Source organism: Rosa chinensis, chromosome 5 (assembly GCF_002994745.2).
Source record: "Rosa chinensis cultivar Old Blush chromosome 5, RchiOBHm-V2, whole genome shotgun sequence".
Classification (NCBI taxonomy): domain Eukaryota; kingdom Viridiplantae; phylum Streptophyta; class Magnoliopsida; order Rosales; family Rosaceae; genus Rosa; species Rosa chinensis.
In genome coordinates this window covers 21,901,896-21,961,184 of record NC_037092.1, presented here as the reverse complement: position 1 = coordinate 21,961,184, position 59,289 = coordinate 21,901,896, and the positions used below count along the sequence as shown (strand labels likewise).

Below are 59,289 nucleotides of genomic sequence, written 5' to 3'. Positions count from 1 at the left end.
ATGACAAGGAAATGAGCTTAAAGACACATGAGAAGGATGTGAGACATTGGAGATGACAAAAGCAAGGCACAAGGATGTAGAAATGAGCTAAAATGAAGAAATGAAGTCTTCCTGGTCCAACCAGGAAATCCTGGTCCGACTAGGAAACCTATCCCTGCTAGAAAAATGAGTCCTAATGACACAAGGAGTCCCAGTTGAACTACGAAAGCAAAAGAAGATTCCGGAAAGTTCAAGAACATTTCATATGAAGAGTCCTTGTTTGACTAGGAGTCCTGAAGACATGAGGAGTCCTTATGGGGCTAGGAAACCTCAGAGCACTAGGAGACCATGTGGCTTCAAGATAGCTCAAGAATGTTACAGAAAACTTTGGATATTGTGGCAAATAAATAGACCTAAGTATACTAGGGTTTCTTGGATGCAAAAGGAAGGAATTCTAAGTGAAATAAGTGTTTTTGCTGTGAGATATTCAAGGAATTCTAGAAAGTAACATTTTTGAAGTTATCATGGAGAGTTTTAAGGGATTTACAATATTCTAGAAGGTTGAAAACAGGTCCAGATACATTCCTTGAGCTCCACACTCAATCCTTGGCCGAAATTGAGGAGATAAATCAGAAAATAATCATGTAATTAATGCAAAATTAATCTCCCTAGAATCAAGGTGCTAATTTGAAGGATTCTCATTGGTTGGATGACACAAGAAGGATGATGTGGAATTATCTGATTGGCTACTGCTATGTGGATTAATCAGATAAATCCTAGAAAATAAAAAGAAGAAGGGCTAGATATTGTTTAGTACCTTGTGGTATGAGACCAACATCGATTCAGTCCCTCGACTTTCAATTTCATCAAAAACACCCCCGCAATATCATCTTCTCATCCAATAGGTCCCTTCGTCGGGATTCCGTCAAGTTCAGACGTTAACTCACTGACGTGGAGTTCAAACTTAGCAAAAGTGAGGCCCACATGAAAGTCAAATTCCCAAAATGACCCTAGCCAACCAGATATGGAAAAATCTAAAATAAACTTCCGACTTTGAGGTTGGGGAGACTCGAACCCACACCAACACATATGAAAATAAAAGCTCCAACCACCAAACTACTTGCATGGTATTGTTATGTTGCAAACAAAAATAATATATATATATATATCTATATAATAGTTTAAAAACACTTCATCGTCCTTCTCGTGTTTTGTTCTCTGGCTTGTGTTTGCAGGTTCTCTAAAGACTCAATCTTTTTTCACTTTTTCTCTCTTTGTAATCTCTGCCATATCCAATGGCTTCCTCATCATCACCTTCTCTTCTTATTCTTCCTTCCACCAAACCCTATCAAAACCTCTCTTAATTATTGACCCATCATAATCTCTCCCTCTGTTTCTCTCTCTATCTCTTTGTAAATGCAAAATGGCGTCAACGCCGCCGTATCAATCATAGCGACCAAGCTGTACCAAACCTACCAATCAGTCCCTCAAATCTCAGCACTAGACCCGTCAGAGCAACCAATGGACCACCCACCACTTCTCTCTCTGCCCTCAGCCCAAGTCAGACCTCGTCACCGCCTTCTCGGGCCACCACTCAACCCGGTTCGTGTCCAAAATGTAGATTGCAAGACCGGATTGTTCCACAATGCAGATTGCAAAACCAGATCTTCAATGCTCTATAGTGGTCCAATTTCTCTAGTGGCCATGATTGTTACACACACGCTATCCTTTAACAAGAGAGAGTGAGAGTCGTGGGTCTGAGGCGGAGAAGTGGGGTCTAATTACCAATCTGAGTCGGAGTTGTTTGGGAAATTGGGAGGGCGAGGTTAGCATCGGCGTTCAAGGATTTGAGGATCGGAGGCAGAGCAGACGAGGATGATTTGGGTGGCTTTGCAGACGAGGTCGCACCAGACTGTTGGTGGGGAGCGGCGGAGGTGGGATGAGTGGCTGTTTCAGAGCCTGAGCAAAAACGAAGAAGAAGAGAAGAAAAGAAAGGGGAGAAGATCGCGAGGGAGTCAGAATAAGATATTAAAGAGTTAGGGTCATTTTGGAAATTTGAATTTTATGTGTGCCCCACTTTTGCTGAGTTGGAACGCCACATCACCGAGTTAACGTCTAAAATTGACGGAATCCCGACGGAATGACCTATTGGATGAGAAGATGATATTGCGGGGGTGTTTTTGATGAAATTGAAAGTCAAGGGACTGAATTGATGTTGGTCTCATACCACAGGGTACTAAACAATATTTAGCCTAAAGAAGAATTTTGAAGGCTTGGAGACCAAGTTGTCATCCTCCTATAAATAGGAGCATCATTGGACCACTTCACACACCACTTCTCCCATAATTCTAAACACAAGAAATTATCTCTATTCTCTAGTCTTCAGAAGCTCTACATCTCAACCAAGGAGGAGGAGAAGTCATGCAATACATCAAGATCCTAGCCGCCATCCACCCTTGTGTCGTCCCTAGAAGATTGCTTGTTTTCAAGGATCTTCAAGTTCTTCGTCTCAAGGTTTTGTCATTCATCTTTCACGGTGTATTTCATACTTTCTTTTGTTTTTCTTTGTTTGATTTGTAGAGATATGAATTCTCGTTAACATGACGTTAAGGGCAAAGTTTAAAACCCGTTTATATGTTTTGAAAATAGGTTGTGATTTCTATGTGTTGATTTCTATGTTGCTTATGTGAGATTGCTTAATTGATTTTGTATTATAGATAACTTTTATACGTATGTGTTCTTTAGTGGCTAACTTAGGATATATGCATGTAATTGGAGCTAGATTTAGGTAAACATTCACCTAACAGTTTTGTGACCCTAAATCATGACTCATAAGTAGTGAAGGCTTTGGACAAAAGTCGAAATCAATTAAGGAGGATTGCAAATAGATGAACTTTTTCATAATAGTTGTACACTTTAGTTGACATCCTTTCTTTGTACTCAAAAGAGACAGTTTGCTATCCAAACTGGTTTTGAAGACAAACAGTTTCAACTAGGCTTCATCAAAAAACCCGTGGATCAAGTGGGCCGATGGAGGCCTGCATGGCCAAAAGCCCGCAATAGGCCCAGCGCAATGGGTAGAGGGCCGGGCTTGGTTTAGGAGTTTGAAACCCAGCCGGCTCGTAAAAGCCCGTAAACTATTAACTATTATATATATATATATATATATATATATATCCAGAGCGAAGCTCCGTTTTGAAATTAACCTGTGAAATTCGAGTTTTTGGTCACTTTTTGGTCGCATATCCACATCTCGACCGTTCAATTTTTAGGTACTAGTGTATAGATCATCTATGCAAATTTTCAGCCAAATTGTTGATCGTTAAGGTATCTAACTCACTTAAACCAATGGACGGACTGAATCTGTCAACCTGAACCGTACTAGCTTTAAGACAATTATCAATGCCTTAACGATCATCATTTTGGCTGAAAATTTGCAGAGACGATCTATACACTAGTACCTAAAAACTGAACGGTCGAGATGTGGATATGCGACCAAAAAGTGACTCAAAACTCTAACTTCACACATTAATTTTCAAAGCGGAGCTCCGCTCTGGATAGGATATATATATATATGTGTGTGTGTGTGTGTGTGTGTGGAAGTTCTCATACTTCTATATAGAATATGTGCATATATATTCTACATATCTTGACTACGGTTGACTAATTCGATCGGATTTGAAAATATGATAAAATTGGCTAAATTTTTTACCACACTCATAATTTATTATAATAATCTCATCAAACGGTCTGTTTTTCCATTTTCTTTTAATTGAGAGTGGTTGCCCTTTAGAGTGTATGATATATAAATATAGGTTTATAAGAGTAACTAAGTTTGACTTAGTTGATCGAATTCGAAAAGAGAACCAAATTGGCTGGATTTTTTACAACCACCATAAAACATTACAATCTCTCCATTGAGCGGTTGGTTTTCCCAACTTCATTTTCCACTTCATGGTTGCCTTAGATTGAACCTCAACAATTTGAATGCAATGTGTAAGTCATACAATTTTAGGAGGCAAATTGGTATAGGCCAACGTCTTTGTAATTAAAATTGAAATTTTTATCTTCTGTCCATGCACATCCATTGATGAAATATTTATAGACGTGATGTGAAAAAATAAGCACGTTTCGCTGTCGTCATGCCATCGGTCAACCGAGAGGACATACAAGTAACGACAGTTGACCAATTTGATCGGATTCAAAAATATGGTGAAATTGGCTAAATTTTTTACCACACTCATAATTTATTGTAATAATCTCATCTAACGATCGGTTTTTCCATTTTCTTTTAATTGGTAGTAGTTGCCCTTTGGACTGTATGATTTATAAATATAGGTTTATAAGAGTAACTAAGTTTGACTTAGTTGTTCAAATTTGAAACAAGAACCAAATTGGCTGGATTTTTTACAACCACCATAAAATATTACAATCTCTCCATCGAGCGGTTGGTTTCTCTACATTCATTTTCTACTTCATGGTTGCTTTAGAATGAACCTCAACAATTTAAATGCAATATATAAGTCATACAACTTTAGGAGGCAAAGTGGTATAAGCCAAAGTCTTTATAATTAAAATTGAAATTTTTATCTTATGTCCACGCATATATATCGATTGAATATTTACAGACATGATGTAAACAAATAAGTACGTTTCGCGGTTGTCACGCCATTGGTCAACCAAGAAGACATACAAGTAACAACAGTTGATCAATTCAATCGCATTCAAAAATATGGTGAAATTGGCTAAATTTTTTACCACACTCATAATTTATTATAATAATCACATTCAACGGTTAATTTTCTCATTTTCTTTGAATTGATAGAGGTTGCTCTTTGGAGTGTATGATATATAAATATAGGTTTATAATAAAAAATAGTATCTTTAAATATTTATTTGTAAATAAAGCCCGCAAGGCCCGGCCTGAAAAAGCTCGCAAGGCCCTCTTTATATGGACAGACTTGGATCATTCGATTTACAATAAAGCCCAGCTCGGCCCTGCCCAACCCGTTATTATTTAAAAATATAGTAAGGCCCTACCCAAGCCCCCTGAAAATGGGCTGGGCCGGGCCTGGCTTGGCTCGTTGATGAGGCCTAGTTTCAACAGTGAGGTTTCATGCCTAGTCCAACGACCCGTCTTTATGACGTCGTCGTCAGACAGGCCAGACAAGACTGGATGTTCTTTGGTGAAGGTTGGAGCAGAGTCTACACGTTGAAAGCGACATCGCTTGGAAATGATGGGAAAGGAGGTATGCTGAGGGGGTGGGGTGATGGGGTATGGGTTGGGATGCGTGATCTACACCCAGATCGCAACATCTTCTATCCCCAGGCATGGACGATGAAGGAAGCGGCGATTGGAAGATTAGCGTGGCGGCGCAGACTACTAGTGCCTTAGAGAGGCCATTCTTGACATGGATGGTGAGATCCCGTTAATGGAAGGGTTTCAGCGGATGGTGGTGGTTGACATCTCTTTCTGGGTGGTTGAGGTTCGCAGGGGATGAGCTGCCATGGGTAGTGGAGGAGATTCTGGTAGAGGGCCGATGATGAGGTTGCTTCCGGTGAGGGTTGACGACGTGCAAATCTCTACTTGGGCCGCATGGTAATTGGGCCATAGTTTGTAGGGGATGAATAGGTGGGGAGTGGAAGAGGTGTTGGTGGAGGGGCTATGGCGAGGGCTGAAAACGTGCAAATCTCTACTTGGGTCGCATGGTTATTGGGCCAGAGTTTATCTAGGCCCGGGTATTTTATTTTTGCTGTTTTGTTTTTTTGTTTTTAGGTGATTTTGAGTCCTTAATAAATTCCTACTATAGGATAGTAGAGCGAGGTGGGCGTCGTCTCTGTTTTGGTGCACTTTGAGCATCGTGTCTAGCCTAGGACTCAACGAATTCCTTGCACCTTCAAATGGTCGCAGCCTCCTAGTGGCAGGATGAAACCAAGTATCATTAGACTTATTATCCGATGGCAACATAGTGGAAAAATTGATTTTATTAGCGTATTATGGCTTTGCGTGAGCATTATCTTTCTGGTATGTCGCCAAAATTGTAAAGCAAATGGAGTAGCCAGTCGTGCACTCTTTGCTAATTGAAGTGTTTTAGAATACATAGGATTAGTTGAGACTCTTGATATTAGTTAGGGATGTTCTCTTTTGGTTTATTGTAATTTGGGGTTAGGCATTATTTCTCCCCACCCCCACGGTGTATTTTATGGTTTCATTAATGATTGTGGCATATGGGCAACTGTTTGGCCCTCCCTAAAAAATAAATAAATAAATAAAATTTGCATCCTTTCTCCACCCTTTGTCATCATTATTTGAGGGCTTCAACTTGGTGTCCCTTAGACACATTTTTCTTGAAACAAATGATGTCGCCAATAGGCTTGCGTACCTTGTTAAGTCATTGAGTTTAGATGAGTTTTGTGTTGGCGATACTCCTGATTTATTCAGGATGTTCTTATTGAGGATGGATGTATTTTATCACGAGATCCATGTTCTATGTCTCCCTCATTATGCTATCCTAAAATAAATTACAATAGTATCGGTGGAGAATCACTACTCCTACCTAATGGGTAGATCTGTAAATGGACCAAATTTGGAGTAGATCGACCTAAATCCGAATCTGTTTAGTAATAAAAAATTTCAACCCGACCCGCTCTGTTAACCCTGTGGATCACTAATAACTCAATCCAAATCCGGATCTGCCAGATTAATAGATAACTGATCCGCTAACGTGATCAGTTTATAATTATGAATATTTTTTAATTTTAAATAGTAATATTAAATTTTTATCACGATACCTCATAAATTATTAATAAAATATTTAAAAACATGAAGAGTATAGCCAAAAGTTGAATTATATTATCAAAATATTCCCTAAAATGATAAACTAAGGTAACCAAAATACTTCAGACCAAAAAAAAAAGGTAACCAAAATACTAAATTTCCACTTAAAAAAAAATACTAAATTTCCAAAGTATTCTTAACATTTTATATTTTATATTTTTGAAAAATAATTTTATATTAATAAAAAAATTATATTCTATTATTATAAAAATGGACCGGATCAACCTATATCCGTGTTTGATCCGTTTTTAATCTGTTAAATAAACGGATTAACGGATCAAATTTTCAATCCAAACTTGTCCAATAATCATGGATCTAAAGTGAATCCGGATCAAAATTTGATCAATTTCCAAGTCTACTAACAGGTGCCTTTGCTCGCATTTAAAAAAAAAAAAATTTAAAAAGTCCACTAATACCATACGTAGGAATTTGGCATGTATCTACCAAACCCATTAATTTTGGTAGTCAAATTCAATTTCATCAGTAATTGCTTCAGTTTTTAATTAAGTATGAACCGCTTCAAACTCCATTTAGTCCTTCAAATTTTTCTTGCCTCTTGGTCATGATCAAGACACATTTTAATAATTTAATTGAAATTCAATCATTATAAGTTGTCAACATGGATCTTATCATAAACTTCATTCTCTATTAGACGAGTCCACATTCATGGGTGTTTGATGCCCTAATTTAATTGAACACACAAACTAATATCATTAAATTAATATCATGAGAAAGATTGAAGATGATGAATACTAAGAAAACATTAGGATTTAATGATGAATGAAGAGATTAAGAATGAGTTTAAGTACGTGTTCTGTAAGGTGTAATAAGTAGAACAAATTGTAATTAGGACATTTTAGTCTTCAAATAAATCAACAACTTGTAGGGTGAAGAAAGCAGTTAGTAGGGTGGCAATAGCCGCACTCTTATTTTTATGTCGATCTTATGTTTATGTTTAGAGTATGTTGTTTTACATTTCTCTACCTTTATGAAAATAAGACAACTTCAATTTTTATTCTCAAAATCCAAAAAAAAAAAAAAAAAAGACAACTTCAATTTTGATATACACAATGAACAAACCCGAGATTTATAAAGGATCTGTTGAGCTAGCTTATAAAAACAACCAATCGACTGATGTGACTTCTTCGTGAATATTGATTTTAACACTTTGAAGCACCTTTGACCCTTGATTTGGAATGAACACAAATCACTTGCGCTAAAATTTTAGTATATATGTTGTTGAAAAGATTTGATTTAGCTTGTAGCTACTAGTAGAGAAAGGCTGAAACGTCTTATTTTTTATCGTTGTGGAATTGCATACTATATAACCAGAAGAAAAACTCAATCATGAATCTCTCCCATGATCCATAAGCTCAAGGAGGCCACTATAAATATTACTGATTGAAAACTCACCGGAAAACTCATTTGTTGCCACGATCAACATTTCTCAAGCTGGATTGCATATATTTTCTTTATGGAGTATTTGACTGAAACAACGTTAAACCATCACTTAATTAAAAGGTTTTACATATACCAGCAATATCAAAGTCATAACAACGGTAAATTAATAAACATAATTATCATAAGAATTAAAATTGCAAAAAGAATGCGCTACACGCGCACGCCTCTATTACCCTAGCAAACTTTGTCGCCGTGTTTTCTTGTTCTCGTCCTGCTGCGCCGCTGCATTTTCTCAGGCCTTTGGCCTTGCCGGCGTGCATCGAGTGCAGCCGTACGGGATGATGTCACTGGCGGTTGGTCTGGAGATCGGAGTCTGGGGCGGAGGAATCTCAATCTGCCTGGTGTCTCGTTAATGGCGATGGATGCATGGGGAGTGGATGTGTGACAGAAGTTGGTGACCGGTTGTGTGGCCACTGTCAAAGGTTCAACTCTTGTAGCGGGGTCAAGCGGATTGAAGGAGGATGATGGTGGATGCCCCAATTCTGGTTTGGATCTTCATCCCGGAATTTGGAGCTCGGGTTTCGGGGTTATGGTGGTGAGGTTTGTTACCTGCTGTTTTCTGTCGGTGATGTCTGTTAGATGGCAGTTAGGGTTTGAAAGCAGTGGCGGCGCGACTGACTTGAAGGAGGGATAGTGGTGGCAGTGCTGTCTGTGCAGAAGCTGACTTGGGCCAGAGTCACAGATTGGGCCCTCCTTGCCCTAGCTTAGCTGTGGGCCTATCCTGGACCTTATGGCTCTTGGGATTGAGGCATCTCCCCAGGTCCAAGATGCTTTGTTTTTTGTTTTAAACTGCTTAGTTGTTTTTTTGTTTTCATATTAGTAGTTGGCTTAATAAGTTGCTACCATATTTTGGTAGAATGAAGTGGGCTTGGTCCCGGTCTATGCACCTTGTGTGCCTTGTCTGCTCTGGGTAGGCAGCAAGTTCCTTATTTTGGCAAATGGTCACAACCTTCCAGTGGTAGTAATGTGTCTGCTTAAGGTAGGCGGCGAGTTCTTAGCCTGGTCAAATGGTCACTCCCTCCTAGTGGCAATGTGAAACTAAGTGTCATTGTATTTATATTCTGGTGGCAACATAATGGGAAAGTTGCGCAATTGGTAATTATGCTACGTTGTATTCGGGTTACAGATTGAGTTATTTTTCCGTTATGTCATCGCTATGTCAAAACAAATGGAGAGCACTCTTTGCTAGTTAGTGCTTGGTAGAATACATGTACGCTTTATAGAGATTCCTGATATTATTTGGGGATAAACTCTAGCTACTTATTATAATCAGGGGTTTAGGCTTCATGTCTCTCCATTGTATCCGACAGTTTCATTAATCAAGGCTTGGAGGCAGCTGCACCAGCCCTTTATTCCAAAAAAAAAAAAAAAAAGAACATAATTATCATATGTATAGCAAGGATCAGAGGCGGACGTCCGTAAAGTAGGAAAAATGCGGATGAAATACGTGTCAGCTAGCCAATCAACTTAGTTTCCATGCGGGTCCCACCAACATCATCTTCTCTGTTTCTCACCCAGTCCAATTAGTCAACATTGACTCCAAATGAGGAGAGTACTTGCTCCTGTTCTTGATCTCCTCCATCTCTCCGATCTCCGATCTGCAAATCCAAAAACAAATTGATTAGAAAGTGTAAATCTTGAAATGGGCAGGGCCTCAGTATTCATATACACCATTGTTCTCACAATCCCATCCCCTTCGACCCTCTCGTCACAGATATCGAGCGCCACGGCAAGGACTGCAAATGAGAGAATGAGCACTTGGATCGAGATTTTGCCCCCCACCGCCGAGTTCTACCCCAAGTGGAAGGATTCCATGGACGCCAAGGAGTACTTGAATGACGAGGAGAAGTTCAAGGTCACCAACAGGCCGTTGGTCTTGTTGTTCCCCAAGGTTGATGTTAACCTCGTCGATGGCTTTATCAACGAGCACGAGTTGACTCAAAGGAGCTTGAAGCAGGCTTAGAGGGAAGTTTTGTGTAGGACTCAAAGGGATATGGAGCTTCATGTTAAGAATCGTGACGACTTTGTTTCCTTTCAAAATTACCAAGATGAGGATCAAGAGCAAGGTATTAAAAAGCGCGCCTCAGGCCTGATTTGAGGCGTGCAAGGCTGGATTTCTCCATCAAAACGCCTGTGTTTTCACGGTAAGGAGTAGAGGCATACAAAACGTACGCTTTTTCCATTAAGGAGAAAAAAAGTGCAGAAAACATGATCAAGGCGTACGCCCTGTCTGATGCTGCTGCAGTTTGGAGGTTCAGAACTTCTTTCTCTCTCCTTAGTGCAGATGGAGATAAAAAGGTCGAGTCCAATACGTCAATACTCCAATAGACGTCGTTAAGGATCTTAGAGCTACCAAAAGGGGAGGACCGGATATACTTTCTCTCTCTACGATGGAGAGAGATGCTCTTATGCCATCTCTATTTGGGTGATCAATCAGTTCATGGACTTTTGAATTCACCTTATCCTATTATCCTATTTGATTATATGTTTATCCATTTGATTATATGTTTATCGTTAGATGCTCCATCTCTACTTAAGTACTTATATATCCTTTGCGCATACTTATATATACATGTATACAATGTGTATTAATTCATGATCAACAAGGCTGATGCATATATATATATATATATATATATATATATATATATATATAATTTGCTAGCTAGGTATATTTTTTATCATTTACTTATATATCGTAAGGCTTACGCCTTAGTGAGGCTCTCCCGAAAATGCCTCGGGTTACGCCTTAGCCTTTTAAAACATTGATCAAGAGCAGGTTTCAGTCTTTAGAAAACTAGAATAAGAGTAAGAGATAGAGAAGGAGAAAAGCTACCATCTTTAGATCTCATTCAGACTACCCAGTTTTGATTTAAAGCTTTTAACTTTGAAGGAAATGGCGGACTGGGGACCCCAGTACTAATTGGTGGTGTTGTTTATTCTTCTCCAACCGGGACTACTCTTCTCGTTGCTGGGAAACGGCAAGCAAGACGAGTTTGGTAGCATGAAGACCAACGGCAAAGCCATAGCTGTGCACACTCATCTTTTTCTCGCTCTATGTCGTTCTCATCTTGGCCGTACATGTCCACATCTACACTAGTTGACGATCCGGTACTCTAACCCAGCTTTGGATCTGTGCGTCTTTGTATCTCTTTAGCCTTTTCTAAGATTTTGTTGTAGTAACTCTTAGTTTTGAAATGAAGTACATATAAAAGCACAGATCTTTTGTTTTTAGATTTGAAGGTTGATGCAGCTCTGGCATAATGTTAAATGGGGAGAGGATCCTCTCCTAAGCTAAATTCTCTCCTAACCTTCCTAAGCTTTTCATCATAAACCGCCACGTGTCCAAAATAGATCCAACGGCTCCATCTTGTATTGTCGTTTTTCTATCTTTTGCAGCTTAATCTGACAGCTGAAATTTCTCATCCTCTCTGGCTGCTCTCTCTCTCTCTCTCTCTCTCCCCCCCCCCCGCCTTAATCAACTGTAGTTGCCTTTGTGTTTCTTCAACCTCTTAGATTGAATCGAAGACGCAACAAGGTGGAGGATCCGAAACGGAGGTGACATGGGAGGACCAGTAGAACATCAATAAATTTAGGAGATTGAATAACTGGTTTCACAAGGTAGAGGACGAGATCAAAGTTGCAAAGGATCAATCAAATGATAACTTGGAGGATGCAGGGAATGAATTGATTCTCACAGATGAGGAAGTGGTGTTGTTCCAGATTGGCAAAGTCTTTGCCCATGTTCCGAAAGAAGAAGTGGAGAACAAGATAGAAGAAAAGAAAGAGGTAACTAGCAAAAGTTTAGAGAAACTCCATGAAGAGAAGAAATCTGTTCTTGCACAGATGACCGAATTGAAGCAAATTTTATATGGAAAGTTCAAGGACTCCATCAATCTGGAGGAGGATTGAAAGGGACTTATGATTGATTTGTTGTGCTTATGTTTCTTTGCCACTCTTTTGTTTACATGATTTTTGTTTCACTCAGATTGAAGCAAACAACCCACATATTCCATGATTCCATGAAATTCTTCCGCAACAAAAACCAATCGAAACATAGAATCGTCTATAATTGTTCCCTTTTTGTGGGCAGAGCTGATCATGAAATTTCTCTCACATAAGATATCGATCAAACAACATAGGTTTTGCTTTGGTCTGGGTTTTGCTTCGCTTCCGCCTCTTGTTTGAAGAAGAGAGTTTGAAGAGAGGAAGAGAGAGTCATTGTTTAGAAGAACATGAGAGAGAAAAAAACAAAATACAAAAAGACAAACTGAGTTTCATTGTAGACCATTAGATTTCAAAATTGTCACATGTCTTTATCTAGCTAAAAGCTTAGGAAGGTTAGGAGAGAATTTAGCTTAGGAGAGGATCCTCTCCCCCATGTTAAATGTTTGAGAACCCTTTTTTGTGATAAAAAAAATAATAAAAAAATAAAAATAAAAATAAAAAAAAGAGATAGAGGAGGTGAGTGTTGACTAATTCGACTGGGTGGGTGAGACTTGAGAGACAGAGACGATGATGTCTATGAGAGTGTGGGACCTGCATGAAAATTAAGTCTAATGGCTAGCTGACACGTATTTCGTCCTCATTGTTCTTACTTCACGGACATCCTGTTCAGAACCTTGCTGATCATGTATTCTTTTCTTTTTTTCCCTCAAACAAGAACTGTCGAGGAGAACTTGTGGAATATATTTTTTAAACCCAATATCGAAATCGATTTGTTTGACTTTCTTGAATGTCACTGGGCTTTAGCTTGTAGGAGTATCCATCACAAACTCTATATAAACACAACTATCTTGGCAATAATTGGCATTATCCCCTCAGCATTTCCCTCACCTATCCAACGGTTTTGGCAAAAAAAGAAAAAGAAAGAAGGGTTCCCGAACAAACAACAGCATGAACTTTCAAGTGGAGGTTCTGTCAACAGAAACAATCAAACCCTCATCTCCAACCCCTGACCACCTCCGCCACCACAAGCTCTCCTACCTCGACCAAATTCAGCCCCCAATCTTCATGCCCATGATCCTCTTCTACCCGAAAGAACCCGACCACAACGACCTGGACCTCCTTTCCATCCACGAACAGCGTTGCAGCAAAATCAAGAAGGCCTTATCCGACACCTTAGTCAAGTTCTACCCACTAGCCGGAAGAGTCCACGGAACCCAATACGTCGATTGCAACGACGAAGGAGCCTACTACGTCGAAGCCAAGACCAACTGCAAAATCTCTGACATCATCGACAACCCAAACCCTAACGACTTCAACAAGTTCCTCCCTTTCGAGCTAGACACAGCTCATGAGCTTCCCGTGTGCTTCCAGGTCACCTTCTTCGCCTGCGGCGGCATGAGCATCGCCATGGGGATGTCCCACAAGGTCGGGGATGCCCTCTCCTACTTCACGTTTCTCAATGGCCTGGCCGCTGAGGCTCGTGGGGAGGGCAACGATATTCACCCTCCCGATTTCATCTCAGACAAGTACTTCCCCCAAAAGGACTTATCCCGATTCTTCCAACACCGTAGCGGGATCATAAAGCAAAACATCTCAACAAAACGCTTCGTCTTCAACGCTCCAATGGTTCAGGCCATCCGAGCCAAATGCGTCGACATGTCCAGACGCCCTACTCGCGTTGAAGCTCTATCAGCCTTCATATGGAGCCGCTACATAGCATCATGCACCGGCATGCAACAACATGGTGTCACCACCAACGCGATGTACACTGTTTCTCATGCTGTGAACCTCCGCACGAGAATGGAGCCACCACTTCCGGAGAACACATTCGGAAACGTGACCCGAACCTCCATTGCTGTGCCGCCTTTACCCGTTGACCCGAAAGACGAGACGCTTCATGGAGTGGTTAATCACGTTAGGGAGGCCATCAAGCAAGTAGACAAAGAGTACATAAAGAAACTGCTAGAGGGTGACGGACACTTGAGCTTCTTGAGGAGCCTTACGGAGGAGGTGAAACGCGGAGAGGTGGTGTCGTTTAGCTTCACGAGTCTGTGTAGGTTTCCGATCTACGACGCTGATTTTGGATGGGGAAAGCCTGTTTATGTTGGTTCTGCCAGCTTTACATTCAAGAACTTGGTTAGTTTCTTTGACACTAACGTAGGGGACGGAGTTGAGGCGTGGATCAATCTGTTGGAGGAAGACATGAAAAAATTCGAGGCGGACGAGGAGCTTCTCAAATATGTTTTGCCTGCCCCGAGTTCGAAGAATGCCAACAAATGAAATCTTATTTGTTAGATGATTTAGTATATAATGTTATTGAATTACCAATCTATGTCATTAATATATGATATTAGAGGTGATAGTCTATCAGCATAGTAATACAAGATATTTGTGATAAATATTTACCGCCATCTTAAATTTTTTTGAACTAGTGTGAAATTGTGAAAATGTAATATGCAATGAGATTTTGCGTGTACGTTTAAAAGTGTTAAAATGTGTATTCTATATTATTTTTAAATCTAGTACTGTAATAAGCTTGTTCAAGATCATGTGTAATAATTAGTGAAATAACTATTTCTTGTTCTCTATCCCCCAACTTGTTATGATGAACATATATAAGAGAATGCATGGGTGGCCATCTAAATTTGGAACTATGCATGTTTGTAATATAAATTTCATTTCATACTGTATATCAGATATGTACTTGTTGACATTTTGCACAGTGGCCTTTTGAAAGCTTTAGGTTGACATTTGAACAATTAAAGGCAGAAAGCTGTAGCTACTTCACTAGGAGCTTTACGGAGGAGGTGAAACGCAGAGAGGTGGTGTCGTTTAGCTTCACAAGTCTCTGTAGCTTTCCGATCAACGACGCTGATTTTGGATGGGGAAAGCCTGTTTATGTTGGTTCTGCCAGCTTTACGTTCAAGAACTTGGTCAGTTTCTTTAACACTAACGTAGGGGACGGAGTTGAGGCGTGGATCAATCTGTTGGAGGAAGACATGAAAAAATTCGAGGCGGACGAGGAGCTTCTCAAATATGTTTTGCCCGCCCCGAGTTCGAAGAATGCCAACAAATGAAATCTTATTTGTGAGACGATTTAGTATGTTATGTTATTGAATTGTCAATCTACGTCATTAATATATGATATTAGAGGTGATAGTTTATCACCATAGTAATACAAGATATTTGTGATAAATATTTACCGCCATCTTAACTAGTGTGAAATTGTGAAAGTGTAACATGCAATGAGATTTTGCTTGTACGTTTAAAAGTGTAAAAATGTATATTCTATATTATTTTCAAATCTTGTACTGTGATAAGCTTGTTCAAGATCAATGTGTAATAATTAGTGAAAGAACTATTTCTTGTTCTTTATCCCTCAACTCGTTATGATTAACATATATAAGATAATGCATGGGTGGCCATCTAAATTTGGAACTAAGCATTGTAATATAAATTTCATTTCATACAGTATATCTGATACGTACTTGTTGACATTTTTTGCACAATGGCTATTTGAAATCTTTAGGTTGACATTTGGACAATTAAAGGCAGACTGAAAGCTTTTGCTACTTCACTAGTTGCTATTTGAACACAAAATGAAAAAAGAAAATGAAGTGATCATGAAAGCCCTTCTTCTTCATTATAGAGCCCCACTTACAGATTACGACTCATTTCTCATTCATACACATGAAAACTTTACAAGAAAAACTAAAACGATGTGCTTGTCCTTATCAAGATCGAAAAATGGAGCTGGAAATTTTAACAAATGGATACATATACATGCTGTGCATATGCGAGAACGGTGAAGGCACTGATAGATGACAAGCTTATCAATATTTCATGTGGGTCTATAGACTTGAACTGTTGTGTACGTAGTTTGTCTTACTTCAATTGGATATCAGAATAATTATTGAATATATGTATCACGAGCTATCAGTAGCAGGCACAAACTTTGCCGCCCATGGATTGAAGAACGAGCTCTGAGTTGAAACGAGAGCTACTCGGCTAGCTAGCTACTCCCTTTGATTCAACGATATCAACCTTTGACTACTACTTTATATTATTGTTTCTAATAATACTTTGGATTCATTTCTTGCACCAGAGTAACACTGTACTAAACGATAACTTGAATTATTATACAAAACAGAAAAAGGATTGTTTTCTGCAGGCGTGTACATTATCCTAGACATACAATGATGTGGATATGAATCTAGAAAGTATAAAGGCGTGTACATAATTCTAGACATACAATGATGTGGATATGAATCTAGAAAGTATAAATGAAGCTCTCATCTCTTCATAAGATTAAAATAAATTAATAATAAGAGTAATGATCTCAGACAGTACATCTATCTGATAAAAGACATTGACCTCAATGTTCTAGACTTGTAAAGTTATGTCTGTTTGGCTCCAAAATTAGTCTGGGTACAAATTGTCTCTTTTGAGTGCACAGGCGTGCCAGCACCGTGGGGTGCAGTCGTCGGGGAGTTCCTTGACCTGACTTCTTCTCAAACGTTGTGGACGAGGAGAGCACCAATCTCGTCACCAGGTTCTTTTCTCTGCCTTTCGGAAAATGACTTCTTGCCTTACTGGTAAGGACTTGTGCTGTGGTCTCTTCGCGTCACCGAATCGATACTCAATGTTGTAGGTTGAGCAGAGCAATCACTGGGAAGTTTGGAGAAAATACGGGTTTGCTAAAGCGTATCTTTAGCTTCGTTGGGTTGCGAGGGGGTTACCCTTACTTCGCTGGGTTGCAACTAGGTTGCAGATAGATTTGCTCCGGAGAGGCTTTGATAATCTGTGCGATTGATTGAGTTGTTGTTGTTTTTTATTGTATCGCTTTAGCCTCTATATATAGGCTACTCGTAGATTCTTCTTCCTAATAGGAATGAAATACTATATTTTAGGCCACAGTTATTGGCCTTGAATCAAATCAAAACTCTAAATAGTCTTGATATTATATCGTAGGCGATAAGAGATTAACTCTATCGTAGCAATCTTCTAGGTAAGGTTAATTACCTTTTGGAGTCCTGGACGTAATCTTCTTGGATGCAAACAGTAGGATATGCACGTATATATGTTCATATATATCTTCGCGAGGACTCCTACAACTGTCTTTAATTGCATGCATATATATGTGTAGCCCCACGTAATCTTGATTCATGCATGGCTTTTGACCTTTTGTACGTCCATGATCCTTCCCTTAATTGAACCATGCATGAACCATCATATATATATACACAGTCCGTCTCAGGTGCAGACGGTACGGATTTCCGGTTTTCCCCCACTTTACGACCACATTTTCACATTTCAACCATTCAGTTTATATGTCCTAATGTATAGATCACCTCTGCAAAATTTCAGCCAATTTGGTGATCGGTAAGGCATCCAAAACTACAATTTATCATTATAAATACGAACGGTTCCGGTTTGACAGATTCTATCCGTTCGTGTAAATTGCAGTTTTGGATACATTAACAATCACCAAATTGGCTGAAATTTTGCAGAGGTGATCTATACATTAGGACCTAAAAACTGAACGGTTAAGATGTAAAAATGTGGCCGGAAAGTGGTCGAAAACAGGAAATCCGTACAGAAATTTCGGTATGGACGTCTGCACCTGAGAAAAATATTATATATATATATATATATATATATATATATATCAGTGTTCTAAAACTCAGCCGCCCAGGCGGCGCCTAAGCGCTGGGCGGTGAGTCTTCGCCGCGAGTAATGGAAAATCGCTGGATTTGGGCGGGTTGGGATTGGGCGGCCACCAAGGCGGGGACTATACTCCTGGGCGGTTGGGCAAACTGCAGTTGGGCAGTGGCTGCAAATATATTCAAGATCAGGTCGAGCTTCAGGCCGATTTAATCCAGTCGCTTTGCTCAATGACCGGATCGAGCTCCGAGTCTTGGGTGAGGTCGACCCCAAAAATCAAGCAGAGACGGTCAAGAAAATATTATCGAGATAAGAGTGGTCGGCCTAGTTTTTAGAGGCTTCGATGCAAAAAGGATCGACGATCAGAGCCATCACGGCGGTTTGTGTGACTATAAGTCGGTTAGCACCGACGACAGTGAACGATCTGAACTGCTATGACTTTATTACTTGACACATCAACAGTGCCGGCCCTGAGCCTAGGCGAAGTAGGCCTAGGCCTAGGGCCTCAGATTTCAGGGGGCCTCAAAAAAAAAAAAAATTTGTTGGCCTGCAATTAAAAAAAAAAAAAAAGCTAAAGAAACAAAAGACACGGAGTGAGGACGCTTTATTTCAAGTTGGGTTATTCTTCTCCTCTACTGGGTTGTTCTTCTCCTCTACTCAATTCCAAGAGGTCTCCTCCTCCCTCTTGACAGCCCTAAATCTCTCTCTCTTCTCCATTTCCCTCTCTCTCATCTCCTCCACCCATGACCCACCCCTGCTCACTGCTCTCGCCCAACACCTCCAAGCTCTGCTTTGCACGTCTCTCTCTTCTCCGCCTCCCTCTCTCTCATCTCTTCCCTCTTGTTTTGGTTTAAAGGAGGACAGAGAAACTAGATCTATGTTTTTCTCTCCTCCGACACCCACTTCCTGTCACCACCGTGACTCACCTTCACCACCACGAACCTCACCGACCTTCGATGAGTTCAACGCAGTCTCCTTCACATCCGGCAGCAACCCATGCGCCGACGCCTGGTAGGACAAGATCTGATTTGGGCACCCATAGTGCCCTCTCATCGTCTCCGCCTCCCTCCCCAACCTCAGATCCACCGTCCATTTCCTCACATCCATGGGCTTCTCCGCCCCAGAGTTCCTCCGCCTCGTTGGCCCAGAGTTCCTCCGCCTCGTTGGCCCAGAGTGCTCGCCTCCAGCGTCAAGCACCGCTTCCTCCCAACCCACACCGCCTTCCCTCTTCTCTGTTCTGCCAAGCTCTTCCTCCACCTCTGTCGCCGCCCTGGAAATTGGCCAGCGACGACACGCTTTGCTTCTTTTCTTTTACTTTTTGTTTATCACATACTGTTTTGTTTTTGTTTAATTTTGCTTGTCAAGTTTGTGGTACTGACTCTGTTTTGCAGGATCTCATTCCTTTTGCTTTGTGTTTTACTTGTCTTCATTTATATAACTGTTGTGGGTTTTCATTTTGATGGCTGCAGGAGCTTTCAAATCTTTGCAAGCAATAAGATTTGCAATTTTACTTGTTCCAAAACACCGTACTAGCAGCACTCCTCCAGTCCTCCAAAACCGCCAACCGTTGTCGTCCACCACCCACATCACCACATCTTTAGGGATTCAATTGTTGAATTTGTTGGGCCTCGAATTTTTTTTCACCTTGAGCCACCAAACTCACAGGGCCAGCCCTGCACATCAACATGAGGGAGGTGGATGACGTGGGAAGCTGACCACCACCTTCTGCCACACTGACTATGCTTTTTCTTTTTGCCCTTTGTTTAAATTAAATTAATCAATTAATAAAACTAATTTTTTTTCTCTTTTTCGACAAACGTGCAATGGGTTAGGCACTTAGGCCGGCGGATTGTGCTAATGGGGTAGATATGTAGATATATCATATAAATTATATAATTATATATATATATATATTAAGCATGAGTTTACTGTTACACTGTTCACAAGAGGGGGTGGAAAAGACGCTTATGTCCCTACTGTTCAAAGAGAATATCAGGCTGGCAGAAAAGTTGTTTTTGTCCTTGATTTTTTCTTAAAATTATAGGCTGCCCTTTAGGGGGTTGAAATGTCGTTTTTGACCCTGTATCCCTCTCTCCCGCATTTCTGCAGGGCTCAGTGACTAGTACTAATAATAGACGTGATGGTACTATCATTTGCTGCAATTCCAGACTTGGAATACTATTGAAATATTACATGAATTTGGATCACTTATGTATTTGTTTACTTAAATTTTAGTTGGGTTTTCCATAGTATAATGTTTATGAAGCTCTTTTGTTTTTCTTCCTATTTTTATTTTTTGAGTATCTTGATTATTTTGAGTATTTTTATCATTATTTATATATTTACATATTCTTATTATATAATTATATGCTATAAAAATAAAAATAAAGTTAAAGAATATAAAACTGCATAGGCGTCTAGGCGCTACTCCCCTGACCACCGCCCGACTAGCGCCTAGCGATTTTTCGAACCTTGATATATATATATATATAGAAAGCCGTTCGAGAGCGGACGTCCGCAACTCAGAAAAAGTGCGGACGTCGCTCCTCCGGCCTCAATCGAGCGGCGACGGCGCGGCGCGGCTTGCCGGAGGGACGCTGGGGGTCGTGCGGAGGGGTCTGCGGTCCGGTGGAGTCGCCGGCGACGGTTCTGCGGTGCTGCACAAAACCTGCAACTGCAGGTGAGGTGGCTGCCCAGAAACCGGCAAGCCCGACCTCCTCCGACCTTGAACGCCGCCCAGAAGAGGTCTGGGACGCCTCCGGCCTCCCTCCGGCCATCCCTGTGCCGCCGCCGCCTGGAAGCCGCTGCTGCATCGACGTCCGCACTTTAGCGAAAGTGCGGACGTCCGCTCCTGATCGGGCCTCTATATATATATATTCCTTGTTAACCACAATCAAGCATGATTGCATGCTTACTATCTCTCCCACGTCTAGCCATCCTCAATTGCATGGGACCTTGATTGCTTGCTTACCATTGGTAGCGAAGGATGATAGCCCACCATGCAAAGGAATCTATCCATGTATGTGATATGTATTATTAATTGATCCACATGCTCCATGTTTAATTGCATGAGCAACCATGATTCTTTCCTTCTTTGGTCCACTGTAGGACCTAACATGCATGGGCAGCTATACATATATAATAAGATTATATATATATATATATATATATATATATATATATATATATATAGATGACCACAATCAACCATGATTGCATGCTCATATATATACTATTGCACAGAGAGTTTCTATTGGGACCTCCAAATCTGCTCACTTGACCTCACTCTATTATGAATTATTAAATGACATATATAACCTACTATAAAATGACAATAATTATATCAAAAAAATATTATATTTATTTTATGTAGACTTTCTAATTCAATAATATTAGATTGTATTTCTTATTATTTTCCTTATCTATTTTGATTTCCAATTTCACTACATACTCATTAAAGCATTCATATATATTTAATAAGAATTAAAAATTAGATTAAAATCATGTGACATAAAAATGTATGATATATATATGTTGAACGCATATTGGAGAGGGAAAACAAAATAAATTCTCATATGATTTATGATCTAAATCTAAGTCAATCCATTATATTTGTAAAAAATAAAATAATAAATAATAAAAAAACTAGCAGTTAAAAAGAGATATATATATATATATATATATATAAATAATTAATCATGTGGTACAAAAAATACAGAAAAAAATAAACATTAAAAAACAAATGAATTTTTTTTTATAGAATAAAAACAAATGATTTCTTCATATATTTTTTTGCACAACTAAAATAGAAAAAAAAAATTTTAAAAAAAAACAGAAAAGTTCATGGCATTTTCTTATTGATTAGACATTAATTTTTGAAACTCAAGTTTGATTAAGAAATGTATATTTAGTTAACATTTATAGAGTGATTAAATCATTGAAATGACTAAATTTTTTATTTTAAAGATAATAATTTGCTTGCAAATTATATGAGTGAGGTTATTTGAGGAAGTTCAATGAGGTTTAGTGAGTAAATTTAGTTTTTGAAAATTTGATAAGAGGTGTAAAAAGCATAGAGGTCAAGTGAGTAAATTTGGAGGTTCCAATAGAAAAATTCATTGCACATTAATTGCATGGGAATTTATGAATATTTGCATGGGCCACATGATTGCTCTCTCTTTGCACAATCTTGGTAATCAACCCAATAAACCACCATTAATTACCAAATATATGATAATTAATAGTAAATCGATGAATATCCAGTTTTGCTTTAAAATTGTTTGGCCTCCAAGTAGGCTTTATTTAGCCTCTAAACAATATTTTCTTAACTTGTCGAAAATATATAACTTGGGTCATGGATATTGGCCTGATTTCTTCGAGTCCCCCTCATCGGGAAAAAATGTTAATTTTTGGTTCAAACAATGTCGAACAAGCATAGATTCCAGGAAAAGGCAAAAACTTTGACTGGTTAATTTGGTAGCTAGCTGGGTTTCTGTTCTACTAGCTACTTTTGTGTTGTTGCCGGTAATGTTTCTAGCTATTGCTTACTACGTCAATTTTGGTTACGTACTCACAAGTCATAACTCGTAATGCATTCTAGAGGGGCATCTATATATGTTAAGACCCTCTAACGCTTATCGAAAATCTCATGTATGGAGTGCATGTAAAATCGAAGCCCAATTACTACATTATTACGTACATTTCTCTAAACTCTATGAAAATACAAGGACATAATGTGTTTTCTGAAAAATGAGGATTGCAAGGCACGTATCAATCCTTAATGGGCAGAAACCAAAAATAACCAAAGTTACTGGAAACAGTGATCTCCCCGGCGACCCGCAATCCAGAAACGACGTACCCAATCGCGGTGTGTTGGCGACCCGGATCGCTAGGTTGAGCGATCCCTTATCGGTCCTCCATCTAACTTGATGTTCAACCGTTTGGTGTTCTTGAATCTGATGTTCCCTAAGAACAGAGGAAGAGGAAGAAGACGATGTACGGTTACTGATTTTTCTCTAGCTAATTTCACAGAGAATGGTCGACTCATGAGTAGGAGGATTATCTCCCTATTGACTATTGACTTTGACCATCAGTATTTGTACTCTTAACACCTATTACCTCTTAAATAAAAATAATAATAACTATTTTTTTATCCAAACAAAAAAGAGATAATGAATATTTTCTTATATTTATAATTTTACCTCTTTACCCATTCTAACTAATGAGGTTTTCATAGTACATGTATAGGGGATAGTTATGTAAAAATAATTTGCTATTAGAATTAGGATTAACTAATAGATCCTAGCATACAGCATACCATAAAGACTGGTGTACTGTGTACCAGTACCACAACGTTCCGCATTTTAGGTAACATTGAAAATAACAAACAGAACACCAGATTTTTGGTTACGCGGTGAAAACCTCAAATATGAGATTAAAAACACTGCGGGGCTTTTACTCTTGAGAACCCAAAATAAGAATTAATTTATGATGAAGGATATGTTCTTTACAAACTCGAATGGCACTAGCTCGGCTACAATGATTAGACAAAAACTAATACGAAGGTTTGTCTTCCGTCTTGAACTCCTTTTTCACTTGAATGATCACCAAATATCACTCTTCTTTCTTCACAGCCTCTCTACTGATCTCAAGAGAATATATGCATATGAAAGATGATTAAGAACACTTATACATGGACCAAGTGTCTTTGATTCTTATGACCAAACTAATATTAACCAAGCAAGACTCACAACTAATTCTTGCAATCCAAGTCCACCTTCTGACAGTCTCTCTTTTTGAATATATCAAAGACCAACGCCAATACTCAATGCCCCAAGATTCTACCTAATTAGATTTTAATTAGGAAAGGAACTTTTAATACAAGATATTCACCAAATCCTAAAATACTTAGAAAATCAATAACACAATTTGGCAAACAGAAAAATATCTTTAAATAAGGAATATTAAACCCCACATATACTTTCCTAGACCAACCACTAATCTACCATGTATGCATGGATGCGTTTACTTGAGATTCTCTTGTATCAGCTTGGAAGATACTTCACTGTTTTGTATGGGAATGCAAATACACCAAGTTGGTCAAAACTTGTACCTACACCCTAAATTCAGCCTCTCTCTTTTCACTTTATCAAGTCTAGTAGACTTGTGCAGCGCCCACCACCACCGCCGTGGTAAGGTTGCGATCCACCAAGTCAGAACATCAATCACTGACTTCAAGCCTTTGTTATACTCGGAAGAAATGATTATGGCATTGTAATTTGTCTAAATAGGGTTGGAGTTTTATGTGATTGGGCTTATATCATAAGAAAAAGGTTTAATGATGTAGAGCTGAGCCCTGTAAAGAGGATCAAATCTACAACAATATTGTTTCAGCGAAAAAAAATTAAGATTTCGCAAACGATCCAAGTTGGGCACTAAAAAATTATACATGGAATTTATCACTAATATAGTTGCGAATGGAGCAGTTTTTCTTTGTCTGCCGTGGTTCACTTAAAACGACTTCCAACATTCAATGTGGCTTCGGATGTTCATTATCGATAATAGAAACAACCCCAATAGTCGGTAAGCTGTAACACATTGGTAAGTTATAATTTCAACATTGTAAAGGTCATATGTTCTTCTCACTGACATATGTAAGGATGGAGTGGGTTAAACAGTTGTTTTTTTTTTTTAATGACATTTGCCAATGATCCTTTTCAGGAAGGTTTGACATTCAAAAGCAACTGTTACCCTCTTCAATTAATTAGTTTGACGTAGGTTCTTAATTCCACCTCCTAGATGATCGAACTGGTGTAGTTTCATAACTTATACCCAATAAGTAATTAAGCACTAGCTATATGCATTATTAGTGATGACTCATTAGGCGCATCATGCATGAACTCATCTGCATTTGCTTTAAATTGTTTGTCTTTAGACTCTCTCATATATTGTTCTCATTTAGATCTTTTCTTGCTTATTAAGATTGACATTGACATAAACGGACTCATAGATATCATTCTTCATAATTCACCAGAAGGTCTTCTGCATATATCTTCACGTACCACTAAGATTGAACGATTTTGAGTGATAAATAATTGATCCCACATATGGACGGCTGAGATTGCATATTTGTTGTATGTGGACTTGCACCGCCATGTATACAAGAATCTTCGATAATTCATGAGGTACACTACATAGATCGACTTATTATAAGAAAATAGATTGAATGGCAATTATGAGCTACCCTAAGCCAAGTCTAATTGTTCACGTACGTACATGGAATAGTGTTTGTTTTGATAGCTCTGTCATTAGATAGGGTTCTATATGGAGAATTGGTAATGGTAAGGAGGTGCACTTTTGGACTAATCATTGGCCAGGTAGTGGTTTACTCTATGATTTTGCAACTGACCCTTCTATGGTGGATATCATATTATGGTTCATGATTTCTTGGATAACAAAGAATGGGATGCTGCTTTTCTCTTTGCTTGCTTACCCCCTACTGTGGTTGAAAAGATTTTATGCAGCCCTATTTCTTACCTGGATCAAATGAATGATAAGTTAATACGAAGGCATACTCCAAATGGGCCATTCTCTGGATATAGAGTGCTTATTGCAACATATTGTTGATCCTGGCTAGCATCCCGATCCTAAATGGAAGCATATTTGGCATTCCCCCTCCCAAAAAAAAAAAAAAAATTGGAGATTTTCGCTTGGTTACTTCTCAAAGGAAAACTCTTGACTAATGTTAACAGCTTGATTAGACATTTGACTATTGATTCAAGTTGTACTCATTTTCCAGGTGATGAGGAGTGTTCAACCCATCTATTCTGAGATTGTTCTAAAGCAGCGCTGCTATATGGAATGCTATTGTGTCCCTAAATCCATGACCAAGACTTTCACACTTCAGTGGGATGATTAGGTCGCTGCGAATTTGTTTCAACAAAAATGCAGGTTTCTTGGTCTTCAGTCGTACAAATTATTCATCTTCGTTTGTTGGTTTATATGGAAATAGAGAAACAAGTATGTATTTGACAATACTTTTCTACGTACCTATGATGCAGTTAATTCTATCTTGAGTTACCTATCTAAATGGAATAGAGCTACTTCTAAATCAAAGGTTGCTACTATTTCTAGAACTGATCTATTATGCTAGTAGAAACCCCCTCCTAACTACTTCAAACTCAATGTGGATGGCTCTAAAAATGCAGCTGGTATATATGATTGATGCTAGTGGTCTTATAAGGGATAGTTCTGGAGAGTAGGTTGGAGGTTTTGTGAAATGTATTGGTCATGTGAAGTGTTGCAGGCAGAAGCTTGGAGTCTTTCTACTGATCTTCATTTGGCTAGTGATCTTCACATTAAGCATGTTATGATTGAGTCTGATTCTGAAGTGTTGGTCAACCTCCTTAATAGCAATGATACTGGTCTACATCCTCTTGATACCTTATTTTCAAGTTGCAAAACTCTTCTATTCTCCTTTGATTCCTACTCTATCTATCATGTTCATAGGAGGAGGAACACGGTGGTTGATTGCTTGGCAAAGAGAAGCATAGAGATGGATCTTGGCCTTCTGCATTTACCAAACCCTCCTATAGCTAGTTTTGTTAATCAAATAGTTTTGGATGACATCGATGACCTAATTAGGCATAGATCTTTTGAAACAAATGCAGCTCCCATTGTACCCAAAAAAAAAAAAGAAGCTCAAATTGGCAATGGCCCGGCCCATCAAGCATTTCAAGTTTGGTCCCAGTTCGAGTCCGCCATACTTGTTCAGCATACAAGTAGAGAGGCGCATCCTCTTCCTTGCCTCTCTAGGGTTTGTGCCGACGCATTTTACTGTGCAGAAAGACGAAGTGGTTTAGCTGAGGGATTCTTCATCGAGGTAAATCCCCCAATAGCTAGTGCGGGTTTTTCTCCATGGTGTTTGATTTGTTTGTTTATATGAATGTTACTCTGCTGTGCGTGTGAGTTGTAGGTAGTTCCAATTCTCTTATCAATTATAGCTGATTAGGGGCTTGTTTGTTTGCTTTGTTTCACATACGGGTCTTTGATTGTGAATAATTTGGATTCCTTCCTTGTAAATTTCAGCTTAAGACCTGAAGCAATGATAGACTCTTTTCCTGAGGAAATCAGCCATGATATCCTATCCAGACTACCTATTAAGTGTTTGATCAGATGCACCTCGGTGAGCAAGCCATTGTTGTCCATTATCAAAAACTCTGGTTTTATTCGCGCCCACCTCAGACGTAGAAATGAGACTCTACTTCTACTACATAGCAGGTGCTACAGAGCTTCCACGCATGAGGGAATAGAAGAGGTTTACCGTTTGCATTGTGATAATCCTGCTTTTGATGAGTATTGTAGGATAGATTTTCAAGTTGGCCGCATGGTAGACCCGATAAATGGGCGTTTCCGTGTGGCTGGCATTTGTGACGGGCTAGTGTGCCTTGCGGATGATTTAATGTCTAAAGCTTTAAGCTACATAATATGGAACCCATCAATAAGAAAGGCAGTGACGCTTCCCCGGCCTGGTTTTACGTTCGCCACTCATGGTTCTTTTGAAGATTCTATTGGGTTCGGGTTTGATGCTACGACCAATGACTACAAGGTTGTTCGACTTGTCACTCTTGAAGATCTTGTAGATGAAGATGTGGAAAATCGAACTGTAGCTGAGGTTTATTCACTAGCCACAGGCTCGTGGAGAAGTCTTGGTTCTGTTGGTCTTCCGTGCCAAATATTTTGTATAAGACCGCATGCTTTCTTCAATGGGAACATTCATTGGGTTGTTCATGCTGTTGCTTCCTTCTATTTCATTTTGGCATTTGATCTTGTTAGTGAGTCATTTCGCAAGATATTGATACCAATTGGTACCAAATTGGGCTTCAATTCTCGAGTTTCTGTTACAGGAGATGGGAAATATCTTGCTTTGTTCACGTGGTATAATGATAATCATATTAGTTATCTTGATATTTGGGTTATGAAAGAGTATTGCCAGCAGGAGTCCTGGACCAAAATGATAACTCTCGCTCCACAAGGTCCAGAAGGAAGTGTGCGCCCCAAGCCATTTTGTTTTAGAAAGAGCGGTGAAGTATTTTTGGAACTAAGAGAACCAGATTTCTATTGTCGATATCAAACATTAGTTTCACTTGACCCTGTGAGTCAACAAATGAACAATGTTGATATTCTTGATTGTGAGTGTTATTCTCTTGATTCTTATGAAGAGAGTCTTGTGTTACTCGACGTGGAAAATGCAGTTTCCTGTTGAGAAAAAGAACAGGCCAGGTTAGTTTATTCTCCGTGCATGTGTCTTTGGTCATACACATGCCTCTAGTTTGGTCACTTGAATAATTTTTTATATTTTCTGCACATTTTCTTTCTATTCTTTTTAATATATAGATTGCATCTTCAACTTACTTGCCTGGAATTTTGTTAAACGATTCTTTCTTCATTGATGTCTTTTAAGTTTGAACCACCTATCTTTTGCTTAACCTTTACATATTTGTTTACACCAGTCGTGCATATCTAGCTCCCTGGATACGCCACTGTTCACAGCCAATTACATCAAGAAAACTTAGAAACTGGTTTTTGGCAGTTTTATTCCTGCATTGTGTTAAATCTTAATTGTTAACATCATTCACTCAACTTTGTGCAGGTGTCAATTGGGAGCAGAGAAATCTAATGACCTTTGGGCTAGTATGTGTTGTCTGTAGCCGTGGGCTGTGAAAGTTGCTGCTTGGATTTGCATTTTTAGTTATCAGGTGTTTTTTTTGCCCTTAAATCTCTTAAGTCACTCTATCTGAGTGGCTACTAGTTTAACCTTATCCTACTGATCGACTTGCCTTGTGAGTTATGATGAATCTACTCTATCAAAATTTGCAATGGTATCTTTGTTATGTTCCTATTAAGAACGAACTGCTTTTTGTGTACATGTGCATGTTGTTGTGGCGTATTCAAATCACTCATTGTTGAAACAGACACTGCCATCTTCAACACTAGAAGCATATCTGATTCTAAACATGTAGAGTAAGGTGTTGTCGGATTTCTTGGGTTTTACTTCGTTATATAGCTCGTTCATCCTAGCTGTTTGAGCCAATAAATTCTAAACTAGAATGGGCTTGGACAGCAAATAGTCTTTTGAACTTTAGCCTGCGTATCTTTTGAATACATACCTTATCCTTCAAGGAAAGGCTTAATTGCCAAAACAGCAAGCATTATATTCCTCGAGGGATTTAGTACTTGTTCTCCAAGGAACTCAGCCCCTATAGATAGAGGTCTCAAGCATCAAAGCAAGACGCGGCATTCTATCTACACAAACTTGCAAACGCGTTGCATCCACAACGAGCGCAAATAAAAGGACCTTGCACTTGGAACTGTAAGGCGTCAAATGGCTTATTAATCTTTCGGTGTAGATTCTTTCTTATTATTTCTCCATCAAAATCCGAAACGTGATGGACTCGTTTCCTGAGGAAATCAGACATGATATCCTATTCAAACTACCCATCAAGTGTTTGATCAGATGCACCTTAGTGTGCAAGTCATGGAAGTCCATCATACAAAATTCAAGTTTTATCCGCGCCCACCTAAGACAGAAAATCAACACTTGTAACCAGCATGGCACTCACCTTCTACTTCACGGTGTCCGCAACCGAACTTCCTGGTATGAACCAATGGAAGAGGTTTACACTTTGCATAATGATAGCAATGATTTTCATGAGTGCTGCCACAGATTTTCAACTTAACCGAATGGTAAACCCGGCAAACGAGCGTTTCCGTGTAGCTGGCATTTGTGACGGGTTGATCTGCCTTGCGGATGATATAGGGTCTAAAATGTTCAACTACATAATATGGAACCCAATTTAGAAAGGCCTAGTGTCACCTTTACCACTCATGGTCCTTTCGAAGATTCTATTGGGTTCGGGTTTGATGCCATGACGAATGATTACAAGGTTGTTCGACTTGTCACTCTTGAGGAAGATGCGGCAAATCCAATTGTAGCTGAGGTTTATTCACTAGCCACCGGATCATGGAACAGTCTTGGTTCTGTTGCACCACCATGCCGAGTACATGGAGTAAGACGCCAGTGTTTTTTCAACGGAGCTATTCATTGGGCTGTAGAACCTGGGGGAACTGCTGGTGCTTATTTCTATTTCATATTTGATCTCGGCAGTGAGTTATTTCGTGAGATAATGATCCTTTGGGGTACCGAAATGCACTTAGAATCGCGAGTGTCTGTCTCGGGAGATGAGAAATCCCTTGCTTTGTTCACGAGGTACAGAGATAAGAATGGTGTTTGTTCTCTTGATATCTGGGTAATGAAAGAGTATTGCAGGCAGGACTCGTGGACTAAACTGATAACTTTAGGTCCAAATTTAACTGTCTGTAGTGTAGACGCCATTGACAAGCCCTTACCAAAATGAGCTTCAGTTATGTGAATAGAGTTCTGTTTCATTTACATGAAAATTCTTGGCTTATATGTCAATGAGCATATACCAATTGTAGGTCTAAAATGACGCAATAGATGCTAGCTCATCCCACTTAAATGGTTCTAAGGTAAGAGAACAGCAACTTAACACAGGACCTATTTAAGCCATTACCAAGTTATAGGGGATTTGCCACTAGAAATAGGATTCCCTCAAATTTTATTCTGAACACCGCCAACTCTACCATCAGGCAAATGCAATAGGAGTGGTGGCCATCACCGTGCGCACCTTTACATTCATTTTGAGACATCACAAGGCGTTGGAGACTAGCTCAAATTAATAACTACGCCAATCTCACCACTTCTTTCCTACCGGATCTTGTTCCTTTGCTACCAAAATTAACATCACCATTTTAATCAGTCATTAGAAGTCCACAGTGCTACGTACATTTAAATGTTCAATAGGAAGTGAAAACAAATTAAGTTCGCTCTGCCTTCTCTCCCATGAGCATGTAAACATAGAGCATCATAATCCAACAGGGTTAATTGCGACTTGACTGTTACTCTTGCCGAGGAAGAATAAAGGATTCTAGGTTGATGTATTGCCAAGAGGTTGGCCCTTCTTAGCTGTTTGAGTTGCTTGATGTGAATCATAGTTTAAATGCTTGAGGGGGCAGTTCTTATAAAAAGATTGTTATCACCTAAAAGCTAGTTCGTTTTCGTAATTATAAAGTTGCTTTGTGAATAAAAAAGAAATGGCATGAGAAATAGAATCATGTACAAAGCTCCAAATCATTTATCATCATTCATTCATTCTCTATAGCCACGAATTTCACTTCAAACTATTATCACTTCGTGTACGCACATTGGCCTCTTAAAGAAGTTGTAAGTGCCCAATAAACTTCCCAGAACCACAATTCTGCCCCAGTCACAAGTTAACAACCTAGGAACATGCAAAGCCACAATTGTAAATTCTCCACCTTTACAAGGGCATTTTCTTCTAGACGTGTCCTATAAACTTGTGGACCTTGGACATTGATGCTCTCAAACAACAAACCAACCTTTCACAAAGTTCGACATCTTTCTGAAGGGATACAAATACACACAATTCTCCGCCAATTAATCAAAAAATGGCTGCCTCTATGTTTAAGCTCTCAGTTTTCTTGAGCCTGCTCTCCAATCTGAATTTGGGTCTCTGGCCAGAAGCTCAGAAGAGCGTGGCAACATTTCCACCATCATGTAACAGCATAGAGTGCCCGAGCTATGACTCCATTGAGGTTGGCAACGGCTATGAAGTTCGTCGTTACAATTCGAGCGAGTGGATATCAACTGCTCCTATTCAGGACATTTCTTTGGTTGCAGCCACCAGAACTGGCTTCTTACAGTGAGTTTAGTTTCTCTGGTTTTTGTGTTCATTAGCTCATATACTCTTGTTGAGTAGAACTATTCTAGGTGGATATTGATGTATCATTGTATGTGCTGGTTATATATAATATTCGGTATCTATCATAATTTACATGTGAACTTCGATCGATAATTCTCACATGCATGTTGTGAAAGCCTGACAAGTTCTTCCCGGATGTGGTACATGTTCAATATAATCTCTCTACGAAACTATAAACAATGGGATTAATGAACAAAAATAAGTTTTTGGAGAAAGATTTTATACAAGAATGAGGGATATCGAAAATTTGTAATCAGTCAAGGTGATTTCTTTCTCTTCGATTCTAGTGTTTTTAAGTGTTCTTCATACTCGTCTTTCCAAAACTAAAACTTAGTACTATGTTTCTTTTAGAATTGGTTATTCCCATTAAGATGAGTTTGAAGAGTAGCTTTGAATAAATAACAACAGTTTAATTTTCACCCATTTCTGAAATTAATCTATGGAATGTATGAAAGTAGTACTTATATGGTGGTTCTTGGTTCGTTTGTCATAGGCTATTTGATTACATTCAAGGGAAGAACAAGTATGGAGAGAAAATAGAGATGACTGCCCCAGTGCTTAGCGAAGTTCAACCAAGCGATGGACCATTCTGTGAGTCTTCATTTGTGGTGAGCTTCTATGTACCGAAGAAGAACCAAGCAAAACCACCACCAGCAGAAGGCCTCCATGTTCAGAAATGGACATCTACATATGTGGCTGTGAGACAATTCAGTGGGTTTGTTTCAGACTACGATGTTGGAGTAGAAGCTGCTGCCTTGCAGTCCAGTCTTGCAGGCACTGTTTGGTCTGCTGCCATTGAGAAAAGCCATGGAGCGGATCACACTACAATTTATACTGTTGCACAGTACAACTCTCCATTTGAATTTGATCACAGGGTGAATGAGATCTGGATTTCGTTTAATTTAGAAGAGTAGCCGAATCACCGTCTTTAAGATTTGCAGATCTCTTGTTAGATATAGAGATGGTGAAGGTGGTGTTTCTTAATGTGGCAAGTTCAAATCTGCTAATTTTCTGTGGTGAGAAAAGTTGTGTAACTACTGGTGTTAGACTTGTAGTTCACAAAGAATAAAGAGGCAGCATGTTTTTGCAGTAGATAATATTATGGAATTAGAGTCAAGTCAAGTTGCCTGCATTTGTAATACTCGATGAAGTTCAGAAGCAGCATATCATGTTTCCTTGAATCTTGAAAGCAGTTCGGCTGTCTGCAACTAGTTTTGCATAATTACATGTGCGGCAGAATTTGTAGATTAGTGGTGATGATGGTGATGATGAAAGTTATTTTCAAAACATGTTGAAGCAAAGAAAAAAGCCCGGAACTTTACAACTTTCAGTGATAAATTAATGGCTAACAAGAATGTTCATTCTACTTGTTTTGATAAGAACCAAATGCCCCAACCGACAACACATTGAAAACAAAAACTTTGAGGCACAGCTCCTACCAGACTAATTCATCTATTTAATCAGTAGTATCTCTCATCTACTAGAGTTTACAATGATCAGAAGTTCAGTCAAGACTCAAGTCTGTAATGGGTTACTCCCAAATCACAGGCATGCTGCATTTAACTATAAGCATGTGCAGTTGAAGAATCGCTGACCTTTTTGAATAGTTCCATTTCTGTACTCAGTCAATTGGATGGTGACAAGTACAGATTTGAACTAACACCCTACTCCTGAGAAACAAAGCTACTGTGTGGCCTACTATTTGAAATCTTTCTACAGGCAACAGAACTGCGAGAATATTCTGGCGCATACAAGACGTTGAAAATTGATGAGATTGGATCCATATTGCCAGCATCAGCATGATCAACAGTACTGAAAGAGTCTCTAGTGCTCTCAGTTGTGAAAGAAGCCTCATCAGAACTCGTAAAAAGGGACCAATCGCTAGATGTAGCATCAGAGAATTCCATGCTGGTGGGGTCAACATATGTTTCCGCCGTTCGGAAAACATTCCCATTAGAACTCCTAAGGATGTCATTGCAGGTGCTGTTGGCAAAGCCAAAGCCACTAGCAGTTTCTGGCCTGATAAAATTAGGTAAATGCTCTGGGCTAACATATTGGCTGCTGGGTATGCTTTGGCTTGGCTTTGGCCTCTGAGCTTTGGGCAAGGAACCATTTTCAAGATTTGGAACTTGCTGCCTGATAGTTTTTCCACCAAATGCTCTTTGAGGGCGAGGGCAAGACCTGAGAACAAAAGAAATTCCAAAATTTGAAGAGCTCAAATGCATGAAAATAATTTTCTTTCAAAAAAAAAAAATTAAAAAAGTAGATAGTTTTGGCACAAACAACAAGGAACGATATCCGCAGTATATGTTAATTAAGAATCCAAGAAGAAACGAAACTGACAAGCTCCACCAAGCAAAAGTTAAGGAAAGAGATCACAACCAGTTCCTTTTTTTCTTTTACCCCCAATAAATCTTACCTCATATAGAACAAAATATATGCCCCTTCCATCATAACCTGGCTCATGGACACGGGCTGAACCTGTTAACAAAGCATAATCACCGTCAGGATCTAATTACTTCAAATGAAAGGAAAAGATAAATAATATAAACATAAATTTCCTCATATTTGTCTGCCATCAATTATATGCACCAAGGGGTACCATGTCAACAGGCATAATCTAAAAGAGAGCATATACTAGAAGTCCTAATCAAGATATGCATTTCTATTTGTGTTTATGGAATTGATATTCATTCATTGTTAATGGATCTTATGACAACACTTTACAGAGATGCTCTTAAAGCAGCTATTGGCTGTAATCTTATAGAATCCAAGGTACTTCTATAACATCAATAAGGCTTATACCCTGCCTTTGATAACATTAATAAATGGAAGCTCTGACAACAACATTATCTATTCAGTAAATTGATTGGCAGTCTTCAGTGAACAAGCACTAATTTTAGGTAACCGTAGAGACCATCATGGTCTTTCACGTCTTTAAAAACCACAGACAACTTATGGGGTGGGCGGAACAAAGCACGTGCACAGAATGAACCTTTAAACCTGAGCTTTCACCTCTTTTTTTTTCCGTTCTTTTTTTTTTTTGCATAAGAAAGTGAATCAAACCCTTGCATGAAAAGTCAATGAGAGGAAGCATTTACCTCAGTGTCATCTATCCTGAACCAGTTGCCTCGCATATCTTTCACATATGCCACATAATGTCCAGAGAAAGATGCATTTTGCGTATCCAAATGCACCACAACAGCATAGAGCAAGTAAAGTGGAGGAATGTCGCCCGTTCCAGTCATAAATGGAATCATATCCAGCATGTCTGGAAACGTGATGCACTTGTTTATTTTCCCATATTTTCCTTCCTGATGAAGCAACAGCCGTGACTTAATATTCCAACAAGTAATCCCAACATAACGGATATCTTGCAGGAAGGTGTCAAAACTGAAATTCTTTTTTATGGTAAAAGTTGGAAGCACTAGATGATTGGGTATTTGAGTTGTGATTTGTATTTGGGTTTTCAGAAAGTGAGTCATAACTCATAAGACACCAAGGGACTAACATAAGCTGGCTTTCTCTCTTAAAACCAAATTGCTTTTAAGTTGCTATACCTGAATAAGGTACAATAGCATTGTAGTTACAAAAAGAAAATTGCAAATCAGATGTTTCACTTGCTATACAGAACCAGCAAACAACAATTGAACCTCAAGCAAAGCTATGAGTGTTGTTTAAGAGACTTTAAAATGAAAACAAAAAAAAAAAAAAAAACTTTCCACTATCTAACTCGAAAATATAATGATACCTGAAACCTCTTCAAGACAATTGTCAGGATATTTGGTGCCTCATGTATGCTCAATTGCTTCCTGGCTCGAACATATGCAGCACACCTTTTTCCCCCAAAGATGAGTTTGTAAGTCATTTAAATTGTACCGACTAAAACAAGTATATGGGTCTAACCACACTAAAATAAGGTCATCATACCTTCCACATCTATACATGTTTTCACCATCCAAATCTTCAGGTGTCGTAAACTGAGTCAGCGCATCTTCAAGTGACTCAACCCAACCATATATTTCTAATGTAAGATCCATGATGTTTTCATATCGTTCAGACTCATGATGACATCCCAAACACTTGACCTGGAGGCATCAAGATTGATTTAGCAATGAATAATGGGGGTAAAGGAGGATAAATGGCAACAATAAAATTAAAAATTAATAAACATCAGCTTGATCAAAAGAAGATTAACAACCAACTTAAGACATCTATAAGTCCACATTAAGTACCTTGGATCTGAGATGCCCACCAAAGGTGTGTTGTATAAAAGTTGTTTCTTGTAATCTGGGATCAACCTTGGTTTCACCACCCAACCCCTCCAAGCATATAGATTGCATTGACGCTACTAGAAGCCTGGAAAAAGCAGCATCTTATGATACTATATGAGGAAACAGATGCAAATGGCAGTGCATTCTGTCCAACAAAAGAAGATATATAATAGCAGACTTTGACATACCTTAAAAATTCATGCGCATCTTCCTGACTTCCATCACCGATTTGGCAATTAATACTCCTCATGTGAAAAAGAATCTGACGAGGAGAAAGAGCACCCCCACTTTCCCGTAACATCATCACATGTTGCTCTAGTTCACACATGAGACACCAATCTTTACCACAACCTAATACATATAATAAACAAAATTGAGTCACATGCATATTCGAACAAAAGAGCCATGAAAATTGTTCAACTCATGAAAGGCATATGAGAAAATTAAAGTACAGGCTCTCGAATGTGATCTGCGAAGCAAATAGATAATGAGTGGCTTCGTGCAGGTTAAGCACTGCAAGACAGCGTTTGCATAGCAACTGCAAGAAAAAAGAATTAAATCAACAAATGAAAAAGAAGATTCATAGAAAACAAAGAAGCTTCTGTTCATTCTTTCTGTGCATAAAGCATTGCTTGGTCATTGTGTTACAAACATATTATCCCAAGGATACAGCACATCATAATTTAAAACAATAAATGATTGGACTGTATGACTTTATCCATATGAATCCCATGATCCATTGCCAGTGTGCATCACTACAAAGTCCATTAAGAGCTTTCTTGATTCAAACTTCATCAATATGATATTAATGTATGCACTAAATTTTCATTACTTGAAAGAGATCAAACTTTTTTCTAAACTTCTGATCTAGATATGACGATCATTAAATTTTCATTTTTTTTTTTTGTATCTGACGAGTGTGAATGGAGTTATGACTTCTATCACATGGATCCATTTCTATGCTCATGACCTAGTAATACATTAGATACGATACATTACCTGTTCCCACAATTTAAAAGGCCCCGAGGTGTTAAGTCAAAGACTTCACTCTGAAAGTACTTAACAAACTCGTCATAAGGAAACAAGACCTGAAAGTCAAATGGCATACATCAATTAGAACTTCTATTCGGTTCAGAACCCATAAGACCAATATAATTCCTGGAGGCACATTGACCAGAGATTGACCTTCTTAGTTTTGTGTCGATAACCACTGACTTCAGGGACATCCTGTCTGGTAATGTTTTTTGGCTTCTTTAGACCCATCATCTTCATAATCTTTATGTTTGCCATTCCGTTGCTTCCCTGTGGAGTCGTCTCTCTCATTCTAGCTACTTCTGCATCACCCACATAGAATTAGAGGAACACTACAATGTTCAGATATGTTTAAACAGTATTGATTTAGTAGGCTTACTTGAATCATCAGTAATTTGTCCCTGCCTCTCTATCTCAGAGCAATACTGCTTCCCGGAGTCCTTGACTGTTGATTTTGACAATTTAGGCACCTTCGTCCCAAGAGAATATGGAGCTCTTTTAGCCTTTACACTTCCCTTTACCGCAGTAATTTCAGAACATTTGAACTCTGCCTTTTCATCATTGGAAGTTTTTTCTCCTTGAAGGGAATGTCCTCCCTCGGGAACGAAGTCCAACCCCACTTCATGCAAATCTGCTCCACTTTTTGAAGAATATGATGCGCATGTTAATCCAGAGTTGCTTCTTGATTCAAATATGTTACCATCTTGACCTTGAAACTTATCATTCTCATGCACTGTATATCCTGAAGTAGCTTGTCCATTGATATAGGCATCAGAAATATTGGCATGGTATTTCTTAAGAGTTTCGGCCTCTGACAGGACAGAGTCAAGATTTGTTGGCTGCAACCAACAATTTAGCATAATTATCAGACATAATTTACAAAAAGAAGAAAATTACTAGCAATTGACAGAGTGATAACAAACCTTATGCTCCACAGAAACCTCTCTTGATGCAACATTAGAAAAGGTTGATTGGGTAGTCCAATCACCAAATGTTTCTTCAGAAGGATCAAATGTTACTCCATCCTTTTTCCTCAAGAGTTCGGTTTTGGATTTTCGGGAAACCTTCTTGTCCACAGTTCTTTTCTCCAGCATGGAAATGTGAGAGGGGTCAACTGAAGCGCACTGAACCTTATTCGGGATACCAGTGTAAATTGGAGGATAAATCATATTTTCAGCTGGTGCTTCCTCTCCCAAAATCTGCTCCATAGCAGACCCAAAGTACTGAGAATTGATGCTGTCATTATGAAAAGATTCTCCATATGAGACAGCCATAGGAGATGAGGTTGCACTACTAGGTTCCAACAGCAGGCATGTTTGCCTGTGAACTTCCCTCCAATGCATTATTTGACACTTCCCAGAACTGCATTAATGAGTACAAACAGTTAAGAGATCAACCTCATGGTGCAAGCATTTGGCTCTCTCTCTCTCTCTCTCTCTCTCTCTCTCTCTTCATTAGATACAAAACAAAGCTGAAATCACCAATTAGCGAATCCTTATTTTTTAGGGACATGCAAATTCTGGAATATAGTTACTATATTATGCTGCACTCATTGTCCTCTTTCTGATAGTTAGTTGTGAGTGGCATGTCTAAGTTCCTTTTCAGAGATAATTTTCTTTATAGAAAATGCATACCTCCTATAAATGGTACAACTGTGATATGCTTAACAATCTAATTACCCTTTTGCAGACATGTAAATAAAATTTGAAGTACAATACTAAAGGAACATTTAAGTTTGCTGCCTTAGGTGAAGAGCTAACTTGAGCAAAAGTGGCTGAACCAAATTCTCAACTAATCTCAAAAGCACTGTCTGGGAAGACTACACAAGCATCAAGTGCAGGCTTGAGAAACCTCAACAGCTATTTCTATAGTCAATAAATCACAATGCTTGGGATGCAACAATTTATCATTAAAGTTCAATCTTTCTTTAGTAGACGAGCATATAAGGAAAAAAAAAACAGAACAAGGAAGTATATAGACAGACAATCTCTGACAAATTAAAGCATACCAATATCTGACAGATTTGCATCTAGAGCAGCGGGTTGTGGCTGGCCTAGAGCATCTAGCACATGCATGAACATTATTCTTTGAAGACGAAACCGGAGGAATAACGTCAGGAACAGCCATTGCTTCAGCTCTAAGAGCTTCTTCTGATGCGAGTTGAGCAAGCAAACTTACCCTCTCTCTCTTCTTAGATGCCTCACTCCATTTTCCAAGTAAAACATAAGCAAGCAAAGGAAGCACAACGAAAACCAAGAACAGGGCAGGTATATCAGCTTCCCTTGGCTCAAGCATGTCCCCACCAGCATACTCATGTCCAATATCCCTCAAAACAAACTAACCCGGAGACGACCTCTTAAAGTTAAACAAGTCCAAGTAGGTTGACATTAAGGTTCAAAACGAGATAAATATATTCCACCAGCACCACCACTCAGACCTGTTATATTTTCACCAAAATATCCAATCAAAAACATAATAATCAGTACTGCATTTTCCATTTTAGATAGAAATCAAGCATTGAAAGGCAACTTGATTGAATCCAGAGCCTTGAACATTAAACAGTTAAATCACAGTCATTACCAAGTTTCGACTACAATGAAGCAGTATTACCAGCCCAAGCAAGTAGGCTACACTAAACATTTGGATACCAAATAACACCTGAAGCTATGAACCCACATTCAAAATTACCCAACATTCAAGCACACCCGTTATTACCGAATGAAAATATAAGACAACCCCATTTAAGAAATCCACCTAATATCCCCAATCTCCATAAACAAAATGACATCTTGCAAGCCAAAACCCTAACCAGTTTCTCATAAATGCCGGTACTTCCACCAAGAACACTAATTTAACACTCACACCCTCCCACAATTGAAGAAAACACATAAATACTCCTCCCATTTTCACCTAAATACCAAAACAAAAAGAGGCCCAGAAGAAAACAAGCATTGCAAATCTGAGATTCAAGTACAGAACTGTGAAATAGTAACATATATTTTTTTCAAAATAAAGTACACAAAGATTGAAACTTTGAATGAGGTGAAAGCATACCCTCATGCACAAGCAAAGCTCTTAAGCTGAAAACCCAGAAAGGTAAACACTTGTGAGCTGCTTTTGCCTTCTTCTTCTTCCTCCCTGAAAAAAAATGATTCCTTGATTCCTCAGACAGTAAGCTCAAAAAACACACCAGTCTTCTCTCTGCTCTTCTCCCTTCACACTTCACACTTCACACTTCACACCCCAAAAAATAGCCCCTACTTTTAACACTGGGGTTTCTCTCCCCTGCTTCCTCACAAACCCCATATCAGTGTGCACTCATTCACATCAGTCACACGTGGCGGAAGCCCATTTGATCTGAAGCCTCGGGGGGGGGCCCATCTGAGCAAAGCTGACAAGGTGGGGATTAGTTGATTGACGTTGGACCGTTGGATGTGTTGAAAGTGGGAATAGGAAAGCCTAGGAACGTCAGAGGGTCTTGGTCAAAAAAACATAACGTGGAAAATTTTTACCTTAATAATGTGTTTCGGGGGTGGGGCCCAGGAGATGATGTTCCCAATGAGTTTTAACAGAGGGCCACGTTTACTGGTCGATTCCCTTCTACCCATGAATGGAGAGAGAAGAGGATAATTGTGTTTTGCGTGGGCAGACATGGCTGTGTGCAATTTTTTAAACAGTTCGGAGGGAATAAACGAATAAAATGGCGGAATGAAGTTTTACGATTCATCAAGCTACGGAGCGAAGAGTTTTGGGTGGATCAAGGTTCACATGCATCATGAGTTAATTTCTGGTACTGTTGGAATAAAGTTTTACGATACATCAAGCTACAGAGCGAAAAGTCTTGGGTGGACGAAGATCCACATGCACCATGAGTTAATTCTCAATACTGTTCATAAACAGTACTGAGAATTAACTCATGATGCATGTGAACTTTGGTTTATACTAGAATTTTTGACTATCGAGATATTAAGTAAATTTAGTTCGATACAGAGATACAGTAATTTGGTACGGTCGAACCGGACCGGGAACGAAACGTTTTGTGTGGTAATTGTTTGAAAAGAATAATAATAATGGGGAATCTTCTACTTCGTTTGGGTGACTTGAGGCCTTTTCAATTCAACGTCAATGAGTGTGACGGAAGGTCCTTTTTAGAATTGAAATCTTGTCTTGTTCTCGGTGGTTTCTTGTGCATCTCTCTCTCTCTGGACTTGGAGGAATTCGACCACGGGTTTGGTACTTCGATTGATGGGGTGCATAGGACAGTGCAGAGGCCACGTCTTGGCAATTTCCATGTTATATAGGCTGGTAAAGTTTCTGACGTTAGTGAGAGGCTTGATTGTCTAGGAAGTTTGAGCCTAGTTTGAGTTGCATCTGTATAGTTGGGATCTAAGGGAGTGAGTCCTTATGGTTGGTTTAGGTTTCCGATGCGGTTCAAAGGTATGTCCATCGTATTGGTTGACCAGAATGGCATGTATTTTGAGTAGAGGGAAACACACTTGACCTCCCTTGTTACAGGAGTGGTTCGCTTTGGGTAAGCATGTCAAAGATGGGTATGACTAGAGCATATAATGTGGGAACAGGAGACAGAAGGTTAGAACCACATTGTAGAGGAAGAAATTGTGAGTTCCCAATGTGGTAGACTTAGAGGGGTGTATTCAATTCAGATTTTAAATGATTTTGTTTGAGTTTTTATAATTCATGGATTTACTTAATCCACGGATTGTTTAAATTCTATATGGACTCTAATTGATTCTAATGGATTGATTTACTGGTATTTGTTTTGATTTTACAAGTCCTTATGATATTTTTGGTAGATTAATTTTTTTTTCTTCTTTAAAAGCAATGGATGTATGGATCCAACTATAATTCTATATCAATGACAAAAAAGTGTGTGTATGTGTGTGTGTGTGTGTGTGTATGGTAATGTATCATTCTTTATGTTGTGTGTTAGTGTGTAATGATATATGAATAATAAGAGAAAACTAATCAGCCAAAATGTTACACAAAAAATAAAGTAATAAACTAATGACATAATTTATTTCATATTTAATTTACAAAAGAAATATGTGTGTATGTATCATCTTAACAATACCATTGAAAATGAGCTTCATTAGCTAGAAGGATTAAAAATAAAAATAAAATTATTAGATGAAAACAGAGGCAAAGGTAGAGGAGGATAGTGGGAAGATAGGTCTAAGACAAAATAGATGAGTGTCATCTATTAAGAGCTACTTTTTTTTTGGTAAATAGCTTCTTCATTTTTTTAGTGAGAAAGAATCCATCAAAATCTCTTGGGAAGTGGTTGGATTGTTTTTGAGTTTTGATATGTATAAAAAGTACTATAAAATCCTTCAAAATCCAGCATTTATGAAATACTTTAAAATCCTTATACTTTTGAATATCTGCAGATTTGAATGAATAATTCTAAATCTTAATTGAATACATCAAGATTTTAAAGGATTATTTAAAATCTCAATTGAATACCCATAGACTTTCAAAATACGAAAAAATCTTATAGATTCTTAAATGAATACACCCCCCTTAGAAATTGGGTAGTTGCCATTTGTGGTTTTGACAAAAGAGAATAACTTCACGTCCAGATTTGAGGTAAGCTGAAAGAGGTGATCATTTCATACAGGATTTTTTTTGAGTCAAAAGTATGTCTAATTTTTAGTTAGAGTATAATATAAATAGTATTATTAAATGTAGTAAAATATCAAGATCGTATATGCATCCTAATGGTTAAAGACAACTTCCTATCATTTTAAAGTTGAGAGTATCTGGAAAGAAAGGAATGTGAGGGTTTGGGACAATAAGCTCACTTCATCAAGTGATGTTGCTCTAATGTCATCTACAAGGCTAAGCAACTTCATTTTTCACGATTCTAATTCTAAGCTTCAGAAAGTGATGGCTAAGCGAAGGGTCCTTAAGTGGAGAGCTCATCCACAAGGGTGGATGAAGATTAACTTTGATGGTGCATTTGATAGCGGTACTAGCAGGGCAGCAGTGGGCTTCGTTGTGCGAGATGATACTGGTACATATATGGATGCTGCTGGGAAAATTATCTATCATATTGTTTCAGCAGAACATGCAGAGTTGGTGACTTGTAGAGAGGCAATTGGTTTTGTTATCAATCATTCTCTACATCTTGTTATTTTTGAAACATACTGTTTGACTTTGAAGCAACAATTGTGTCAAACTAGGACACAAAACATTTCAGCTCTTGGTAGGCTGTATGACGATATCAGTGAAGATTTGGGTTCTATTCCAAATTCTCGTTTGGTTCATGCTAGGAGGGAAGCCAATAAGGTAGCCCATCTTCTAGCAGCTCATGCTTCTGCACATGATCTAGACTTCTATTGGTCTCATGCTCCTTTCTTTATACAAGATGTAATAAATGAAGAGAAATTTGTACTCTAAAGTTTTTTTTATTGATAACCTCCTTCAACTCAAAAAAAAAAAAAGTTGAGAGTTTTAACTTTACAAATTTTGTAAAGACAGACATATTTTGTAATTTGCCTCGGACCTAAAAATTACTATTTCAAGCCTAATAAGCTACGAGGCCAATCAATAGCTTTTTTCCTTTGCCTAGTTTGTCTATATGTTGTCAAATGGTCTTTTACTGTACCTATTTGTATATGCTTAAGATTGAAGAAGCAATAAATTATTTGTAAGAAGTATATGACGAAACCTCCTAAAATTATAAAATTAGACATTGTAAGGAGTATATGACAAATTTTTACATCCAAAGAACTTAAGACAAGGATCTACAAATCGAATAGAAAAAATTTTAGATGCCTCTTGCAGGCAACTCCAACAACTTCTTATTTTAATATTTGTTGGAGATACTCTAACGGTTAATGTTCTTGATTTTGGAGGAAATATAGCCAGAAGATAATGGAAATTCATATTTGGGTATTAGTTCAGTTGGTTGATAGCTTGATCCTTTTTTTCTTTTTCTTTTTTTGTTTCACTTTCCCCAGTTAACATTGGGTCACAATTCCCAAAATCAATCACCAACAGCCTTGAATTTAAATTTGAAACAAGGTTGTATGTTTATTCACTGCCTTCAGCACAATATCCCTCTTGCAATTCGAACCCTAGAGTGCAATTGATCAAATATACTTTGGGTGCACTGTACATACATGGCAAGATGAGATCAGAAGTCGAATATACAACTAGATATTTCTTTACGGGATATTATTATTCACATGTTTACTTTTGTAGCAAATTATACTATGCAACAGCCTCATGAACAATTATTTTAGCTAGTGATGTACAACGAATGGCAGTCCAAATTGAAGAACAGTTCGATCGTGCAAAAGGAGGAAAACCCAAGTTACTATTGCAACTTTGGCATTCGGTGTCCGATTCGCGATTGCTATAGCTTTTCAGAAAGGGAATCGCTCCAGGAACAAAACTTGTGGCAATACCACAATGTGTGGGCTTTTTCGGGCTTTCGGGCTTATTTAGGGCCTTAAAACTACAATTTACTGTTTTTCAGAATTTTCGTTTTCCTAGTTTGTTTTGGGTTTTATTTTTACCTGTGGGCTTTAGGGTTTCATTGTTAGTCACCCTAGGGTTTCTTTTCTCATATATATACAACCTTAAACGGCTGTAGAACCTATATTTTATCTTTTATCAATGAAATTGAGAATTTTCTCTTTTATCTCTGGTGGACTCCAGAACCTTTGTTTAGGTTTATTGCTTGTAAACCTAGGTGATCTTTCCGACTGCGTCAGGTGGTATCAGAGCAGGTCTTCCCTGTCTCTCTTATTTACCTTAGTAGCAATGGGTGAAGTTACAAAAGCAGATATTGAAGCTCTCATAGTAATGTTTACCGCTGCCTTCAACTCCGTGAATACTCAGATTAGAGAAATTTGTGGAATGTTGGGAGAGAGGAATAACAACAACAACAACAACAACAACAATAATCGAAATAGAAGTGAGGAAGGCGGCCAGCGAGTTAGAACTCCACGTGGTGAAGTTGTTGATAATAATTCAGAATCTGGTTCTGAAGAAGAAATTGTGCAACCTGAACAACAAGGACAAGCTGATCAGGATTACAAAGTCAAGGCTGAGATCTCTTTCATTTCGGGCAACTTGGGTGTGGAAGATTATCTGGATTGGCAGCTTCAGGTAGACAGATTCTTTGAGATTATGGAGGTGCCTGAAAACAAGCAGGTTAAGCATGTTGCCTGGCGATTAAAGAGCACTGCTGCAGTTTGGTGGGATAAGTTGCAGAATACTCAGAAGAAGTAGAGAAAGCAGGGGGTTAAAACATGGCGAAGAATGAAAAAGCTTATGATGGAGAGATTCTTGCCGGATGATTATGAGCAGATTCTGTACAGGTTGTATATTGAATGTGTCCAAGGTATGAGGACAGTGGCTTAATACACTGCTGAGTTTTTACGCTATTCAGAGCGCAATGAACTAGGAGAATCTGAAGGTCAGAAGGTGGCTCGCTATATTAGTGGGCTGAACAAAACCATTCAGGAGAAAATTGGGTTGCAAACTGTGTGGACTGTGACAGAAGCTTCAAGCCTAGCATTGAAAGCAGAATTATTAGAGAAGCCTTCACGAGCTTCTTCCTTCCAGAGGTATACCTATCAGAGGATCACAGAGTTGGTGAACTCCTCAGCTAGCAAGGAAAAAGCCATACAGCAAAATACAGAGAGTGCTCCTAGGGTTTTCAATCCTCCTTTTAAAGGGACTAGCGGTTCTAGCAGTTCCAGTGGTGTTCAAAATAGGGTCCCAAGTCAGAAGCCTAATAATCCTTATGCGAGGCCTACAACAGAACTCTGCTATAGATGCAACAAGCCTGAACATAGGTCTAATGTGTGTCCTGAGAGGAGACAAACCGCCTTATAGGTGATTATGATGAAGATGAAGAAGAAGTTAAAAGAGGTGATGAATATGAAGGGGTTGAGTTTGCGGTGGAGGAGTCTCCTGAGAAGGTTAATATTGTGTTGCAGAGGATCTTATTAACTCCTAAGGAAGATGGGCACCGACACAATATTTTCAAATCACTTTGTTCCATTAATAACAAAGTGTGCAATCTAATTGTGGATAATGGGAGCTGCGAAAATTTTGTAGCCAGAAAATTGGTGGAGTATTTGCAGTTACCTACACAGCCTCATGAAGTGCCTTATTCTCTGGGATGGGTCAAGAAAGGTCCACAAGTTTAAGTTGCTGAGTCCTGCAAAGCACCTGTATCCATTGGTAAGCATTATAAGGATGAAGTTCTGTGTGATATTATTAATATGGATGCTTGTCATATTTTATTTGGGTGACATTGGCAATATGAGGTGGATGTGACTTACAAAGGTAGAGATAATGTGATGATGTTTATGTGGAATAGTCATAAAATTGTCATGGCTCCTGTTTCTCAATTTGAGAGATCGGGTGTAAAGAAAGGAGAGAGTTTTCTGATCTTGTCTAGCAGTGAATTCGAGATGGAGGAAACCTTTAAAGAAGCTGAAGTTATTTGTCCAGTGGTGATTAAAGGGTTGTTGACTGTAGAAAAGGAAGATATAGTGATCCCTAAGGAAGTGCAGAATATGTTGAGAGAGTTTGAGGAGTTGATCTCGGATGAGCTGCCCAATGAGTTACCACCTATGACGGACATTCAGCATCAGATTGATTTGGTTCCTGGAGCTCTTTTGCCAAATCTGCCCCATTACAGCATGAGTCCTAAAGAGAACGAGATTTTGAGGGAGCAGATTGAAGACTTGCTTAAGAAAGGGTTTATTCATGAAAGTATGCGTCCTTGTGCAGTTCCAGTCTTTCTTGTTCCTAAGAAGGGTAATCAATGACAGATGTGTGTTGATAGCAGGGCTATAAATAAGATCACTGTGAAGTACAAGTTTCCTATTCCTCGTTTGGAGGACATGCTTGATGAGCTGGAAGGTTCCAAGGTGTTTACCAAGATAGATCTTCGAAGTGGTTACCATCATATTCAAATCAAGCCAGGGGATGAGTGGAAGATAGCCTTTAAGAGCAAGGAGGGGTTATATGAGTGGATGGTGATGCCATTCGGGTTGTCTAATGCACCTAGCACCTTTATGAGGCTTATGAACCAGGTTCTTCGTCCTTTTATTGGTTCTTTTGTCATGGAGTAGTTTAATGATATATTGATATATAGCAGGACCAAAGAAGAACATCTTATACATTTGAGGCAGGTTCTAGGAGCTTTACAGGAGAATAAACTGTATATTAACCTGAAAAAGTGTACTTTCTGCACCAGGAAGCTGTTGTTTATGGGTTTTGTGGTTGGAGAAGAAGGCATTCAGGTTGATGAAGAGAAGATAAGAGCTATAAGAGAATGGCCAGCTCCAAAAACAGTTTATGAGGTGCGGAGTTTCCATAGTTTGGCTACTTTCTACAGGAGATTTGTAAGAAATTTTAGTACCATTACTGCTTCTATTACTGAATGTTTGAAGAAAGGCAAGTTCCAGTAGGGAGAAGAACAAGAAAAGAGCTTTACTTTAATTAAGGAGAAACTTTGTACTGCACTAGTTCTTGCTCTTCCCAATTTTGACAAGGTGTTCGAGGTTGAATGTGATGCTAGTGGCGTGGGAGTAGGTGCTGTGTTGTCACAAGAAAAGAGGCCGGTAGCATTTTTTAATGAAAAGTTGAGTGAAGCTCGTCAAAAGTGGAGTACTTATGATTAGGAATTTTATGCAGTGTTCTGGGCATTGAAGTAATGGGAGCACTACCTTATTCAGAGAGAGTTTGTATTGTTCACTGATCATCAGGCCTTGAAGTACCTTAACATTCAGAAAACTATAAACAAGATGCATGCAAGGTGGGTGAGTTTTCTGCAGAAATTTCCTTTTGTGATTCAGCATAAATCTGGTACTCTTAATAGGGTGGCAGATGCTTTGAGTACGTAGGAGGGCTTCTTTGCTGGTCACGTTAGCTCAGGAGATTGTGGGTTTTGATCTCTTAAAAGAATTGTATGAGGAAGACGTTGATTTTAAGGAGATTTGGGCCAAGTGCAGTAGCAATCATGCAGTTGCAGATTTCTATGTGAATGATGGTTATTTATTCAAGGGGAATCGACTATGTATTCCTAGTTCATCATTAAGGGAGAAACTGATTAGAGATTTGCATGGAGGGGGATTGAGCGGACACTTGGGCTGAGATAAAACTATTGCTAGCCTTGAGGAGAGGTATTTCTGGCCACAGCTGAAGAAGGATGTAGGAGTTATTGTGAGGAAGTGCTACACCTGCCAGGTTTCTAAGGGTCAGTCCTAAAATACTGGTCTTTATTTACCTTTACCTATTCCTGAAGATATTTGGCAGGATCTTGCTATGGACTTTGTGTTGGGATTACCCTGTACCCAAAGGGGTGTGGAATCTGTGTTTGTGGTAGTTGACAGGTTCTCCAAGATGGCGCACTTTATAGCTTGTAAGAAGACTGCTGATGCGTCCAATATTGCTAAACTGTTTTTCAGGGAGGTGGTTCGTTTACATGGAGTGCCCAAGTCCATTACTTCTGATAGAGACACGAAGTTCCTTAGTCACTTCTGGATTACGTACATTGTGGAGAATGTTTGGAACAGCTTTGAATCGTAGCAGCACATCTCATCCTTAAACTGATGGGCAAATAGAGGTTACTAATAGAACTTTGGGTAACATGGTCAGGAGTGTTTGTGGAGATAGACCCAAACAGTGGGATTATGCCTTACCACATGTGGAGTTTGCTTATAACAGTGTTGTGCATAGTGCCACAGGGAAGTCACCATTCTCATTAGTTTATACTGCTGTTCCTCGACATGTGGTTGATTTAGTGAAGCTTCCTAAAGTTCCTAGTGTTAGTGTTGCTGCTGAGGGCATGGCTAAGGATGTGCAGTCTATTAGAGAAGAAGTTAGGGCCAAGTTGGAAGAAACTAATGCAAAGTATAAAGCTGCAGCTGACAAGCATTGAAGAGTTAAAGTGTTCCAATAGGGTGATAACGTGGTGGTGTTTCTAAGGAAGGAGAGATTTCCTGTTAGTACCTACAACAAGCTAAAGCTATGAAAATATGGTCCTTTTAAGGTGCTGAGGAAGATCAACGACAATGCCTATGTTGTTGCACTTCCTGATTCCATGGGCATTTCTAACACCTTTAATGTGGCTGATCTGCATGAGTTTCGTGAAGATGAGGTTATTTATCCTGAAGAGAACTCGGGGTTGAGTTCTTTGGAGGTGGAGGAGACTGATGTAGAATGAATGGCAGTCCAAATTGAAGAACAGTTCGATCCTGCAAAAGGAGAAAAACCCAAGTTACTATTGCAACTTTGGCGTTCAGTGTCCGATTCACGATTGCTATAACTTTTCGGAAGGGAATCGCTCCAGGAACAAAACTTGTGGCAATACCACAATGTGTGGGCTTTTTCGGGCTTTCGGGGTCGTTTAGGGCCTCAAAACTGCAATTTACTGTTCTTCAGAATTTTCAGTTTCCTAGTTTGTTTTGGATTTGTTTTATTTTTACCCATGGGCTTTAGGGTTTCATTGTTAGTCGCCCTAGGATTTCTTTTCTCATATATATGCAACCTTAAAAGGCTGCAGAACCTATCTTTTATCTTTTATCAATCAAATTAAGAATTTTCTCTTTTATCTCTGGTGGACTCCAAAACCTTTGTTTAGGTTTATTGCTTGTAAACCTAGGTGATCTTTCCGACTGCGTCAGCTAGTATCTCAGAAACCCAGTTGTTGTTGTAAATGTTCGTTCTAGACACTTTTTCATTTTTTTTTTTGCTCCATTTCCAGAGGCGGAACTACGGAACAATAGTGTGCAATGCCTGGAGCCCTCCAAGACTTTTGGTATTCTCACATTTAGTTAACTGAGCTTAATGGATGTGAAATGAGCTTAGAGCAATTCCAACAGTTTCTCTATTTCTATATTATAGGGAAGCAAAAGTGAAACCTTTAGCCTTTTTTTTTTTTTTTTTTTCTTTTCCAACTCCAACAGATTTTCTATTTTACAGTAATCTCTAAAATCTTCATAATTCTTCCTTAAAATTTTAAAGATTGTTGTAAATTTAGGGAATTTGACTTTCTCTTTCCTCACTATCCCTAAAATGGGGATAGTTATAGAGAATCTATTGGAGCAAAAGAGACTCATTTTTCCCTAAAATACAGAAAAACCAAAATTTGGGGAAGCTGTTGGAGTTGCTCTTAGGCCTCGTTCTATTTACAGAAAGAAAACTAATTCCTTTGTCTTTCCCATGCGATGAGAAATTAAATTTCCCACAAACTTTCCATTTCGATGTTTGGTAACATAAGGAAAGTTATAAAAAAGTTGATGAAAAATTGTAATTAATGCAATAAAATAATGTAATGTGAGTAATAAATGTAAAAAAATGAGGGAAAAATGAAACCTTGAGGCTATGGAAACACTTTTCCAAAGAAAGGAAAAACAAGGGGGAAGCAATAGCTTGAAGAGCCATTGACGGAGAGCTTGAAGTTGCAATTAATAGAAACTAAAACGTGTTGATATGATTTGATTGGAAAGTTTAGGCTTGAGATAGTGATTTTTAGGTCCTAGGCAAATTATATTAAAAAAGAATGAGGTGTCAAATTTTGATTGGAAAGTCAAACCATGTCAACGTGCTGATATGGTTTGACGGGAGCACTGAAAAATTTCTACGCAACATACTACCATAATATTTGATATCTAAATTTTGTACAAAAAATTGGTATCTCAATCATTTTCCGGTTCTAAATAAGATGTGAAACGCCCAACAAAGTTGATAAGACTCAAATTCACCATCATTAGTCAATAATTCGCATATGAAAAGAATTTGACCTTTGCATTGTTGATTCTCTTAGATCTTATTAAAGTTACATATGAAAATGGCGAATTCAAAATTCTAAAAAACAATTGTATTTACCAAATTTGAAGGTAATTATTCCTAAAAAAAAAAAGGAATTACTGCCTTGAAAAGAAAATAATAAAATAAAATCTTCACTCAAAAATCTAGTGAGAAACGTATGTAGCTCGAACTAGTCGAAAAAAGACGTATGTGGCTCGAAAACTAGCTCCAATTCCATGGCATGCTATGTACTTGGCCTCAAATCCAATTCGAAAACATAACAAGAGTCCAACAACCCTTGAAAATCATCGGCTTTTCTTCACATATTAAACTCTGAGTCATCTCCAACCAAAATCACTCCGTCTCTCTCTGTCACTCCCATACAAAACCAACTTCCATACACATCTTCCACCCTTCTCTCTTCTGCGAGCTCCAAGTTCCAAAACCACACACATCCATGGATCAAGAAACAGAGCAAAGAAGCTATTGGAGAAGATGGAGTAAGCAAGACTTCTTTCCGGAACCTACGTTCCAAAACTTCACTTCCTACAAAGAAGCCCTCTTCGACACTCCCTCCCGCCTCAAGGACCGCCTCATCAACCGCTCCACCGACTCCTTCGAGCTCCTCCAACTCCCCAAGCAAAGCGAAAACACAATGAAGCGTTGCCTTACGTGGTGGGACTTGGTCTGGCTCAGCTTCGGCTCCGTCGTCGGCTCCGGCATTTTTGTCATCACAGGCGAGGCCACTCTCCAAGCTGGACCCGCCATTGTCTTGTCCTATGCAATCTCCGGCCTCTCCGCATTGCTATCTGTGATGTGTTACACCGAGTTCGCTGTTGAGATTCCGGTTGCAGGCGGGTCCTTTTCGTATCTCCGGATCGAACTAGGAGATTTCGTGGCGTTTATTGCGGCAGGGAACATTCTCTTGGAGGCTGTTGTTGGTGCAGCCGGACTAGGCCGGTCTTGGTCTTCTTACTTCGCCAGCATTATCAGTTCTAACACCAATTTGCTGCGATTTTCGGTACAATCTTTACCTGATGGTTTCAATCTTTTGGACCCTATTGCTGTTCTGGTGATTCTAGTTGCTAATGGTATAGCAATGAGTGGGACAAGTAGGACTTCTATTTTGAATTGGGTTACTTCTATTGCTAGTGCTGTTGTCATTGTGTTTATCATAGCAGTTGGGTTTTCTCATGGCAAAACTTCAAATTTGGAGCCTTTTTTCCCATATGGCGCAGAGGGTGTCTTCAAGGCTTCAGCTCTGGTTTATTGGTCTTACACTGGGTTTGATCTGGTTGCAACAATGGCCGAGGAAGTAAAGCGGCCCTCGAAGGATATACCAGTAGGTTTGATCGGTTCTATGAGCCTGATCACTATAATATATTGCTTGATGTCTTTGGGTTTGGTTATGATGCAAAAGTACACACAAATTAGTGCAGATGTTGCCTATTCGGCCGCTTTTCAAGCTGTTGGGATGAACTGGGCCAAGTACTTGGTGAGTATATGTGCTCTCAAGGGAATGACTACAAGCTTGCTGGTTTGCTCTCTTGGGCAAGGAAGGTATACCACTCAGATCGCAAGAGCTCATATGATTCCTCCCTGGTTCGCTTTGGTCCACCCAAAAACTGGAACCCCAATCTATGCTACTATTTTGGTGACCATAACTAGTGCTGTTGTAGCACTGTTTTCTAGTCTTGATATCCTGTCGAGTGTCTTCTCTTTCAGCACACTTGCTATATTTACTTTCGTGGCTATTGCATTGCTGGTGAGGCGCTATTATGTTAGGGATGTGACGCCAAGAAACGACTTGGCCAAGTTTCTTACAAGTTTGTTTGTTATAGTTGGTTCTTCAATCGGAATTGCAGCGCTTTGGAATTCAAATGTGCGAGGGTGGATTTGGTATGTAGTGGCCGCTTCAATTTGGTTACTTGGGACTCTGTGGATGGCATTGCTTCCGAAGCAAAGACTTGCCAAGGTTTGGGGTGTTCCACTAGTTCCATGGTTGCCTGCATTGTCAATTGGTATTAATGTTTTCCTCATTGGGTCTCTAGGCTACCTTGCATTCTTGAGGTTCGCCATTTGCACCGCGGTAATGGTTGTCTACTATTTGTTGGTTGGTGTACATGCGACATATGATGTTGCTCACCAGATTGACCAATAAGAATCAAGGACTGAGAAGGGAAGTGCTAGTTAATGGGTACTGCTGTAGTAGATTGAACAAGAATGGATGCCATGCGAACATAAGTTAAATACTATAGCATATGTCATTAGGTAATGTTTCAATTTCAGCTTCTTTTAATATCATTTTTCAACTCAAAATTAATTGGTACAGAAAGTAGTCGTTATATATGAAATTGGGTTTTTCTTCCCATCTAATTGACTTTATGTTGCAAAATGATTTTCCTTGGACATTACATGAGTCCTTTCTGTTCTACATAACATTTGAATAGATAGATCGTTTTCAGTAAAATCGTTTGGAATGAGTAGACTTCAGTGTATAGCATTGCATACCATATTTGGACTCTGCAAATGTCCATTGAATAGATAGACCTGTGTTACTCATGATTTTCAATAGCTCTATTATTCCAAATTCCAAACCAGAAGAGAGCATATACTTTCCGGGTGTTCTGATGAATTTTCTAGTTGCATTAAGGAAGGGAAAGATTGAGTCTCTGGAGTACTTTTGTTAGCTTGTTTTGTTGTCTTTTGATGTGCGTCAGTATGTGTGTGTGTATAAGTTATAATGATTTAAAAGTTTTATCAATTTACTTATTTATCAGTTTTCATGTGTAGTCTCTACATAAATAGTTTTACTCATTGTCAGTAGTAATGGCAAGATTCAACTATAACTTCAAATCGGTATAACAGAATATAGCCACTTGCATGACAAACAACATTTCATCCAAATCAGATTCATTACTTATAGTTGCAGTGATCATTTTTTGCAGTTTGTCGGTCGTTTTGACTGATGATGGCACTGATGGCATTTGTTTCGTTAGTAGAATAGTAGTTCCCTTTGATTCTTCTTAGAGGCACTGAGATGAAGAAACTAGCTAGTGTACTAAATAATCACGATAAAAGATCATACACAGTTTAGTTAAAAAGAAAAGAGCAAAACCCCCATTTCTTCAATCATCTGTTTGATCAATAGTTTAGACTTTTATTAGATATGTTTCACGTTCTTTGTTTCATGAGGCATTTCTTCGATAGATAGGCACCCAAGTGTTGTGATCCCTTTATTATGTTCTAAATCCTTCCCAAAACTCTTACGTAATCAGCTGTAGCAAGTTCTGTACCATCCCACAAGATTTGCAATTGTTCTATGATAGAAATGAAAGACTGAATACGAAAATCCAGAAACAAAATTGAAATGATGCTATTGAAACTTTATATCACTCACATAGAGAGATGAAAGATATAGATCGACAAGAGATGGTTAATTTCCCTTAATGTTCTAATAATCAAAGTCAAACCCAACAAGCAAAATCTGGTTTCCATGCTTGCAGTGACGATTTCAGGATCTTATTTATACGAGGGTATATTGCCATCTTCTCTTTATTTTAAGCTGTTGAGGGGGTATATATATTGATATTTAAGTTAAAATTTTGTAAGCTAGCTAGTATTCCATTTCTCAAAACGTGTGTATGCAGCGGGGATGGTAGTGTAATCAGTGGCAGAGCCGTTTCAGGACGAGTGGGGGCAGTGGCCCCCAGTGAAATCATATATTTTGTTCATTAATCATCTTTTTGCCCCCAAATGCTTCTTTTGAGTTTTGACTCGTCCCCATGCTTCACTGATCATGTTAATTATTGTACTCCACTACTTCTCCAAGTAGCAATATAAATATTCCATTATTCCTCTGCCTCAGCAACCCGATTCATGTCCTTCTTCCTCAGCCAGTCAACCCCAACTTTGCTTCTCCTCCAAAAACTAGAGATCGACCCTCTCCCCGTCGTCATCTTTACTCTCTCTGTTTTTATTTTTTTATTTTATTTTTTATCAATCTCTCTCAACTATCGATCTTCTCTCTATCTCATTCTTCTTCAGTTTTTTTTTTCCTCTCCCTCTTTCTTCAGATTCTTCTTCATCTTCTTCCTCTTCCCTCAGTTCGTCACTCCCTCAGTTCCTGAGTGCACAGCGCCTTCTTCCCCTAACTCGTCTTGATCTCCTCCACATTAGCCATGCTTCTAATGGCGCTGACCAAGTGGAGAAAATTGATTTATTTCATTACTTGTTGCAGATGTACCCTTGCTGCTACTGCAGATTGCAGAATGATACTATTTGCAGCCTTGCTGCTACTGTCAGGAATCGAAAACCCGGAGAAACAGGACCGTATTGTCTTGGTTCGGGTTTAGGCCGGTTTCGGTAGTCTGCATGTTCAAAAGCGGCCCTAAGCTCTGCCGAGTATAGGAGAGGCAGAAAGGAAAGAAATTTTTTTGCCCCCATTTATATACATTCCTGCCTCCGCCGCTGAGTGTAATCCCTTTATAAAATAGGTATTGGTTATTACTTGGTGAATAAGATGTGTCTTTGTGCAAGACTTGACTGAGCATTGATTCGGTATGATATATGAAAAATGTATTACACAAACTATAAGATCAAGCATCTCCAACAAATGTCTTGGCTATATTTTAAATTTGACTTTGATGGCTCCAACTTTTGGACTTCATATGACAATCCTACCTCATGACTACACAACTATTTGACCAGCAATTTCATTAATTTATAGTGATCTCACCAACCAACTGATAAATCTTACAAACACCTTACCGGCAACTTCACAATCACCTAACCAACAATCTCATAAACTTTTTGGCTATCTCACAACATTTCAAACGAAGATACCAAATAAAATTTACCAAATTCAAATTTAAAGAGTGATGTGGCTGAAGTAAACTTAGATTTCGATGTAACTTTTTTCATATCTACCAAATTTAATATTGAAGTATTATTCTTTAAAGTTTCATTTTTTATCTCTCTTCATGGTGTAAAATTATTAGATGTGGGTGTGGGACATGCCATTAAAAAATCTTCTAATCCCAAACATTTAACATGTGAGTGTAGGTCTGTCAAATATAGCAGATCAATTGAGCTCTTTTTATGTAAGTAATCATTGTCGACTCTGGCTGGTAGATAACTAATCCGCTGGAGGTGATACTAGTATATCACTAATCAATTTGACTGATCGACGACCTCACAGATTAACTAACAAATTACATCGACCACCACCTCACCAGCGACTGCACAATCACCTAATTGACAATCTCACAAACTTACTAGTTATCTCACTAAATGATTAATCAACGATCTCACTAAACCATCTAATCAGGGTTATTACGATTAGCTGATCGACGACCTTGTCAGTCGATGACCTCATTGACCAAATCGCACCACCACTTCACCAGTAACTTCTTAACCACATGACCAACAACTTCGTCAATCTATTAGCGACCTCACCAACCGATCGACAAACTCTACCATCATCTTACGATGACTTAACAACTACACAAGTACATAACCAACAACTACCTAACGAACATTCTTGTCAATCAATCCACTCACACTAGTTGATCGACAATATTACAGACTGATAGGAGATCTCACCAATCGATCGATGACTATATCACTAATAAGTAATAACTACCACCTCCAAAACTATGACTCCCAAGCTACCAAGCGCGATTTCATATTTTTCTGTCATTAGAATCTAGTGAGTTATACTTCGAGTCAATATATGACGTGGACGAGAATCCCTAAATTTCACACTGCAAAACTGTACTTTCCAATGGAATCTAGTGAGCGCCGACTTGACCTGGGAGAAAAGAAATTACCCTGATTAGAATTCAATTCCATCGTCTCTGCTACGACTCTAGACCCGAATAAAAATTTCACAGATATAGTAAAACACAACAAACCTGTAAAACCAACTCACCTAACTCTCTCATTCTCTCAACTCTCAAACACTGTACCACCGGCCATGGATTCCCAACCGCAACCGGAGCAGCAAGACCCAGAACCCAGAAGCTACTGGAAAAGATGGACCAAGCAGGACTTCTTCCCGGAACCCACTTTCCGCAACTTGAGTTCCTACAAAGACGCCCTCTCCCACACCCCCTCCCGCCTCAAAGACCGCCTCCTCAACCGCTCCTCCGACACCTTCGAGCTCCTCCACCTCCCAAAGCAAAGCGAGCACCACATGCACCGCTGCCTCACCTGGTGGGACCTCATCTGGCTCGGCTTCGGCTCCGTCGTCGGCTCGGGCATTTTTGTCATCACCGGCGAGGCCACTCTCCTAGCCGGACCCGCCATTGTATTGTCCTACGCCATCTCCGGCCTCTCGGCTCTGCTCTCTGTCCTCTGCTATACAGAATTCGCCGTCGAAGTTCCTGTTGCCGGAGGATCTTTCTCGTATCTTCGGATAGAATTGGGAGACTTCGTTGCGTTCATTGCAGCCGGGAATATTCTCCTCGAGGCCATGGTGGGGGCGGCTGGGTTGGGCCGGTCGTGGACTTCTTACTTGGCCAGCATGATCAACACCGACAACACCGACTTTCTGAGGTTTCGGGTAAGCTCTCTGCCTGATGGGTTCAATCTGTTGGACCCAATTGCTGTTGTGGTGCTTCTGGTTGCTAATGGTATAGCAATGAGCGGGACGGCTCGGACTTCGATGCTGAATTGGATTGCTTCTATTGCTAGTGCATTGGTTATTCTGTTTATTATAGTCGTGGGTTTTATTTACGGCAAGACTGAGAATCTGCGCCCTTTTTTCCCGTATGGGGCAGAGGGTGTTTTCAAGGCTGCGGCTGTAGTTTATTGGTCTTATACTGGTTTTGACATGGTTGCGAACCTTGCGGAGGAAGTTAAGCAGCCCTCGAAGGATATACCAGTGGGTTTGATTGGTTCTATGAGTCTGATCACTGTGATTTATTGCTTGATGGCTTTGGCTTTGGTTATGATGCAGAAGTACACTGAGGTTAGTGCAGATGCTGCCTATTCGGTTGCTTTTACGGCTATTGGGATGAATTGGGCTAAGTATTTAGTGAGTATATGTGCCCTTAAGGGAATGACTACAAGCTTGCTGGTTGGATCTCTTGGGCAAGCTAGGTATACCACACAGATTGCAAGATCTCATATGATTTCACCCTGGTTCGCTCTGGTTCACCCGAGAACTGGAACCCCCATTTATGCTACTATGTTGGTGACCATAGCAAGTGCAATTGTGGCCTTCTTTACTAGTCTGGATGTGCTGTCGAGTGTGTTTTCTTTCAGTACACTCTCTATTTTCATGTGTGTGGCTATTGCATTGCTTGTGAGGCGGTATTATGTTAAGGATCTGACAGCTAAAAACGACCTGGTCAAGTTTCTTGCAAGTTTATTTGTTATAATTGGTTCTTCAATCGCAATTGCTGCACTTTGGAACACAGATGTGCGAGGTTGGGTTTGGTATGTTGTGGCTGGTGTGATTTGGTTTTCTGGGACTTTGTGGATGGCATTGCTTCCCAAGCAAAGAGTTGCCAAGGTTTGGAGTGTTCCACTAGTTCCATGGGTGCCGGCATTGTCCATTGGAATTAATCTCTTCCTCATTGGGTCTCTGGGTTATGATGCATTCTTGAGGTTTGCCATTTGCACTGCAGTAATGGTTGTCTACTATTTGTTTGTTGGTGTGCATGCGACATATGATGTTGCCCACCAGATTGAGCGGCAAGAATCAAGAACTGAGGAGGGAAGTGCCAGTCAACGGGTACTGCTGTAGCAGATTGAACAAAAATGGATGCAACATATGAACATAAGTTAAGCACTTTGGTATATGTCATTAGGTAATGTTAAAATTTCAGTTTCCTTGAATATCATTTTCCATTTTGCTGTAGTTTCAACTCAAATTTAATTGGTACAGAAAGTAATCGTTGAATTCATGTTGCAAAAGGATCTTCCTTGGTCATTGCATCATTGCATCAATCCTCTCTGCTCTACACAACATTTGAATAGATAGATTGTTTTCTGTAAAATTGTTTGGAATGAGTAGACTTCAGTGTATAGCATACGCACACTATATTTAAATGTCCATTGATTGTAGTGTTAGCTGTGTTATTCATGTTTTTTATAGCTCCATTACTCCATACTCTGAACCAGAAGAGGACCTATACTCCCTGGGTGTTCTGATGAATTTTCTAATAGCAATAAGATGAAGGAAGGGAAATCTTGAGTCTCTGGAGTACATCAAATCTGTTTGCTTGTTTTGTATTCTTTTTATGTGTGTCAGTTGCGTGTGTGTGTGTGTGTGTTATAATGATTTAAATTTTTTTATTTTTCTACTTGTTATCAGTTTTCATGTGTAGTCTGTACATAAATATTTTTGCTCATTGTTAGTAGTAATTGCAAGATTCAACTTTGAAATTTTAAAATCAGTATAACAGATTAGAGCCAATTG

At 39.1% G+C, this 59,289-nt stretch overlaps 8 protein-coding genes and 1 pseudogene across 9 annotated transcripts; 8 read left to right on the top strand and 1 right to left on the bottom strand.

Annotated features, from left to right (window-relative positions):
- The first annotated feature begins 11,335 nt into the window (after positions 1-11,335).
- Positions 11,336-12,666, top strand: LOC112203428 (annotated as a pseudogene).
- Positions 12,667-13,097: 431 nt separating this feature from the next.
- LOC112166338 (stemmadenine O-acetyltransferase) lies at positions 13,098-14,814 on the top strand. Its single transcript, XM_024303162.2, has one exon. It carries the CDS (start codon positions 13,175-13,177, stop codon positions 14,504-14,506), a length of 1,332 nt encoding a protein of 443 aa, XP_024158930.1. The 5' UTR covers positions 13,098-13,174; the 3' UTR covers positions 14,507-14,814.
- An 11,820-nt stretch (positions 14,815-26,634) lies between these two features.
- Positions 26,635-28,866, top strand: LOC112167746 (F-box protein CPR1). 2 transcript variants are annotated; one of them, XM_040506877.1, is made up of 4 exons: positions 26,635-26,771; positions 26,978-27,074; positions 27,170-28,171; positions 28,542-28,866. In XM_040506877.1, the coding sequence occupies exon 3, from the start codon at positions 27,276-27,278 to the stop codon at positions 28,152-28,154; it is 879 nt and encodes a 292-aa protein (XP_040362811.1). In that variant the 5' UTR covers positions 26,635-26,771; positions 26,978-27,074; positions 27,170-27,275; the 3' UTR covers positions 28,155-28,171; positions 28,542-28,866. The 2 variants fall into 2 exon arrangements, with proteins under 2 accessions (XP_040362811.1, XP_024160566.1); XM_024304798.2 differs by having other exon boundaries at positions 26,978-28,171.
- Positions 28,867-29,733: 867 nt separating this feature from the next.
- LOC112203427 (F-box/kelch-repeat protein At3g06240-like) lies at positions 29,734-30,306 on the top strand. Its single transcript, XM_024344395.1, has one exon. The coding sequence runs from the start codon at positions 29,734-29,736 to the stop codon at positions 30,304-30,306; it is 573 nt and encodes a 190-aa protein (XP_024200163.1).
- A 1,041-nt stretch (positions 30,307-31,347) lies between these two features.
- On the top strand, positions 31,348-32,941 carry LOC112165305 (heme-binding protein 2). Its single transcript, XM_024301797.2, has 2 exons — positions 31,348-31,692; positions 32,246-32,941. Exons 1-2 carry the CDS (start codon positions 31,439-31,441, stop codon positions 32,664-32,666), a joined length of 675 nt encoding a protein of 224 aa, XP_024157565.1. The 5' UTR covers positions 31,348-31,438; the 3' UTR covers positions 32,667-32,941.
- Positions 32,942-33,069: 128 nt separating this feature from the next.
- On the bottom strand, positions 33,070-40,303 carry LOC112165304 (ubiquitin carboxyl-terminal hydrolase 15). The gene is made up of 14 exons (XM_024301795.2): positions 40,113-40,303; positions 39,067-39,495; positions 37,982-38,420; positions 37,438-37,897; positions 37,212-37,360; positions 37,026-37,114; positions 36,479-36,564; positions 36,215-36,377; positions 35,988-36,111; positions 35,683-35,840; positions 35,504-35,588; positions 34,854-35,066; positions 34,172-34,233; positions 33,070-33,933 (listed from the first exon to the last, which is right to left on the bottom strand). The coding sequence occupies exons 2-14, from the start codon at positions 39,351-39,353 to the stop codon at positions 33,417-33,419; spliced, it is 2,832 nt and encodes a 943-aa protein (XP_024157563.1). The 5' UTR covers positions 39,354-39,495; positions 40,113-40,303; the 3' UTR covers positions 33,070-33,416.
- A 2,662-nt stretch (positions 40,304-42,965) lies between these two features.
- LOC112203426 lies at positions 42,966-43,478 on the top strand. Its single transcript, XM_024344394.1, has one exon. The coding sequence runs from the start codon at positions 42,966-42,968 to the stop codon at positions 43,476-43,478; it is 513 nt and encodes a 170-aa protein (XP_024200162.1).
- A 7,681-nt stretch (positions 43,479-51,159) lies between these two features.
- On the top strand, positions 51,160-53,165 carry LOC112202090 (cationic amino acid transporter 8, vacuolar). Its single transcript, XM_040507444.1, has one exon. It carries the CDS (start codon positions 51,319-51,321, stop codon positions 53,020-53,022), a length of 1,704 nt encoding a protein of 567 aa, XP_040363378.1. The 5' UTR covers positions 51,160-51,318; the 3' UTR covers positions 53,023-53,165.
- Positions 53,166-56,678: 3,513 nt separating this feature from the next.
- On the top strand, positions 56,679-58,800 carry LOC112166173 (cationic amino acid transporter 8, vacuolar). The gene has a single exon (XM_024302948.2). The coding sequence runs from the start codon at positions 56,839-56,841 to the stop codon at positions 58,612-58,614; it is 1,776 nt and encodes a 591-aa protein (XP_024158716.1). The 5' UTR covers positions 56,679-56,838; the 3' UTR covers positions 58,615-58,800.
- The last annotated feature ends 489 nt before the right edge of the window (positions 58,801-59,289 follow it).

Bases quoted from the DNA above. Each gene is read 5' to 3' on its own strand.
- LOC112166338 (XM_024303162.2), top strand. From the start codon at position 13,175: ATGAACTTTCAAGTGGAGGTTCTGTCAACAGAAACAATCAAACCCTCA.
- LOC112167746 (XM_024304798.2), top strand. From the start codon at position 26,994: ATGATAGACTCTTTTCCTGAGGAAATCAGCCATGATATCCTATCCAGA.
- LOC112203427 (XM_024344395.1), top strand. From the start codon at position 29,734: ATGGAACCCAATTTAGAAAGGCCTAGTGTCACCTTTACCACTCATGGT.
- LOC112165305 (XM_024301797.2), top strand. From the start codon at position 31,439: ATGGCTGCCTCTATGTTTAAGCTCTCAGTTTTCTTGAGCCTGCTCTCC. The intron at 31,693-32,245 runs GTGAGTTTAGTT...CGTTTGTCATAG, and splicing joins ACCAGAACTGGCTTCTTACA to GCTATTTGATTACATTCAAG.
- LOC112165304 (XM_024301795.2), bottom strand. From the start codon at position 39,353: ATGCTTGAGCCAAGGGAAGCTGATATACCTGCCCTGTTCTTGGTTTTC. The intron at 37,898-37,981 runs GTTTGTTATCAC...TGTTGGTTGCAG, and splicing joins AGGTTTCTGTGGAGCATAAG to CCAACAAATCTTGACTCTGT. The intron at 35,589-35,682 runs GTATGATGACCT...TGGGGGAAAAAG, and splicing joins AACATGTATAGATGTGGAAG to GTGTGCTGCATATGTTCGAG.
- LOC112203426 (XM_024344394.1), top strand. From the start codon at position 42,966: ATGGCTAAGCGAAGGGTCCTTAAGTGGAGAGCTCATCCACAAGGGTGG.
- LOC112202090 (XM_040507444.1), top strand. From the start codon at position 51,319: ATGGATCAAGAAACAGAGCAAAGAAGCTATTGGAGAAGATGGAGTAAG.
- LOC112166173 (XM_024302948.2), top strand. From the start codon at position 56,839: ATGGATTCCCAACCGCAACCGGAGCAGCAAGACCCAGAACCCAGAAGC.